Raw genomic sequence first — 72,089 nt, forward strand, 5'->3', positions numbered from 1 at the left:
ACTTCCATATTACTACAGATTGTTCTGTTTTTGACAGATTCTGTTTTCTATGTGTTCTTTGCTTATTTTGATGAATCTATGAGTAGTATCGGAGGGTATGAACCATAGAGAAGTTGGAATACAGTGGATATTACACCAATATAAATAAAGAATGAGTTCACAACAGTACCTAAGTGGTGATTTATTTTCTTATACTAACGGAGCTTACGAGTTTTCTGTTAAGTTTTGTGTTGTGAAGTTTTCAAGTTTTGGGTTAAGATTCGATGGACTATGGAATAAGGAGTGGCAAGAGCATAAGCTTGGGGATGCCCAAGGCACCCCAAGGTAATATTCAAAGACAACCAAGAGCCTAAGCTTGGGATGCCCCGGATGGCATCCCCTCTTTCGTCTTCGTTCATCGGTAACTTTACTTCGAGCTATATTTTTATTCACCACAAGATATGAGTTTTGCTTGGAGCGTCTTGTATGATTTGATTCTTTGTTTTTTTTAGTTTACCACAATCATCCTTGCTATACACACCTTTTGGGAGAGACACACATGAATCGGAATTCATTAGAATACTCTATGTGCTTCACTTATATCTTTTGAGCTAGATAATTTTGTTCTAGTGCTTCACTTATATCTTTTTAGAGCACAGAGGTGGTTTTATTTTGAAGAAATAGATGAACTCTCTTGCTTCACTTGTATTATTTTGAGAGTATTTTAGAAGGGCATGATAATTTGCTTTTGTTATAAAATTAGTCCTAATATGATGGGCATTCAAGATGGGTATAATAAAAACTTTCATATAGAGTGCATTGACTACTATGAGATGTTCGATGCCTGATAATTGTTTTGAGATATAAAGATGATGATATTAGAGTCGTGCTAGTTGAGTAATTATGAAATTGAGAAATACTTGTGTTGAGGTTTGCAAGTCCCGTGCATGCACGTATGGTAACCGTTGTGTGACAAATTTGAAGCATGAGGTGTTCTTTGACTGCCTTCCTTATGAGTGGCGGTCGGGGAAGAGCGATGGTCTTTTCCTACCAATCTATCCCCCTAGGAGCATGCGCGTAGTGCTTTGGGTTTGATGACTTGTAGATTTTTGCAATAAGCATGTGAGTTCTTTATGACTAATGTTGAGTCCATGGATTATACACACTCTCACCCTTCCATCATTGCTAGCCTCTTCGGTACCGTGCATTGCCCTTTCTCACCTTGAGAGTCAGTGCAAACTTTGCCGGTGCATCCAAACCCCGTGATATGATACGCTCTATCACACATAAGCTTCCTTATATCTTCCTCAAAACAGCCACCACACCTACCTATTATGGCATTTCCATAGCCATTCCGAGATATATTGCCATGCAACTTTCCACCGTTCCGTTTATTATGACATGCTTCATCATTGTCATATTGCCTTGCATGATCATGTAGTTGACATTGTATTTGTGGAAAAGCCACCGATCATAATTTTTTATACATTTCACTCTTGAATCATTGCACATCTCGGTACACCGCCGGAGGCATTCATATAGAGTCAAATTTTGTTCTAGTATCGAGTTGTAATTTTTGAGTTATAAATGAATAGAAGTGTGATGATCATCATTATTAGAGCATTGTCCCGTGTGAGGAAATAAAAATGGGAGAAAGGCCAAAAAAGAGAGAAGGCACAAAAAACAAAAAAAGGAGAGAAAAGGAGAGAAGGGGCAATGCTACTATCCTTTTACCACACTTGTGCTTCAAAGTAGCACCATGGTCTTCATGATAGAGAGTCTCTTATTCTGTCACTTTCATATACTAGTGGGAATTTTCATTATAGAACTTGGCTTGTATATTCCAACAATGGGCTTCCTCAAATGCCCTAGGTCTTCATGAGCAAGCAAGTTGGATGCACACCCACTTACTTTCTTTTGTTGAGCTTTCATACATTTATAGCTCTAGCGCATCCGTTGCATGGAAATCCCTACTCCTCGCATTGACATCAATTGATGGGCATCTCCATAGCCCGTTGATTAGCCGTGTCGATGTGAGACTTTCTCCTTTTTGTCTTCTCCACACAACCTTCATCATCATATTCTATTCCACCCGTAGTGTTATGTCCATGGCTCGCGCTCATGTATTGCATGAAAGTTGAAAAAGTTTGAGAATACTTAAGTATGAAACGATTGCTTGGCTTGTCATCGGGGTTGTGCATGATGGGAGCATTTTGTGTGACAAAAATGAAGCATGGCAAAACTATATGATTTTGTAGGGATGAGCTTTCTTTGGCTATGTTATTTTGAGAAGACATAATTGCTTGGTTAGTATGCTTGAAGTATTATTGTTTTTATGTCAATATTAACTTTTGTCTTGAATATTTCGGATCTGAATATTCATGCCACAATAAAGAAAATTACATTGAAAATTATGTTACGTAGCATTCCACATCAAAAATTCTGTTTTTATCATTTACCTACTCGAGGACGAGCGGGAATTAAGCTTGGGGATGCTTGATACGTCTCCAACGTATATATAATTTTTTATTGTTCCATGCTATTATATTATCCATCTAGGATCTTTTATATGCATTTATATGCTATTTTAAATGATTTTTGGGACTAACCTATTAACTTAGAGCCCACTGCCAGTTTCTGTTTTTCCTTGTTTTTGAGTTTTACAGAAAAGGAATACCAAACGAAGTCCAATGGACGTGCCAATTTTTGACGATTTTTTATGAACCAAAAGAAGCTCCCGGAGTAAAAGAGTTGGGCCAGAAGAGTCCCGGGCCGTCCACGAGGGTGGGGGCGCGCCCTACCCCCCAGGTGCGCCACCCTATCTCATGGACGACTTGGGGACCCCCCTGACTTGTTCCCGACGCCAAAAATTCCTATAAATACATAAACCTCCAAAAAATAACCTAGGTTGGGAGTTCCGCCGCCGCAAGCCTCTAGACCCATTCCGGCACCCTGTCGGAGGGGGGAATCCCTCTCCGGTGGCCATCTTCATCATTCCGGCGCTCTCCATGACGAGGAGGGAGTATTTCACCCTCGGGGCTGAGGGTATGTACCAGTAGCTATGTGTTTGATCTCTCTCTCGTGTTCTTGATTCGGTACGATCTTGATGTATTGCGAGCTTTGCTATTATAGTTGGATCTTATGATGTTTCTCCCCCTCTACTCTCTTGTAATGGATTGAGTTTTCCCTTTGAAGTTGTCTTATCGGATTGAGTCTTTAAGGATTTGAGAACACTTGATGTATGTCTTGCATGTGCTTATATGTGGGGACAATGGGATATTCACGTGATCTACTTGATGTATGTTTTGGTGCTCAATTTGCGAGTTTCATGACCTTATGAACTTATGCATAGGGGTTGGCACACGTTTTCGTCTTGATTCTCCGGTAGAAACTTTGGGGCACTCTTTGAAGTTCTTTGTGTTGGTTGAATAGATGAATCTGAGATTGTGTGATGCATATCGTATAATCATACCCGCGGATAATTGAGGTGACATCTAGGTGACATTAGGGTTTTGGTTGATTTGTGTCTTAAGGTGTTATTCTAGTATGAACTCTATGATAGATTGAACGAAAAGAATAGCTTCGTGTTATTTTACTATGGACTCTTGAATAGATCGATCAGAAAGAATAACTTTGAGGTGGTTTCGTACCCTACAATAATCTCTTCGTTTGTTCTCCGCTATTAGTGACTTTGGAGTGACTCTTTGTTGCATGTTGAGGGATAGTTATATGATCCAATTATGTTATTATTGTTGAGAGAACTTGCACTAGTGAAAGTATGAACCCTAGGCCTTGTTTCCTAGCATTGCAATACTGTTTACGCTCACTTTTATCATTAGTTACATTGCTGTTTTTATATTTTCAGATTACAAAAACCTATATCTACCATCCATATTGCACTTGTATCACCATCTCTTCGCTGAACTAGTGCACCTATACAATTTACCATTGTATTGGGTGTGTTGGGGACACAAGAGACTCTTTGCTATTTGGTTGCAGGGTTGTTTGAGAGAGACCATCTTCATCCTACGCCTCCCACGGATTGATAAACCTTAGGTCATCCACTTGAGGGAAATTTGCTACTGTCCTACAAACCTCTGCACTTGCAGGCCCAACAACGTTTACAAGAAGGTTGTGTAGTAGACATCACTAACCTATTGACCCAGTGCTCAGTGCCAGTTGCTGTTTTTTTCTTGTTTTTTACATCGCAGGAAGTCAATGTCAAATGGAGTCCAAACACCGCGAAACTTCACAGAGATTTTTTTTGGACTAGAAGGAACCCAATGGACCACAGCTGCACCTGGCGGGTGCCCCGAGGGGGGCACAACCCACTAGGGCGTGCCAGGGCCCCCTGGCGCGCCCAGGTGGGTTATGCCCACCTCGGTGGCCTCCCGCACCCCTTCTTTGCACTATAAATTCCCAAATATTCCGAAACCCTTCGGGGGTTAACCTAAATCAGAAGTTCCGCCGCCGCAGGGCTCCATAGCCACCCAAAACCAATCTAGACCCGTTCCGGCACCCTACGGAGGGGGGAATCATCTCCGGTGGCCATCTTCATCATCCCGGCGACCACCACGATGAGGAGGGAGTAGTCCACCCTCGGGGCTGAGGGTTTGTACTAGTAGCTATGTGTTTAATCTCTCTCTCTCTCTCGTGATCTATATCATGGGCTTTGTTAATATAGTCGGATCATATGATGTTTCTTCCCTCTATACTCTTGTTGTGATGAATTGAATCTTTACCCTTTGAAGTTTTGTCTTGTCGGATTGAATATTCAGAGATGAGAACACATGATATATGTCTTGCTGTATGAATACTTGAGGTGACAATTGGGGTATCTTATTGATTCACTTGATATATGTTATGGCATTCAACTCGCGGATTCCTGCGGTGATATTGGAGTAATCTATGCATAGGGGTTGATGCATGTTTTTATTATCTTTTCTTCGACGGAAAATTTGGGGTCTCCCTGTAGTTCTTTGTGTGGATTGAGTATTATGAATATGAATTTGCTTTGGTGTTATTCTAGTACGAACTCTAGGATGGATCGAACGAAAACAATAGCTCTGTGTTATTTTAGTACGAACTCTTGAATAGATCAAACGGAAAGAATAGCTTTGTGGAGGTTTCGTACCCTACAAAAAATTCCTATCTTTTGTTCTCCTCTAATAGGAACTCGGGAGTGATTCTTCGTTACACTTTGAGGGATAATCATGTGATCCAACTATGTTAGCACTGTTGGGAGATTGCACTAGTGAAAGTATGGACCCTAGGCCTTGTTTTTAAGCATTGCAATACCGTTTTTGTGCCCGTTTACTATTTGCTACCTTGGTGTTTTTATTTATTCAGATTATAAAAATATATTTCTACCATCCATATTACACTTTTATCACCATCTCTTCGCCGAACTAGTGCACCTATACAATTTGCCATTGTATTGGGTGTGTTGGGGACACAAGAGATTTCTTGTATTTGGTTGCAGGGTCGTTTGAGAGATACATCTTCATCCTACACCTCTCATGGATTGATAAACCTTAGGTCATCCACTTGAGGGAAAATTGCTACTGTCCTACAAAACTCTGTGCTTGGAGGCCCAACACGTGTCTACAAGAATAAAGTTGCATAGTAGACATCACTCATCACTGAGGGAAATACCTACCATCGTTGTTGAAGGAAATATGCCCTAGAGGCAATAATAATGTTATTATTTTATTTCCTTATATCATGATAAATGTTTATTATTCATGCTAGAATTGTATTATCCGGAAACATAATACTTGTGTGAATACATAGGCAGACCAAACGTCACTAGTATGCCTCTAGTTGACTAGCTCGTTAATTGAAGATGGTTATGTTTCCTAACCATAGACATGTGTTGTCGTTTGATTAATGGGATCACATCATTAGGAGAATGATGTGATTGACATGACCCATTCCATTAGCTTAGCACCCGATCGTTTAGTATGTTGCTATTGCTTTCTTCATGACTTATACATGTTCCTATGACTATGAGATTATGCAACTCCCGTTTGCCGGAGGAACACTTTGTGTGCTACCAAACGTCACAACGTAACTGGGTGATTATAAAGGAGCTCTATAGGTGTCTCCAAAGGTGAATGTTGGGTTGGCGTATTTCGAGATTAGGATTTGTCACTCCGATTGTCGGAGAGGTATCTCTGGGCCCTCTCGGTAATGCACATCACATAATCCTTGCAAGCATTACAACTAATGAGTTAGTTGCAAGATGATGTATTACGAAACGAGTAAAGAGACTTGCCCGTAACGAGATTGAACTAGGTATTGAGATACCGACGATCGAATCTCGGGCAAGTAACATACCGATGACAAAGGGAACAACGTATGTTGTTATGCGGTCTGACCGATAAAGATCTTCGTAGAATATGTAGGAGCCAATATGAGCATCCAGGTTCCGCTATTGGTTATTGACCGGAGACGTGTCTCGGTCATGTCTACATTGTTCTCGAACCCGTAGGGTCCGCACGCTTAAGGTTTCGATGATAGTTATATTATGAGTTTATGAGTTTTGATGTACCGAAGTTAGTTCAGAGTCCCGGATGTGATCACGGACATGACGAGGAGTCTCGAAATGGTCGAGACATAAAGATTGATATATTGGACGGCTATATTCGGACACTGGAAGTGTTCCGGGTGATTTCGGAGAAAACCGGAGAGCCGGAGGGTTACCGGAACCCCCCCCCCCCCCCCGGGGAGAAGTAATGGGCCATATGGGCCTTAGTGGAGAGAGAGAGGGGCAGCCAGGGTGGGCCGCGCGCCTCCTCCCCCCCCCCCTGGTCTGAATTGGACTAGGAGAGGGGGGGCGGCGCCCCCCCTTTCCTTCTCCCTCCCCACTTCTTTCCCCCTCCTAGTAGGAGGCCTACTCCTACTAGGAGGAGGACTCCTCCTTGGCGCGCCATAGGGGCCGGCCGGCCTCCTCCCCTTGCTCCTTTATATACGGGGGCAGGGGCACCCCTAGACACACAAGTTGATCCACGTGATCATATTCTTAGCCGTGTGTGGTGCCCCCTTCCACCATAATCCTCGATAATATTGTAGCGGTGCTTAGGCGAAGCCCTGCGATAGTAGTACATCAAGATCGTCACCACGCCGTCGTGCTGACGGAACTCTTCCCCGACACTTTGCTGGATCGGAGTCCGGGGATCGTCATCGAGCTGAACGTGTGCTAAAACTTGGAGGTGTCGTAGTTTCGGTGCTTGATCGGACGGGCCGTGAAGACGTACGACTACATCAACCGCGTTGTGCTAACGCTTCCGCTGTCGGTCTACAAGGGTACGTAGATCACACTCTCCCCTCTCGTTGCTATGCATCACCATGATCTTGCGTGTGCGTAGGAATTTTTTTGAAATTACTACGTTCCCCAACAGTTGTGCTGCATCATCCCTTCCTCTTTGGGGAAATACCAACGTAGTTCTAGCAGGCATCAGCTGCCAGGTGGTGCAGCGGCCTCAAGGAGAGGTGCATGCACTCCCAGCACTGCCACGTCAAGACCGTGTGCCACCCGAGGCAGCGGCACGTGGGCGCCAAGACCAGGCTCCCCCTTCACGGCGGGCTCCCGTGAGCGCGACAAGTTGCCGAGCATTCAATCCGGAGTTGTGCCGTGTCGTTTGGCCCGACAAGTTCAAGCCTGATCTGCCTCCGCGCTACGACGGCACCCCTGACCCTGCTGAGTTCCTCCAGCTCTACGAGCTGAGCATCGAAGTGGCGAATGGCGACAAGAAGGTCATGGCGAACTGGTTTCCCATGGCTTTCAAGGATGGCGCATGCTCGTGGTTACTGAACCTCGCAGTGGGATCGATCTCCTCCTAGGATGAGCTGTGTGAGCGCTTCATCACCAACTTCCAGGGAACTCGCGACCGCGCCCCTATTGCAGGCGACCTGGGGCATATCAAGCAACAGCCAGGGGAGGCCTTGCACAAATACATCCAGTGCTTCACCAACGTTTGCCTCAAGATCCCTAAGGTGTCGGACGAGGCCATCATTTCAGCATTCACTGATGGCGTCTGGGATGTCAAGATGAAGGAAGAGCTTGTCGTACATGAGGACCTGTGCTCGGCTCTGGAGATGTTTAACATGGCAACCAGGTGCACTAGGGCAGAGGAAGGCCACCTCTCCCTCCTTGAGCTCCCGGAGGCTGATCCCGAAGACAAGAAGGACAAAGCCAAGGATGTAAAGCACAAGGGCCCAGTTGTGCCCATGGCCGAGCCCGAGATGAAGCACGGCTGCGACCACCCCGAGTCCTCCAAGGGCAGCTGCCCGTTCTGTGTCTTCCACAATGTCCACAACCATAACACCGACAATTTCCAAGAGCTCAGAGCTATCTGGGACGGACGCCTTGGCCGCCGCCCTGAGTGCAATGACCGTGGCTATGACCGCGGAGGAGGTCATGGTGGTGGCCGCTGGGACAACCGTGGCCCTTGCCAGGACTGGCGTGATTAGCCTCGTGAGTACCGCTGGCAGGGCCAGCCTCACGATGGTCTCTGGAGGGATCGGCCTCTTGAGGATCGTCCTCAGGGCAATGCCGGCCTTCCTCCGCTGCCGCCGCCACCAAGGAGGAACGGTGACCACCGCCAAGATGATGGGGTTGGGGGCTTCCAAGAGCCTTGTGCTATCGCCTGCATCCTGGGTGGCGTTCAGGCCCCCACCTCCCATCGCGTCTTCAAGCAGTTCGCTCGTGAGGTGAACGTGGCCCTCCCCAAGCTCGAGGCATCGCGTCCCCTCAGGTGGTCCAAGTACGCCATCACCTTCGACTCTACGGATCAGCTCAAGTGTGCAGCCACTGCCGGTGCGCTCCCAATGCTCTGCTCACTGACCATCAGCAACGTCCTCGTTACCAAGACACTCATCAACGGAGGTGCGGGACTGAATGTCTTCTCAGCTGAGACATTCGAGAGGCTCCAGGTGCCTTACGACCAGCTCCTCCCCACCAAGCCCTTCTCAGGGGTGACCAATGGCTCCACCGTCCCCCTGGGGCAGATTCGCCTCCCTGTCACCTTCGGCAAGCGCGACAACTACCACACCAAGCTCATCGACTTCAACGTCGTTCACATTCGCCTCCCGTACAATGTCATCCTCGGGTACCCGGCCCTCACCAAGTTCATGGCGGTGACTCACCACGGCTACAACGTCCTCAAGATGCCAGGGAGCTGCGGCATCATCTCGATCGCCTGCGATGAGAAGGACACGGTGTGCTCCCTCGAGCATGCCTACCAGGCTGTAGCGGTCGAGAACTCAGATGATGAGGGTTCCATCCACCCTCCTGAGGCCGTCCCCACGAAGAAGAAGAAGCAACTCCTCAGGGGACATCAAGAAGGTGGGGTGACTGATGACCGTGCCTCAAGACATGCGCCCACTGCTAGGGCGCCTTCCCCTCTCGCATAGGAAGGCGCGCCTGGCACCCCTCTCGGGTTGGGCTCAGGGGCTCCCCTCTTGAGGGCCTCTGACCTGGCCAACGTCACGAGGAAGGCATTTGGGCACCATGTGAGGCGTGCTTCAATGTGTGCTTCCACGAGCAGGGCGCAAGGCACGAGGCGCCAAGCGCTCAGGAGTTCATCACCAAGGTGATTGAAGAGCTTCAGGAGGCGCGAGCCATGCGCGGCGAGCACCGTCCCGCATCACCGAGTGCAGCTGTCGCCCTGATATGGGTGGTGAGCTGCGCGTCTACGTCAACACCCCAGGGCTCAATGGGGCCGTTTCTCAGGAGCTCTTCTGACCGTCCCGCATCGGCCGGTGCGGAGGCCGCCCTCACAGCTATGTTCGCATGCCCTTCGGCTTGCCGAATGCAGCTGCCGCCCACCAACGCTGTATGTGGGGCATCCTGGAGGCTCACAAGGCCAGGTGCCAGGCGATCTTGATGATGGAGGTGCCGACCCCTCGCGAGCCTCCTGGACCTCTAGAGCCTCACGAGGCTCAGGAGCCAGACGAATCGTGAAGAACGGCCTCTTCAGGGCGCATCTTCAGCTGCCTCAACACTTCTCCGACGATGGTGCCAGGTGACCTTTTTGTTTGTTCAATTGAGGGCGCCCCTCAGGCTGCATTATCCTCAAGCTGCCAGGGTCAGTCCCGCAGCCGCACCATTTTGATTCATGTACTTCAATCCAGTATGCATGCATGTGTTATGATGGTTATCTGACATCACCCATGTCGTCTCGTACCTATGGCGTCACCCTTCGTGGCCTCTACGCATTGCTAACCCGCCTCTCACTCATCCCGCAACGGGGGCTACTGGCACGGCGCCTGCGCTCAGGTCTGTCCTTGCAACGCTGATAAATCTGAGAGACTGAGCTCTGGCTCGCGCCCAGCCCTGCGCACATCACCTCACCGGGTCCTCAGTGCCTTCGTCTCCTTGCGGAAAGATCACCGGCAGGACAGCAAGCATGGCTATGTTTTCTTTCTTCGACTAACACGCAGGGACCCCCGGAGCCAGGATCACGAGCGGCCCTGCCAACACCTCGAGTCGCAACCCCATGCAAGGCCAGCCACTCCTTTTTCACGCAAATCGCTTGCACATTAAAGGGGGGCTGAGCAACGCGCCTCAAGGGCTCCTACTGGCTCTTGAGCCCTCACCCCTGGCCTTGACCACGGCATCGTGACCTGGCATACCAGCGGCGGCTGAGCCTTGCTCGAGGGCCGGGACCCGAGGACGTAGAGCATCCAGATGAGAGAGGAAGAAGGGGTCGGCGCAAGTCTTGCCTGGGAGCGCCACCACCACCAGGACACAGCCAGGTGTCGCACCAAAAGTTGTCCTCACAACGGAAGGATCACCGCAGGCTCGCCAAGATAAGTCACCCCATACACGCAGGTGTGAACCTTATGATCAGTGTCTTGCCTCTCGCGATCTCGCTCGGGCAAGGATGCTTCCCTATCAGTCTTTCGAAGCCGCTTGTGTGTCAAAGGGGACCCCCTGAGCATCGTGCCTTAGGGGCTCTTACTGGACCTCGGGCTGCTCACCTCCTAGCCTTGACCACGGCATCGCAACCTGGCATACTAGCGATGGCTAAAGCCTGCCTGTGGACTAGGTCCTGTCGGCGTAGATCACTAAGCTACCGCGAGGATGAAAGGGGGAACCGTGCCACAGCAAGAAGAGTAAACGCATCATTGTTTGGAAATAATAAGCATTAAGGCAAAAGCACCACAATTTTTACATACCCCTGCGAGGCCCTACATGGTTTTGTACATGAACGAAGCAAAATAAAGAGGGTCTCCCGAGGACCGCGGCCTAAACGATGTTGCCCACGGCGTCAAGATGGCGTCTACTCTCACTGGGCTCGACTACCGTGACGTGGCGGTTCGTAGATGTCATCGTCGCTCGAGTCGTGCCACGAGGAGGCGCTGTTGTTGTCGGAGGAATAGCGGACAAGGCCATGGGTAAGTTCGCCGCCGGCGGCCTCGTCACCTCGACCACCTCCCCCAGAGTAGCATCACAGGCGCTGACCATCCTCGCCGAAGACCTTGAAGGAGAGCGTTGATGCCCCGTCGTACTTGAGGTGGATGGCGTGGCCTCCCTCCGGGTGGCAGGCGCGGGCGATCCCGTCCCATCCACGAGTCATGAAGACGTCGTCGGAATCGATGACCTCGACCTCCGCTTCTGAAGCTTAGCCGTAGCATCTGTCATGCTACAGCCACAGCTCCACGGGCCCCCTCGGCGATATCTCCCTTGTGAAGGACCGCAGGAGCCGGATCCATGTGCGTGGCGACATTGCCGCCCACACTACAAACTCGTGGGCCGTGCCTTCGATGTGGGTCCGCACGTGGGGTGTCCGAACGGCCACCGCCTGTTCTCCTCCGCGACCCCGCTCCCCGCGGCGTTGATCACCGTCCCTATGCGCGGGACTCTACGCGCGGGCATACACGGGGGCCGGGAAGCCCGGCGGAGCCCGTTCATGCCAAGGCCGCATCGCCATGGGCTTCGCGACGGCGTCATGAGAGCAATCAGGCCTCTTCCTCGGCGGGAGCAACTCAGGTTCCACCTAAGGGGTTTTACCCTTCTCCGTAGCGGAAAACCTTCTCACTGGCGCCATGAACTCACTGGCAAGACGGTGGGATGGAAAGCAAGAAGGAGGAGCAAGCAGCGAAAAGACGAAGATGAGCAGGGGTGTAGCGCCCAATATGCGATTCTATCCCGATCACGTGATGAATTCATGATTGGGGCACAATCGCATTTCAAGCGCATAGCAAGGTGGATATCATTACAACATACCATGTACTGAATAGGTGAGAATACAAGATAAAGGCTTACACTCGCCACAAGCTACAACATGAATACAACAGTTCATCAATACATAGCAATCATGAAACAGAAGAGCAGGATCTGATTACGGATGAAATCAAACAAAAAATAAGAACGACATCCACCCTACTAATCCCAGGCTCTCAACCCGGAACCTATCCCTTGATCGAAGAAGAAGAAGCAGAAGGACTCCAAAACAAGCGAGCATCACTCTCACGTTAGATCATCGCATTACCTGTACCTACAACTATTGTTGTAGTAATCTGTGAGCCACGAGGACTCAACAATCCCATTACCATGGGTATCAAAACTAGCAAAGCTTAATGGGTATGGAATGGATAAGTGGTGAGGTTGCAGCAGTACTAAGCATCGTATGGTGGCTAACTTACGAATACAAGAGTAAGGTGAGAAGCTACGCAAACGGTCGCGAGCTAGTAATGATCAAGAAGTGATCCTGAACTACTTATGTTCAAACATAATCCCACTGTGTTCTCTTCTCGAACTCACTCGAAAAGAGACGGTCACGGTTACACACGCGGTTGGTGTATTTTATTTCGGATCTGGTGTCAAGTTCTCTACAACCGGATATTAAAATTTTCCATCTGCCACATAACCGCAAGCACGGCTCTTGAAAGTTTAAACACTGCAGGGGTGTCCCAACTTAGTCCATCACAAACTCTCACGATCAACGGAGGAAAATCCTCCTCCCGGAACTACCCGATCAAGCTCGGAATCCCGGTTCACAAGACATTTCGACAATGGTAAAACAAAATCAGCAAGACCGCCCGATGTGCCAACAAATCCCGATAGGAGCCGCACATATCTCGTTCTCAGGGCACACCGGATGGGCAAGGCGTCGGGTTGGCTGAGACCCTGGTTGCCCAGGGGGCACCGAACATCGCCCAGCTTGGATCAACACCAACAGCACTGGCCCCCCTGTATTATGTTGAATTAAGAATCCTCAGGGATGCGACCCCTTATGCCAATTAATTAATTATCAGTATTATTATGTTGGCAAATGTTAAAACCAAAGTTGGGCCTTGCTGGAAGAGTTTTATTCAAAGCGAACTGTCAAGGGGGGCCCATAAACCCCGACCGTTTTAGGAACGCAGAATCAAGGAACATAACACCAGTATGACAGAAACTTGGGCGGCAAGAGTGGAACAAAACACCAGGCAAAAGGCCGAGCCTTCCACCCTTTACCAAGTATATATGTGCATTAATTAAATAAGAGATATTGTGATATCCCATAGGAACATGGAACAAACTGCAACTGCACCTGCAACTAGCAACGCTATAAGAGGGGCTGAGCAAGCGGTAACATAGCCAAACAACGATTTGCGGGGAAGGTGGAAAAATGTTAGAGGCTTATCATGGCATATTGGGAGGCTTGATAAACAAGCGGTGGGTAGCGCGACATAGCGATAGCATCGAGACAACTAGCATAGCAAAGATAGTAGTGAGATCCAAGGTGACGGTCATCTTGCCTGAAATCCCGCTAGGAAGAAGATCGAATCCATGAAGTAGACTAACCAACATAGTCGAACGAATCCTCGCAATCGTAACGTAACCGGAACTATCGTGAAGAAGTACAACCGAAAAGAAGCAAACTCGGTAAAGAAACATATCATAACCATGGCATGATGCACAATCAAGTATGATACATGTCCATTTAAATAAGGCATGGCATGGCAAGTGCAACAAACAATACTACAAGTTAAGTGGAGCTCAATATGCAACGAGTTGCATATTGAAGAAACACCACATTTAATTATTTAGTTCGCTCTCGTTAAAGCTACTCAACAATATTAAATGGTGGTTAACATGGCAATAGGTGAAGCATAATTGAACTACCTATCTAGGCAAGTTTAAGTGAGGCCGGAAACAACAAACAACAATTCCGCTAAATCCCCACATGTCATTTAGCAATTTGATGCAAACAGCAATTTCAAGCATTTTAAGTGTTGTTATCATGATGCGGATGACATATGCAAGTTATATGCAATTTTAAGAAAATGTTGACATGAGCATGTTATGAAGCATTTGTCACCGTGGCGGAACGAAAGGGGTGCCATGGCAAAGACAACGAAAATGGTGCCACAACAACATTCTGATGATCCGACAACTCATTGAGATACTGGAGTGTGTGGATGTGCGGAACATGCTAGAGATGGTGGGGTGATCCCGGTTACCGGGTTCCCACGGGTCGACGCATGGCAAACGAGGAGGACCGAGCAATGACAACTCGGACATGGTGCAAACACGAGCATCTCATACAACACACATGCATTCGTTCACGGGCGTCGTGTCGGGGTTATACCTTTGAAGCGTGCATTTTCGGAACGGATCAAGTTCGTTGAGGGAAGTAATGGTTCACATTTCAGAGAGGGACTCGACGCATCCGATGTCTCCTGGGGCGAGGTAGTGGAACTTTGCGTTTGTGCTACATGGGTCTTCGACGACGGTAGATGTACACGGCAAAGGTAGTGGTACTATGCGTCGATTGTCGTGGTACTTGGGGCCTTCGGACTCCCGCCGTCGTCGAGATACTCGACGCTCATGTAGTCGATCCTGACGGACTTGGTGTCCAAAGGTCATCGAGGGACTTGGCAAAAATCCTGGTCTCGAGTTCTGTAGTCGTTCACAGGGCCCAACACAGGGTCTTGGCGAAACCAGGGTGCATCTTGGCGGTCTCGTCTCGGTCTTCAATCCAAAACGAAGCAAGGCAAAAGACTTGGTGCGGTGGTACTTGGCGGTCCACGGCAAAGAGGAACCATGAAGGGGTGGCTCGAGGAAGAGCACTGCAGCGAGGCGGCGATGGCAGATTGGCCATGGCGCGGTGAGGTCACCAAAGACCAAGGGAGTCGGGTGCTGCGTAGGCAGAGAAGAAACACAAAGAGGAAGGAGGTCGATCAAGGTGGAAGGCTCATGGAGAGCAGCAGAAGGCGGAGCGATGCTGGATGAGGCAGGGTGAGGGTGCTGCTGGTGCGTGGTTGAGGCGGCGAGGCCACGGGAGGTCCAGCCGTGCAAGGCGCGAGGTGGCCACGGAGCAAGGGCCAGCGACAGAGGCGGTGGTGGCTGGCTGCTCGGGCGAGCTGTTGAGTGTTGGAGAACGTAGCATGCAATTTAAAAAAATCCTACACTCACGCAAGATCTATCTAGGAGATGCATAGCAACGAGGGGAAGAGTGTGACTACGGACCCTCGTAGACCGTAAGCGGAAGCGTTTGACAACGCGGTTGATGTAGTCGAACTTCTTCTAGCTCCGACCGATCAAGTACCAAACGTACGACACCTCCGAGTTCTGCACACGTTCAGCTCGATGACGTCCCTCGCCTTCTTGATCCAGCAAGACGTCAAAGTTGTAGATGAGTTCCGTCAGCACGACGGCGTGGTGACGGTGATGGTGAAGTGATCCTTGCAGGGCTTCCCCTAAGCACCACAAAGATATGACCGAGGGTGTAAACTGTGGAGGGGGCGCCACACACGGCTAGGAAATTGTTTGGACGAGGCTATCATCTCGGCGTTCACTGATGGCGTCCGGGGTGTCAAGATGAAGGAAGAACTCGCCATACACGAGGACATGTGCTCGGCTCTAGAGATGTCCAACATGGCAACCAGGTGCGCAAGGGATGAGGAAGGTCGCCTATCCCTCCCTGAGCTTCCAGAGGCCGATCCAGAAGACAAGAAGGCCAAGGCCAAGGACATGAAGAGCCGTGCTCGCAGCCGAACCCAAGATGAAGCACGGTTGCGACCACCCGGAGTCATCCAAAGGCAGCCGCCCAGTCTGCGTCTTCCACAACGTGCACAACCACAACACCAATGACCACCAAGAGCTCAGGGCCATCCACGACGAGCGCCTCGGTCGTCGCCCTGAGCGCAATGACCGAGGCTATGGCCGTGGAGGAGGCCAAGGTGGGGGACGCTGGGACAACCGCGACCCCCGCCAAGACTGTCGCGGTCAGCCTCGTGAGGACCTTGGCAGGGCCAGCCTCGCGAGGGCCCTTGGAGGGATCAGTCTCGTGAGGACTGCCCTCAGGGCAACGCCGGTCTTCCTCCGCTGCCACCGCCACCAAGGAGGAACGAAGACCATCACCAAGATGACAGGGATGGGGGCTTCCAGGAGCCTCGCGCCACCGCTTGCATCTTAGGCGGCGCTCAGGCCCGTACCTCCCATCGCATCTTCAAGCAGTTCGCTCGTGAGGTGAACGCGGCCCTCCCAAGCTCGAGGCGACGCGTCCTCTCAGGTGGTCCAAGTACGCCATCACCTTCGACTCTATTGATCAGCTCAAGTGTGCGGCCACTGCCGGCGCCCTCCAGATGCCCATACTTGCCTGCCTGCGGCCCACGGTGTGGCTCCATCGACGGCCTGGTACGGACCATTCTCAGCACCAACAACACAAGACCCTCGCGAGGCGGGCGACGCCAAGACCTCGAGAAGGAGTGGCCTCCTTAGGCTGGCTCCTGAGGAGCGGAGATTTCCATGCGAGCCCTCACCTCGTGAGGTTCAGATGAAGCAAGCCATGACGACCAAGGACAGGCTGGCGCCAGCAGGCGAAGTACAACAGGTTTCCTCTTTGGTGCTAAAGAGGCAAGCGCGGGCGCAGAGTCCCGAGGAATCAACCAAAGGTTTCCATTTCAATGCTACAAGACCAAGACCATCAGGACGGCGGGACGGAGGTCATCGCCGAGCCCACCACGACGTCACGGCCAGATGCTTTGCAGGCGCATACCACCTTTCGTCGGGATAAGATGTATCAGTTGTCCCCCTTCGAATTTGGCTGTTGTGGGATCCCTTCCCGCCTTCATTTTGGGGGAAGAGGACCAAGGCCACTATAAATATAGCCTAGCCACCACCATAGAAGGGAACGGACAGACGGACGGACGGAGGATCTAGACCATGCACACACTCACAAGCACAAGAACACACCTCCTGAGGTTGTTCTTCCCCTGTACTAGTTCATCCTCAGCCCACCTCGAGGCTAATCCACCACAAAGCAGGAGTAGGGTATTACACCGCAAGGTGGCCCGAACCTGGGTAAAGTGACTTGACCCGTTCTTCCTCAGTTCATCGAGCTAGGCCGTGAGTCGACGAGTTGGTAGGCCGGGGAGGTTGAGTTCTTCGCATGCACCCCAGAGTTCGAATCTATCTTGGGTCCGCGGAGCCCCGAATCCGACAGTTTGACTCCTCCTTGACGGCACGCGGCATCGAGGGCGGTGTCGGACCACGTTCCCGGAGCAACTGCTCCATCAGCATCTCGATCTGACGGACGGACTTCTTGTTCGTCACCATGACCTTCGAGCGGAGGTGTGGCTGCTTCTGCTTTTGTGACATCACTGGTCCTTGTTGTCGCTAGAGGAGACGATCTCCTCCTTGCCGAAAGAGCTGCGACCGAGGAGCCCGAGGGCCCTGGAGAGCGATGGCAACGGCATCAAGATCCACGGAAGATCCAGAGCCGCTGCCGCCGCCTGCCGATGAGGAGAACACAACTTGGGCATGGTTTGGATGGGGAGAAGAAGAGGAGTTCGAAGAAGCGAATGGGCGCAGAGCTGTGGATGTGGACGTCGCTGGAGAAAAGATTATATAGGCGCGGCGAGACCAGGTGAATGGGTGGTCAGCCCGCTTCAATGCTACACAATGGTCAGAGTTGGTTTCTCAGGACAACACGCCCGTATTGAAGCGGCAACGCCTGTCTGGTGGCATGAATGCGGCGCATCCGTTAAAGAAAAAACATGGGAAAGGGTTTTGGATGGGCCAGATGTGTCAGGCGCCACGAAGCCCCCTCTGGTTTACGAGGAAACAGTCGTCCGAACCTGTTCACGGACGGATGCGGAGTTGGATGACAAAAAAATGCCTGAACCATGCGCTTGAGACGGATGTGGATGGTTTAAGGGTCAATGTTGGAGATACCAAAAGTATTTTAACTGCCTCCTAAGTTGGTGGTTAAACTCCTCGTCTTTTTTATGGCTCCGAAGCAACACATGATTCTCAGGTGACCAAAGTTACCGGCGCACCCCCGGTCTCTCCGCATTTCTCTCGGAGTGAAGTAGAGGCGTGCCAGTAGGTCCAGCGGGGTTTTTTCTGGATGGCTCACCCGCAGCAGTCCAAACCTGTTTCTCAGATGACCATTTCAAATTATACCAGTTCTGCACACAGCTGCATGAAGGAATTGGTAATCAGCCGGGTGGCACCGCCACCGTGAGATCCCAGGCTCTGGCCTTGTCGTTACAACGACCTCGCCCAGGATGCGTGGAGATGAGACGCATATAAGCGGATCACTCGCAAGACCGAGTCACGTCACACTCACGCGCGCGCAGGGACAGTGAAGGGATCCTCTGCCATGGCGAGAGCGGCGGCGCCCTTGCTCCCCTTCTTCTTCCTCCTGCTGTCGTCAACATCGCCGGCGGCCGCCCAGAAGAATCTCCTTGGCCGGACTCCCCAGATGGGGTAATGGATCTGTCACCTCTGTATTCTGTTCAGTCAGTTCTGCTTGTAACTTCCATACAAATGCTGCGTCCTTTTTATGATCTTTTTGGGAATCTGGTCCGTGTGGTTAAGTACTGATTTGATTTGACTAACCCTCGTAACTGGCGAACGTCTTAAAGATGTGGCATTTTTAGTTGATGAAGGGGAAAGATGTGGCATTCTTTTCACAACATATTCTCGTTTTACAACTAAAACTGCTAGCAAAGATGGTTCGTTTGCCACCCCCTTAAAGCGAACACTCGCCACGGAACATTTTCGTTTGATCAAGTCTCTTCTTGTAGTAGTCACAAAAAATGATCTGCTCTCCTCTTGCCTTTAGGACTCCTTTGGTTTGGAATTTTTTTGTAGGAATTTTATAGGAAAGGATTTTCAAAAGGAAAAAAAATCTTTTATAGTCCTTTGGTTTGTAAGAATAGAATCATATTTCTACGGAGGAATTGTTACCATCTTGCACATCTTAGGAAAACAAACATTAGCCTAGACTCAATGGAAAAAAATCCTATGATATGAACCAACAGACATCTATTTTCATATTCCTATTCATAGGATTTAAAATACATGACATCTCAGTTCCTACAAGTTTCATATTCCTATGATATTTCAAAGAGGCCCGAATCCTCTTCAAGCCCCTCTAAACCGAACATGAAATATTTCAACAATGAAGTCTTGCTGAACTGACAGCACGGTGTATTCAGGTGGAATAGCTGGAACCACTTCGGCTGCAAGATAGATGAGGTGATAATCCGAAAAATAGGTAAGGATGGTGCTCCCTTGCTCTCTCTTAGCCAGGAAAACCAAACCTTGCATTGCTGCAAAAAATAAATAAAACACATTGTGTTTGTGTAGCTGATGCCATGGTGGATACTGGTCTTGCGAAACTGGGATATGAGTATATCAACTTAGGTAATCGCTTCGCGTTTCTCGCTCGCTTTGGTTTTCCCCCTTTTCAACTCTTCATGTTTAGAAATGAGGCCTGCAATATTCACAGTGGATATGTTTGTTTTGAAACTGCAGACGACTGTTGGGCATCTCATGACAGAGACTCCCAGGTGGGTGACTAGTAGTACATGTTAATAGAAGAGATGATATGTGTGTAAATAGAAAGAGCAAAACAAATTTTAAAATCCATTATTGATCCTCAGTCATGTGAAACTAGCATAAGCTTTTCAGCTGCAATGTTAGAATGGCGTATTTCCATAGGTTTCGTTCAGTTGTTAAAAAGACCGACTGTTATTTTACAGGGCAATCTAGCTGCAAATGGAACAGCATTTCCATCAGGAATGAGGGCCTTAGCAGATTATGTGCACGGGAAAGGGCTCAAACTTGGACTCTACGGCGATGCAGGGTATGCGCTTTATAGAGAACCCGCAGAAAATTAGCCAGTCAAAATGTTTCTAATATGACTGGGAACACGTGACAAGTCCCCCCAGTCCACATGGATCTCTCCCTTGCTTAAATCACACCACTCTCTCTTTTCAGACTGCGAACTTGCAGCAGACTGCAGCCCGGTTCGCTAGGATACGAAGACCAAGATGCGAGAACTTTGGCAGCTTGGGTAAACCAATTAAAATGTTCATTAGATCATCTAAAACTTACACATGTCCAGAATGGTTTTCCTGGTAGGGGTTCCAAAGCAGGAGAAAAACTGATTCTTCTAAATTGTTGTGTTACAAGGGGATTGACTACCTGAAGTATGACAACTGCAACAACCAAAACATCAGCCCACTAACAAGGTAACCTTTACAACTACAGAACTTAGAAGCTTGTCAAATTTCATCCGGATTTAGATATTTTGACATATTCGCAACAAAAATGCAGATATAACAGGATGAGTGAAGCCCTTATGAATTCTGGAAGGGACGTTTTCTTCTCCCTTTGCGAATGGTAACTGATTCTTGCTTTTCAACAGACCAAAAGGGAGGGTTCGAATTCCATTCATCTGTTTGAGAAAAAACAACAATGATGTGCAGGGGTGTGGATGATCCAGCGACATGGGCAGGCAGCTTTGCAAACAGCTGGAGGACAACAGAAGACATCAAGAACACATGGGAAAGGTGAACAAGTTTACATCCTGGAGAACTTTTACTGCCCCTTCCAAACTTCTGCAAAGTTTAGATGGAGATTCTAATTCCTATCCTGAAATACTACTGCAAATTGGGCAGCATGACGGACAACGCTGACAAGAACGACAAGTGGGCACCTTATGCAGGGCCTGGTGGATGGAATGGTTAGTCTCTGTAGGCCTATGATAAATTTTGATCATGCGCAAGTGTGTAGGAAGACGGATGTAGGATCTGGGGTTTTTGTTCCCAACAATATTTTTTTTGTGCTTGTGATGACAATTCACAGTGATCTCTTTGAATGTTTCTGCTTCAGACCCAGACATGCTGGAAGTAGGAAACGGGGGGATGACAATAGAAGAGTACCGTTCTCATTTCAGCATATGGGCTCTAGTCAAGGTAATGATGAAGTGACTTTCATTGCATGAGAGATAAAAAAAAGTAAACCAACAGAACAGCATTGTTAGGCAAGAATTTTCACAAGATTATGTTGTTGATCTGGATTCAACTAGGCTCCTCTGATACTTGGCTGCGATATCAGCTCAATGAGCGCTGAAACCAAGGAAATCATCACCAATCAGAATGTCATTGCAGTTAATCAAGGTAGAGTCATTTCTCCAAAATGGTCATGTGAAAATTTAAAGATGGTACTAAGCTTTGTCGATTCATCATTAGACAAACTTGGGGTACAAGGGCGCAAAGTGCAACAAGATGGAGATCTAGAAGTAAGTAAAAGGAATATAACATAAGCTTTTTTATTTATAGTATCATGTAGTAGGCAAAAATCATAGTACCATGTTATGTTCAACACTTAGTATAATTCATCTATACTTGATTAACTTGGGCTTAGGTTTGGGCTGGTCGCTTAAGTCGAGGGAGAGTTGCTCTTGTGCTGTGGAACAGAGGGCCTGCTGAAGCATCTATTACTGCTAGTTGGAGCAACATTGGTCTAAACCAATCAGCTGTTGTAGATGCTCATGATCTGTGGACAGTAAGCACTTTGTCTAATCATATGAGCCTCATGGTTAAAACCACAAAACATTCTCTGATTTGCATACAAAACTGTTCTTCAACCCCCTTTTCCTGCGTGTGATTTTTTGTGCTTGCAGGATGAGGTTACATCATCAATGCAAGGAAACCTGACGAATAAGATGGATTCTCATGCTTGCAAGATGTATGTGTTGACCCCAAAATAGAACAGTATTCTCGACATTGCATATTACTATAAAATAATTATTTCAAAAGTCTCAAAAGATAACAATGTATTACCTTGGTATGTGTACATGCTGTGTCCAAACATTGATAGTGCTACATCCTATACCATGTCACATGTGTCCAGATTTAATTATATGAATATTATAGATGTAACACCAAAAAACTTTAACAAAAGAAGAAGAAAATTCTACTGTAGTATTTCTATTATCTGACAACTTACAGGTTTCAGTGAAACATTTGCAAGTTCCAACATACATGTCACTAAATTTCAGTACCAAAGAAACTTATACAAAAGCATTGGCGAACGTACCTACGTCAATTCTGGCACTCCTAGGTTGGGCTCATTTTGCTCCCTTTCAACACCACACAATTTATATGATTATGATACAGTGGATGGACCATATTTCTGTAATTCTATAGGAGTATAGTCTCATCAGATACCAAATATCCTTATTGGCGATAGCACATTAAAACCCAGTCCATCCAGCTGGTTGGTAGGGTGCATCTTTCTCCACTTCAGCCTTCAGAGTGTTGAGGGACTGAGAAGCATTCCCCAAATTTGACATCTCAGAAGGCACGGTGCCAGAAGGTACAGCCTTAAAGCTATCTTGACCGAAGGCAAAGGGGACGGCACCAGAGTTTGCTTTTGACTGACTAAGCGAGCCGGCTTTGTTGCTTTGTGATGCCCTTAAAGTTCGGACCGACCTCGGGCGGGCACATTTTACAACTGCTTGAGCTTTCGGCTCTTCAGGAAAAGCGGACCATGGCTTGGGATCTGGGCTTGGTGTCCCTGGACTTGATGTAAATAGACCTTGCCGGAGCTCTGGTGGGGTTCCTGCAATCTTCTCCCTTGGCTGTGAAAAGTAATACATTACTGTATCAGCTAAGGTTCAGATTGTTTGCAGTAATGGGTAATTAGCTATGGAATTGGAAACACCGGGCTAGATCATTAATTCATTACAGGTTAAAACTTAAAACTATATGGTTTCACTTATGTATATGTTACGAATTTTTCCCTCTAGCCAGTTAATCTAGATATTATTGAGTACAGTGAGAAGATTAGTTAAGACATGTAGGAGTAATCATACCGGAGTGTCAAGGCTTGTGCTGGGTGGGGAGGATTCAGCCTTCAAATTTTCTTTCAACTCCTTAACTGGCGCTGGTGCAGAAGCTGTGGCTAGAGCTTGTTTAAGTTCCTGTATCTCCCGCCTCTGAGAGGAGCAAATGGCTGACAATCTATCAAACTTCAGTGAAATTTCTTCCTTCTCCAAGTTTGCTATCTTCAATTGCTCCTTGAGTAAAGTTACTTCGGCCTCCAGCTGTTGTTCTTTCAATTTACTTGTCGTGTTTAAACTGCCGGCATTGTCCTCTGAGCTCACCTGAACATTATCAAAGTCTGCCACAAAGGAGCTAAAAGTAGCAGTCTGTGCACTGGTTTTGTTATCTGGTTTAGTGTTTTGGGTTTTCTCTAGGCCATATTCTGAACCATTTGGAGAAAACCTTATTTCAAAATCCCCAGGAGAACTATCAACAGAAGCAGAAAGAGACTGTCTGTATGCATTCCGTGTCGTGTTCTGGTTCTTTGCCTGAGGTTGCTTTGTTATGCCATCATATATGGGCTCTTGATCTAGAACTGACCCCTTGTCATCCGCAAAAGCTAGTTCTTGTGCATGTTGAGTTGACCAAAATGCACCTGCAGAACCCTTACTCTCAACAGGAACTTGTGACCTCAAACTGGAAGGGCCTTTCGGAGGTGTACTTCTCACATTGTCTCTTGACCATGATGGAGAGGGTCCTGAAATACATTGTTTTCATTACGAAATAAATATAGCAGATGAAATTGTTCTCATATGGAACCAAAACCACTTAGACCTAGAGAAGAAAGATCCGATGAACTACTATAACAAAATGGCTTTTCCATGTCATTCTTGCACTATCTAAAAAAATGGTTTTTCCCTGGTATCCTTGCGTCCTACTCCCTCCATTCACTATTATAAGATGTTCTAACTTTTTTCTGAATCGGATGTATATAAACACGTTTTAGTGTGTTTGTTCACTCATGTCAATCCGTATGTAGTCCATATTGAAACATCCAAAACGTTTTACAATAGTGAACGGAGAGAATATATAACTAAATAGGTGATCCCCACTAATCTATTTCTCTTCACATGCAAACATGCCACCTCAGCATGCAACCATGCATGGGAGAAGGCCCACCTTAACACGCAACCATGCATGGAAATTTTCGTTCTATTATGATAGCTACACTTATATTCAATAAAAAAATCAACTATACAATACATTAAATCATATGTATTTTCAGTTTTAATTATCATATTATTGAACCAAATGTTTATGTTCCATAGTACAACCGAATCTCATGAAATATACTGCATCCAATTGCCTTTATCTAGTAGGTAAGCTTTCGCGTGTGCATTCCTTACATTTACTAATCTTTCTACACATAAACCTAAGAAGTAACATGCAAATAAGAAACCATGCTCACAGCAGCGGCTTCAATTCTTAAAAAGGGCAAAATCGCAGAAGCCAAACCTTCATCTTCAGTAGTTTGCAATTCAAATGCTGATCCAGATGGGGATCCATCAGGTAAATCCTTTTGCAGCTCCAAAGGAAGTAACTCATTAACACGAAACCATACCTATAACAGTACATGCATCAATGTTAGAGAACTGGAAGGCTAATTCGGCCACATGCACTAACTAAGACCAACCTAAATTCATGAAAGTGAATGGCCAATCAAGCAAAGCCCTTGCCTGTGTAATGTCTGGTCTGGCATCTGGAGAGGACTGAAGCATCTCTTCGATCAGACTTGTAATGGAAGAACAGTACTTCGGTAATTCAGGGATACGATAGTTCCCATTGAGGATCTGAAGCTTTGATTCTCCATCAAAAGCTGATTTTAAGTAGCAGATTCTATACATGAGACATCCAAGAGCCTAAAAAAATCAGTACCACCTTAGCTTATGCAGTTATTTAGAGTTAATCAGATACAACAAAGTAAAACACCGGTTCAAAGAACAAGATAGGTAATACAGGAAACAAAAAAAAATAGTGTAATGGCTGCAAAGATGGTTTACCCATATATCTACTTTCTCACTAATAACTTCCCTCCTGTACAAGTCCCACATCTGCAATCAGTAAACAAGCTTATATTAAGTAAATATGTGAAGGAACTGAGAAAGAGCTCATAAGTCATAATAGGTTGATTCAATCAAACCTCAGGAGCCCTATAAGCAGGAGTTGTATGTTTTCTGATGACATCTTCTTCAATGCCCCTCTCCTCTGGTTTATCAAAGCACTTATGGTTTGTTGATACGCTACCAAAATCACATAATTTCCAAGCCCCGTCAGCACCAAGAAGCACATTTTCAGCCTTTAGGTCCCTGCACATTGAATAGATTTGCTGTGATGCCTCTATAATGAAGATAGACGTAGCAATTTCTTGAAGGATCAGACTGAGAATGTTAAAAGAATAACATGTAATGATGAGTTATTCAATTGCAATCTACAGCCAACTGGAGTTGATAATGCACTAGATGAAACAACGCAACCAAGACTGAGTGCAAAGCTATATGAAACAGCGTAGAATTATGCAAAACTAAAGCTGCCACATGATCGATGTTATTGACATACTTGCGTCCTGATAATTTAGCTCTTAACGATGTACATCAGAGAGCAATACAGTATTCTGATACAGATGAAACAATATGCTCAAGATAAGATAAAGTGACTAGCACATGATTTCCTGCTGCTTGTCATGGGACTAACTCTATCCGACAAAGCAATGGAGTTACATGCAAAACGTTCATTGCAAAAGCACCAACGACAGAGAACTGCTTCCCGTAGACATTTCACACAGCAATTCCATAGGTTGGGATATGAAAGGCAGACCTGTGAGCAACAGGTGGTGTCTGGCAGTGCATCGCGAAGACCGCATTGCAAACATCCCGGAAAATGAGAGCAACCTGCTCCTCATCATAGAACCCTGCAGTACCTCTAGTGTCCAAGGCAGAAACCAGCGATCTCTCGCAGAACTCCATCAGCAGAAGTGCCTCCCTCCCACGGCCCATATCCAGTATGGCATGCGCGACGAGAGTGACCACGTTCGGGTGCCCCTTGAGCGCCCTCATCACCGTGATCTCCTTCTGCACCAGGTCCAGCGACTCCTTGTCATGGACAATGACATGCTTGAGCGCGTACTGCTTCGCCGGGTTGGTCAGGTCTCGGGCGAGGTACACGCACGAGAAGCCACCCTCGGCAATGGCTTCCCGGACGTGCACTTTCACATTGCCGACATCGATGGTTCGGCCCTCGAGGCCGCCAGAAGGGCCGGAATGCTCTTTGGGCATGAGCTGCCTGAACGGTTTCCACATGATCTAATTAATTACTGATCCTCAGCCCTCACAAGTCAAAAGCGCCTGGTTCGGCCTCAGAAACCTCCTATGTGAAGTTTATCCACACTCAGCAAGGATTTCTCAGCATGGTAAAGCTTGAGAGCTACGAATCAACAGGGTCCGTCCAAGCGGCAGAACAGTGATCGGCGTCTCTCAAGATCTGCCTGTCTATCTAGCTTTGATACGGCAACTGCCGAATGGCCGTCCCTCCGAGCAGATCTACCTACCTGGCTTACCGCCGAACACCAAGGAAGAAGCCAGCGAGCAGCCTAGCTCAGCAGCCCCCGCTGCCGCCAAACAAACACCTTGTCTGCAATGGCCAGCCGACACGGCGAAGCAGCAATGGAAGAAGAGGAGATCGACCAAGTCAGCAGCAACCAATCAGTTCAACCCAAGAAACGACCAGACCCGGCCCGCTTGAAGCAGTCCGGGATCAAGAACTGGTCGTGGGCGGCCAGCCAGGAAGCGACCAACCCCCAACCCGGCCGCCTCACTCGGAGCAGCAGGTGTGGTAGGGCCCGGGACTCGCCAACTCCGATCTGGAGGCCCTGGGGGGTGGTATGTCTTTGGGGCTGGAGGGGTTGCCTGCTCGTAGGGGTTAGCGGCGGGCAGACCGGGAGCAGGAGGAAGAAGAAAAGAGGAAAGATTTGTTTGTTACGGCGGCGAGGCGAGGAAAGTGGGATTTCCGTCGCCGCGGGGACGCGTGGCGTGGAAGAAGACTTCCCAAGCACGTTCCGCGTTGAGTCGCTGGGGAAAAGGAAGGGACAGAGGCTGGTCAGTTGCACTGTCGCATCTGTGCTTCACAGTCACTTTCTTCTGTGTTTTCTTCCTCCTTTTGATAATATTTCTTTTCGAACAGAATCATATCTATTGTATAAAAGTCGGCTTGACCTTATCTATGACAGCCGGAAATTCTTCGTGCACATGGCCCAAGGGACCAGCGCTACGGAGTCGCGGTCGTCGTCGTTGAACCCTTACATAGATCTGAAGTACCTGACACTAAATCCTGCCACATGACGAGAAACATGTCGGGTGCTCCGATCCTAAATCACACCGATCTAACAAGTAAAACATCATATCACTTTATGGCCTCACGCACGGCATGCCCATGGCTGAAGCCTTACCTTGGTCGGGACCGTTTGCGTCTTTTGACTCACGTATATGATTGTGTCGTTAGCATTCATATGACAGAGAATCCGGACCGACATGACTAGTCGTAAACCAAAATCGCACAGACTTACAGGGACATGCATAGTGACCCAGCAAGGCATGTTTCAGTCAGCAGCGAGTGTAATCGAGTCGTAGCGAGGCTACAAAGGACTTCAGTAAACACTGTGTGACATTTCCTCGTAGGAACAGACACATGAGCAAAGAAGGACACATGTCGGTCAACCCATGTGTTCTGGATGGAAGCACTAGGAGGCATTTTCCCATAAGGAAGGCTACCCAGAATAAACAACTAGGTGTCGGATCCCACACATAGTAAAGCATTTCAATAACATACACACAATATACTCGATATGTATTGATACAACATGGCATCACAACATAACTCTACAACTTAAAGTATTTATTTGGAGTCATACATGGCATGATATTACAAACATGGGTCTCATGACCCAACATAAAAAGTCATACAAGCAACAAGTGAAAACATAACCATTTCTGAGTACACACAACTACAAAGAAAAAGGGTGAGAAGGTTGACTATCTACAAGACCCTCCATAGAAACCAGACCTCTGTCTCGGATTCCCAAACTAATTGGTTAATGTCGAACTTGTGGTTGGAACGACTAATGAGACTAATGTCTTCTCCGTAAAACATAAGTTAAGCAAACGTGAGTACAAATGTACTCAACAAGACTTACATTAGAACTATCTACTTATGCATCAGTATCAACAATTGAGTTGTGGAGTTTAACTGCAGCAAGCCAGTTTTGAGTCGGTGGCTATCCATACTACGAATACCAGTATTTTCTTTTGGGTGGGAAAGCGCACACGAGTCCACATATTCACCATATCAATACACCACTATGGATCCGCTTCTGTCTCTCTATAAGAAGGCCATTCATAGCACTCACGCTTATCTTGCGCATTTTAGGGTATCCACTTTCAGTTATCTTTGAACCATGTAAGCTTTCCAAGTAGTCCATATCCGAGAGTGCGGCTATTCGAATAGATCATTTATAACCCTACAGGGGTGTACTTCTTCACAAACGCTCTCACCATTTATCGTTGTTTACACGGCATGCACTCGGCAACCTTCAAGCAGAAGCCTAGCGAGGATGTCAGCCATGATCTGACTAACTACACAAGTCTCTAGTCCGGATTTATCACCTATTTGAGTTTCATCCGTAAGGAAGTCCGGTCGAGGTTTCCACTACGACCTCAAACGATGTGTGTAGGGTTCCCAAGCCCATCAAACGGGTGCCTCGGTACACAGTGCCACAGTGTCTATACCGCATCATAGCTCACCCCTAGGATCAGTGCTACGCACGGCCTCCAACACATATCCTACAAACACCAGAAACTAGTTGCAACTCCTGGATGGAGATCAAGGCGATTAATAAGTCGAGAGGGTCCATGGGTTTTGGGCCCAATGTATGGTAGCAACTATCTTGGATCACAAACACAGAACTCGGTTCCTGAGGACGGTCCCAATGAGACAACCCACCATGTACTCCAACATGGCCTCTCATCGCTACCGTTACCAAATCGTGTTCACACACTTATGTCTCAATAGTAGGACATGTTCACCACCATCCCAATCCACCCTGATGAATCAGACCCGACACAACTCTAAGCAATAGCAGGCATGGCAAGCAAGCATGAATGAGTAGGCACATCATGGCTCAAACAACTCCTACTCATGCTAGTGGGTTTCTACTATTTTATTGTGGCAAAGACATGTCATGTAGAGGAATGGGTTCAACTGCCGTAACACGTAGCAGTTGAATCGTTGTTGTCCTAATGCAGTAAAAGAGAGCAAGAGCGAGAGAGTGGGATTGTATCGGAATGCTCAAAGAGGGTTTGCTTGCCTGGCACTTCTAAAGATAGTATAGCTCTTCATCGGTGTGAATGATCACAACATCGGAATCGTCTGCTACTGAGAGGGGACAAACACCGACAAACAAGAAGGAACACAATCAATGCAATGCAACAAACATGATGCGTGAATACAAATGCCACTATTTACAAGCATTTGTTCTAGGGCTGTGATAAAACCCTAACCTCGCTGCTCCAAGGAGATGGCAGAAATCTATGCCGAATCTTCGTTGACTACGTCCAAATGGACGAACTCGAGAGGATCAAAGCCCAAAAGACAAACTCAAAGAAGAGGTGCTGCCATCTGCCCGAGTGTCGCAACTGTGAGGACTAAAAACTCTAACCTAAGCTACTAACCAGAATGGAGGCACAAAGATTCCCGTCCCCGCCATCGGCCACCTGAGCGGTAGGCAGAGTGGGGGGGGGGGGTTGAATCCACGGGCTCCGTGAAAGTCTGGAGGGGAAAGTTTGCTCTAACCGCCTAGAGTTAGGGAACAAAACGAGGGAACTATTTTGGTGCGTCTCCTTTTCATAATATAGTGCTTATAGATTTAGAAAAATCAAACTTTAATCAAATTTAACGGGAAAATTATCTATAACTACAATACCAAACATATATCATCTCGAAAAAAATATTAAACATGTATAATATGAAAATATGTCTCACGATGTACCTATTGATATGGATTTGGCATTTTAGATGTTAATGTTATTTTCTACAACCTTGGTTAAAGTTTGTAAAATTTGAGTTCTAAACAGAATATGTGTGCACTACATTCTGAAGTGGAGGGAGTGAGGGTGTGGGCATGTGTAAGAGAAAAAGCACATCTTTTTTCACACACGCGCTCGTGCATGTGCGGTTCCCACATGTATCAACTCATTAAAAATTCAAAAAAGGGATGTGACGTATCGCTAACTCTCCTCTAGATGAGAACTAACTAAATCCCATCCAACTCGCATCATATTCTTCTTCTTTCCCCTCATCTTTCACTTTTATTTTGTCCTCTTTTTATTTTATTTTATCAAATACGCACACAGGTGTGCAACGCGCCGGTGGAAATATAGTTGTACATAGCCACCGGGCGTGCAATTACTGTTGTGCATAGAAGGACGGGTGTGCAACTATGGTTGCGCATGACCGGTTGACATGCGGTTTCGCGTAGCGGGCAGGCATGCAACTCCAGTCACGGGTATCGATAGACATGTCGTTGCAATTGTGTGCATGTGCATCGAGGTGTAACTGTAGTTGTGCAGTGTGCAGGAGCGTGCAGTTCCAGTTGCGCACGGCTAAATAAGCCAAAGGGTCGAAACATGGGAACATGATGGACAGATGTAAAGACAAGCACCCACCAAGCGGACAGCTTGGAGAAGATCACCCAGGGAACAAGATGATCATGTAAGCAAACGGGAAGAGGCCCTTACTAGACACTTGCTCTTGCTCTTGTAATGTGTTCTCGCAAGGAAGGACATGGTCACTAAGTCAATCTTCATCATCATCAATCCCCACCTTCTCCAAGGGCGCTCGCCCCAAACGGTTCCTACTAAGCTGGGTTCAGCGGAACTCATCAAAGCCTCAGCCTCAGAGATCGAGGGTGGGGCCACACTCTCCACCTCGCAAAATCGTCCAATCATCAAGTGAATAGTGCCTCCCATATGCGGCATCAGAAGATCGTGAACACTGAGAGGTGAAGGAAATATGCCCTAGAGGCAATAATAATGTTATTATTTTATTTCCTTATATCATGATAAATGTTTATTATTCATGCTAGAATTGTATTATCCGGAAACATAATACTTGTGTGAATACATAGACAAACCAAACGTCACTAGTATGCCTCTACTTGACTAGCTCGTTGATCAAAGATGGTTATGTTTCCTAGCCATAGACATGTGTTGTCATTTGATTAATGGGATCACATCATTAGGAGAATGATGTGATTGACATGACCCATTCCATTAGCTTAAGCACCTGATCGTTTAGTATGTTGCTATTGCTTTCTTCATGACTTATACATGTTCCTATGACTATGAGATTATGCAACTCCCGTTTACCGGAGGAACACTTTGTGTGCTACCAAACGTCACAACGTAACTGGGTGATTATAAAGGAGCTCTATAGGTGTCTCCAAAGGTAAATGTTGGGTTGGCGTATTTCGAGATTAGGATTTGTCACTCCGATTGTCGGAGAGGTATCTCTGGGCCCTCTCGGTAATGCACATCACATAAGCCTTGCAAGCATTGCAACTAATGAGTTAGTTGCGAGATGATGTATTACGAAACGAGTAAAGAGACTTGCCGGTAACGAGATTGAACTAGGTATTGAGATACCGACGATCGAATCTCGGGCAAGTAACATACCGATGACAAAGGGAACAAAGTATGTTGTTATGCGGTCTGACCGATAAAGATCTTCGTAGAATATGTAGGAGCCAATATGAGCATCGAGGTTCCGCTATTGGTTATTGACCGGAGACGTGTCTCGGTCATGTCTACATTATTCTCGAACCCGTAGGGTCCGCACGCTTAAGGTTTCGATGACAGTTATATTATGAGTTTATGCTTTTTGATGTACCGAAGTTTGTTCGGAGTCCCGGATGTGATCACGGACATGACGAGGAGTCTCGAAATGGTCGAGACATAAAGATTGATATATTGGAAGCCTATATTTGGATATCGGAAGTGTTCCGGGTGAAATCGAGATTTTACCGGAGTACCGGGAGGTTACCGGAACCCCCCGGGAGGTATATGGGCCTTAGTGGGCTTTAGTGGAAGAGAGGAGAGGTGGCCAGGGCTGGGCCGCGCGCCCCTCCCCCTAGTCCGAATAGGACAAGGAGAGGGGGGCGGCGCCCCCCCTTCCTTCTCTCTCTCCTCTTCCCCCCTTCCCGAATCCTATTCCAACTAGGAAAGGGGGGAATCCTACTCCCGGTGGGAGTAGGACTCCTCCTGGCGCGCCCTCCTCTTGGCCGGCCGCACCCCCCCTTGATCCTTTATATACGGGGGCAGGGGGCACCCCTAGACACACAAGTTGATCCACGTGATCATATTCTTAGCCGTGTGCGGTGCCCCCTTCCACCATAATCCTCGATAATATTGTAGCGGTGCTTAGGCGAAGCCCTGCGACGGTAGTACATCAAGATCGTCACCACGCCGTCGTGCTGACGGAACTCTTCCCTGATACTTTGCTGGATCGGAGTCCGGGGATCGTCATCGAGCTGAACGTGTGCTAGAACTCGGAGGTGCCGTAGTTTCGGTGCTTGATCGGTCGGGCTGTGAAGACATACGACTACATCAACCGCGTTGTGCTAACGCTTCCGCTGTCGGTCTACAAGGGTACGTAGATCACACTCTCCCCACTCGTTGCTATGCATCACCATGATCTTGCGTGTGCGTAGGAAATTTTTTGAAATTACTACGTTCCCCAACAGTGGCATCCGAGCCTAGGTTTTATGTGTTGATGTTATATGCACGAGTAGAACACAAGTGAGTTGTGGGCGATATAAGTCATACTGCTTACCAGCATGTCATACTTTGGTTCGGCGGTATTGTTGGACGAAGCGGCCCGGACCGACATTACGCGTACGCTTACGCGAGATCGGTTCTCCCGACGTGCTTTGTACATAGGTGGCTTGCGGGTGACAGTTTCTCCAACTTTAGTTGAACCGAGTGTGGCTACGCCCGGTCCTTGCGAAGGTTAAACAGCACCAACTTGACAAACTATCGTTGTGGTTTTGATGCGTAGGTAAGATTGGTCCTTGCTTAAGCCCGTAGCAGCCACGTAAAACTTGCAACAACAAAGTAGAGGACGTCTAACTTGTTTTTGCAGGGCATGTTGTGATGTGATATGTTCAAGACATGATGCTAAATTTTATTGTATGAGATGATCATGTTTTGTAACCGAGTTATCGGCAACTGGCAGGAGCCATATGGTTGTCGCTTTATTGTATGCAATGCAATCGCGCTGTAATGCTATACTTTATCACTAAGCGGTAGCGATAGTCGTGGAAGCATAAGATTGGCGAGACGACAACGATGCTACGATGGAGATCAAGGTGTCACACCGGTGACGATGGTGATCACGATGGTGCTTCGAAGATGGAGATCACAAGCACAAGATGATGATGGCCATATCATATCACTTATATTGATTGCATGTGATGTTTATCTTTTATGCATCTTATCTTGCTTTGATTGACGGTAGCATTATAAGATGATCTCTCACTAATTATCAAGAAGTGTTCTCCCTGAGTATGCACCGTTGCGAAAGTTCTTCGTGCTGAGACACCACGTGATGACCGGGTGTGATAGGCTCTACGTTCAAATACAACAGGTGCAAAACAGTCGCACACGCGGAATACTCAGGTTATACTTGACGAGCCAAGCATATACAGATATTGCCTCGGAACACGGAGACCGAAAGGTCGAGCGTGAATCATATAGTAGATATGATCAACATAGTGATGTTCACCAATGAAACTACTCCATCTCACGTGATGATCGGACATGGTTTAGTTGATTTGGATCATGTAATCACTTAGAGGATTAGAGGGATGTCTATCTAAGTGGGAGTTCTTTAAGTAATATGATTAATTGAACCTAAATTTATCATGAAACTTAGTACCTGATAGTATCTTGCTTGTTTATGCTTGATTGTAGATAGATGGCCCGTGCTGTTGTTCCGTTGAATTTTAATGCGTTCCTTGAGAAAGAAAAGTTGAAAGATGATGGTAGCAATTACACGGACTGGGTCCGTAACTTGAGGATTATCCTCATTGCTGCACAGAAGAATTACATCCTGGAAGCACCACTGGGTGCCAGGCCTGCTGCTGGAGCAACACCAGATGTTATGAACGTCTGGCAGAGCAAAGCTGATGACTACTCGATAGTTCAGTGTGCCATGCTTTACGGCTTAGAATCGGGACTTCAACGACGTTTTGAACGTCATGGAGCATATGAGATGTTCCAGGAGTTGAAGTTAATATTTCAAGCAAATGCCCGGATTGAGAGATATGAAGTCTCCAATAAGTTCTATAGCTGCAAGATGGAGGAGAACAGTTGTGTCAGTGAGCATATACTCAAAATGTCTGGGTATAATAATCACTTGATTCAATTGGGAGTTAATCTTCTAGATGATTGCGTCATCGACAGAATTCTCCAATCACTGCCACCAAGCTACAAGAGCTTCGTGATGAACTATAATATGCAAGGGATGAATAAGACTATTCTCGAGCTCTTCGCAATGCTGAAAGCTGCGGAGGTAGAAATCAAGAAGGAGCATCAAGTGTTGATGGTCAACAAGACCACTAGTTTCAAGAAAAAGGGCAAAGGGAAGAAGAAGGGGAACTTCAAAAAGAACAGCAAGCAAGTTGCTACTCAAGAGAAGAAACCCAAACCTGGACCTAAGCCTGAAACTGAGTGCTTCTACTGCAAGCAGACTGGTCACTGGAAGCGGAACTGCCCCAAGTATTTGGCAGATAAGAAGGATGGCAAGGTGAACAAAGGTATATGTGATATATATGCTCGCAGTAGCACCTGGGTATTTGATACTGGTTCCGTTGCTAATATTTGCAACTCGAAACAGGGACTACGGATTAAGCGGAGATTGGCTAAGGACGAGGTGACGATGCGCGTGGGAAATGGTTCCAAAGTCGATGTGATCACAGTCGGCACGCTACCTCTACATCTACCTTCGGGATTAGTATTAGACCTAAATAATTGTTATTTGGTGCCAGCGTTAAGCATGAACATTATATCTGGATCTTGTTTGATGCGAGACGGTTATTCATTTAAATCTGAGAATAATGGTTGTTCTATTTATATGAGTAATATCTTTTATGGTCATGCACCCTTAAAGAGTTGTCTATTCTTATTAAATCTCGATAGTAGTGACACACATATTCATAGTGTTGAATCCAAAAGATGCAGAGTTGATAATAATAGTGTAACTTATTTGTGGCACTGCCGTTTAGGTCATATCGGTATAAAGCGCATGAAGAAACTCCATACTGATGGGCTTTTGGAACCACTTGATTATGAATCACTTGGTACTTGCGAACCGTGCCTTATGGGTAAGATGACAAAAACACCGTTCTCCGGTACTATGGAGAGAGCAACAGATTTATTGGAAATCATACATACAGATGTATGTGGTCCGATGAATGTTGAGGCTCGTGGCGGATATCGTTATTTTCTCACCTTCACAGATGACTTAAGCAGATATGGGTATATCTACTTAATGAAACATAAGTCTGAAACATTTGAAAAGTTTAAAGAATTTCAGAGTGAAGTTGAAAATCATCGTAACAAGAAAATAAAATTCCTACGATCTGGTCGTGGAGGAGAATATTTGAGTTACGAGTTTGGTGTACATTTGAAACAATGTGGAATAGTTTCGCAACTCACGCCACCCGGAACACCACAGCGTAATGGTGTGTCCGAACGTCGTAATCGTACTTTACTAGATATGGTGCGATCTATGATGTCTCTTACTGATTTACCGCTATCGTTTTGGGGATATGCTCTAGAGACGGCCGCATTCACGTTAAATAGGGCACCATCAAAATCCGTTGAGACGACGCCTTATGAACTGTGGTTTGGCAAGAAACCAAAGTTGTCGTTTCTGAAAGTTTGGGGCTGCGATGCTTATGTGAAAAAGCTTCAACCTGATAAGCTCGAACCCAAATCGGAGAAATGTGTCTTCATAGGATATCCAAAGGAAACCATTGGATACACCTTCTATCACAGATCTGAAGGCAAGACTTTTGTTGCTAAATTCGGAAACTTTCTGGAGAAGGAGTTTCTCTCGAAAGAAGTGAGTGGGAGGAAAGTAGAACTTAACGAGGTAACTGTACCTGCTCCATTATTGGAAAGTAGTACATCACAGAAACCTGTTTCTGTGACACCTACACCAATTAGTGAAGAAGCTAATGATAATGATCATGAAACTTCAGAACAAGATACTACTGAACCTCATAGATCAACCAGAGTAAGATCCGCGCCAGAGTGGTATGGTAATCCTGTTCTGGAAGTCATGTTACTGGATCATGATGAACCTACGAACTATGAAGAAGCGATGGTGAGCCCAGATTCCGCAAAATGGCTTGAAGCCATGAAATCTGAGATGGGATCCATGTATGAGAACAAAGTATGGACTTTGGTTGACTTGCCCAATGATCGGCAAGCAATTGAGAATAAATGGATCTTCAAGAAGAAGACTGACGCTGACGGTAATGTTACTGTCTACAAAGCTCGACTTGTCGCAAAAGGTTTTCGGCAAGTTCAAGGGATTGACTATGATGAGACCTTCTCACCCGTAGCGATGCTTAAGTCTGTCCGAATCATGTTAGAAATTACCGCATTTTATGATTATGAAATTTGGCAAATGGATGTCAAAACTGCATTCCTGAATGGATTTCTGCAAGAAGAGTTGTATATGATGCAGCCGGAAGGTTTTGTCGATCCAAAGGGAGCTAAAAAAGTGTGCAAGCTCCAGCGATCCATTTATGGACTGGTGCAAGCCTCTCGGAGTTGGAATAAACGCTTTGATAGTGTGATCAAAGCATTTGGTTTTTTACAGACTTTTGGAGAAGCCTGTATTTACAAGAAAGTGAGTGGGAGCTCTGTAGCATTTCTGATATTATATTTAGATGACATATTGCTAATCGGAAATGATATAGAAGTTCTGGATAGCATAAAAGGATACTTGAATAAGAGTTTTTCAATGAAAGACCTCGGTGAAGCTGCTTACAAATTGGGCATTAAGATCTATATAGATAGATCAAGACGCTTAATTGGACTTTCACAAAGCACATACCTTGACAAAGTTTTGAAGAAGTTCAAAATGGATCAAGCAAAGAAAGGATTCTTGCCTGTGTTACAAGGTGTGAAATTGAGTAAGACTCAAGCCCCGACCAATGCAGAAGATAGAGAGAAAATGAAAGATGTTCCCTATGCTTCAGCCATAGGCTCTATCATGTATGCAATGCTGTGTACCAGACCTGATGTGTGTCTTGCTATAAGTCTAGTAGGGAGGTACCAAAGTAATCCAGGAGTGGATCACTGGACAGCGGTCAAGAACATCCTGAAATACCTGAAAAGGACTAAGGATATGTTTCTCATATATGGAGGTGACAAAGAGCTCATCGTAAAAGGTTACGTTGATGCAAGCTTTGACACTGATCCGGACAATTCTAAATCGCAAACCGGATACATGTTTACATTAAACGGTGGAGCTATCAGTTGGTGCAGTTCTAAACAAAGCGTTGTGGCGGGATCTACATGTGAAGCGGAGTACATAGCTGCTTCGGAAGCAGCAAACGAAGGAGTCTGGATGAAGGAGTTCATATCCGATCTAGGTGTCATACCTAGTGCATCGGGTCCAATGAAAATCTTTTTGTGACAATACTGGTGCAATTGCCTTGGCAAAGGAATCCAGATTTCACAAGAGAACCAAACACATCAAGAGACGCTTCAATTCCATCCGGGATCTAGTCCAGGTGGGAGACATAGAGATTTGCAAGATACATACGGATCTGAATATAGCAGACCCGTTGACTAAGCCTCTTCCACGAGCAAAACATGATCAACACCAAAGCTCCATGGGTGTTAGAATCATTACTGTGTAATCTAGATTATTGACTCTAGTGCAAGTGGGAGACTGAAGGAAATATGCCCTAGAGGCAATAATAATGTTATTATTTTATTTCCTTATATCATGATAAATGTTTATTATTCATGCTAGAATTGTAGTATCCGGAAACATAATACTTGTGTGAATACATAGACAAACCAAACATCACTAGTATGCCTCTACTTGACTAGCTCATTGATCAAAGATGGTTATGTTTCCTAGCCATAGACATGTGTTGTCATTTGATTAATGGGATCACATCATTAGGAGAATGATGTGATTGACATGACCCATTCCATTAGCTTAAGCACCCGATCGTTTAGTATGTTGCTATTGCTTTCTTCATGACTTATACATGTTCCTATGACTATGAGATTATGCAACTCCCGTTTACCAGAGGAACACTTTGTGTGCTACCAAACGTCACAACGTAACTGGGTGATTATAAAGGAGCTCTACAGGTGTCTCCAAAGGTAAATGTTGGGTTGGCGTATTTCGAGATTAGGATTTGTCACTCCGATTGTCGGAGAGGTATCTCTGGGCCCTCTCGGTAATGCACATCACATAAGCCTTGCAAGCATTGCAACTAATGAGTTAGTTGCGAGATGATGTATTACGAAACGAGTAAAGAGACTTGCCGGTAACGAGATTGAACTAGGTATTGAGATACCGACGATCGAATCTCGGGCAAGTAACATACCGATGACAAAGGGAACAAAGTATGTTGTTATGCGGTCTGACCGATAAAGATCTTCGTAGAATATGTAGGAGCAAATATGAGCATCCAGGTTCCGCTATTGGTTATTGACCGGAGACGTGTCTCGGTCATGTCTACATTGTTCTCAAACCCGTAGGGTCCGCACGCTTAAGGTTTCGATGACAGTTATATTATGAGTTTATGCTTTTTGATGTACCGAAGTTTGTTTGGAGTCCCGGATGTGATCACGGACATGACGAGGAGTCTTGAGATGGTCAAGACATAAATATTGATATATTGGAAGCCTATATTTGGATATCGGAAGTGTTTCGGGTGAAATCGGGATTTTACCGGAGTACCGGGAGGTTACCGGAACCCCCCGGGAGGTATATGGGCCTTAGTGGGCTTTAGTGGAAGAGAGGAGAGGTGGCCAGGGCTGGGCCGCGCGCCCCTCCCCCCCTAGTCCGAATAGGACAAGGAGAGGGGGGCGGCGCCCCCCCTTCCTTCTCTCTCTCCTCTTTCCCCCTTCCCGAATCCTATTCCAACTAGGAAAGGGGGGGAATCCTACTCCCGGTGGGAGTAGGACTCCTCCTGGCGCGCCCTCCTCCTGGCCGGTCGCACCCCCCCTTGATCCTTTATATACGGGGGCAGGGGGCACCCCTAGACACACAAGTTGATCCACGTGATCATATTCTTAGCCGTGTGCGGTGCCCCCTTCCACCATAATCCTCGATAATATTGTAGCGGTGCTTAGGCGAAGCCCTGCGACGGTAGTACATCAAGATCGTCACCACGCCGTCGTGCTGACGGAACTCTTCCCCGACACTTTGATGGATCGGAGTCCGGGGATCGTCATCGAGCTGAACGTGTGCTAGAACTCGGAGGTGCCGTAGTTTCGGTGCTTGATTGGTCGGGCCGTGAAGACGTACGACTACATCAACTGCGTTGTGCTAACGCTTCCGCTGTCGGTCTACAAGGGTACGTAGATCACACTCTCCCCTCTCGTTGCTATGCATCACCATGATCTTGCGTGTGCGTAGGAATTTTTTTGAAATTACTACGTTCCCCAACAAGAGGTGCCTTTGGGTTGGTGACTGAGGACTTCATATTCTCTTCAACCACAGCTCGGTGATCGGGGACTTCCCCTTTAGAGCCACCTTGAGCTCTTCAGCAACAACTCTCGACTTAACTTTCTTCCAAGGCTTTCAGGGCTTCGCGTTGTCAAAACACAAGCCTATCGCAGCTCTAGGAATCACCGCCTCAAACCATTTCGGTGTCGAGACCTCATTAGGAGCATGGAAGGAGTCGCCAAGTGTACAAAGCGCCACATGGGGAGGGCTCTATGGTTCGAGTCCTGGATCATGATGAGAGGTAGCACCAGCTTGAGACATTTCGCCACCAGATTGTGGCACACAATCCTCCACCACCTAGTCATACCTCATGTAATCCCACTGTTCCTAAATAAGCCCTTTAGATTCTGATATGGACTACATACGAAGCAAAATAAGTGAATCTATACTCTAAAATATGTCTATGTACATCCATACATCCATATGTAGTTTATATTGAAATCTCTAAAAGGGCTTATATTTAGAAACGAAAGGATGTCTATATACATCTATATGTAGTTTATATTGAAATTTCTAAAAGGACTTATATTTAGAAACATAGGGAGTACTCAGCACGTGTGAAAGGTCCAATCATCTAGATCGCCCACTCAGCTGCCACCTCATACGAGGATGCTTCTGTCAAAATGAAGAATGAAATATCAGCTCAAGAAGGCTAAGGAATCAAAACAGAACACTGCTGTCGACTAACACCATCTCCTCCAACACGTCTCGCACAGTCGATGATCTGCCAAATGTTCCACCCATCGGCAAATGAAGGCTCTGTCCACGACACTTGCTTGTGTACCACCAAGGCATCATTCCAAGCAAGTGACATGGTGAAGTGAAGATGGGATCGAGGGTAACCCCGCCTCCCGCTCATTCCATTCGGCGTGTAGGTCTTTGGAGCGCATGAATGTGTTTTCTTCAACAAACTTAAGACAATGCTTCAAGTACACCGCCCCAGAGATACTCTCGACCGAGCCATCAGAGACAGTACCACAGTTATCACCACTTGAAAACGAAAAATCGCCTTATACCAACATTTGAACATTTTTTTATCAAAAGGGGTTTCCCCCCACCCCACTTTTATTAAAAACGGGGCATAGCAAAAGTCCCAGAATGTTAACAAGCATTCGGGTTCACCAAGAGTGGCAAACCAAACAGTAATTCAGGCAACACCTACACCGCAAAACATAAAAGTAGACCTCATTCAGCACCGCGCAGGGCAGTTTCAAAACCCACACACTCTAGAAGTTCATCAGCGCACATGCGGGGGGTGGGAAAAATGAACCATCGGTATCACCCCGAATGGGCCTTCAGCACACTCCCGTCCCGGGTCCTTTTTGAGCATGCTCTCAGCTCCCACCCCAGGCGATCCTGAGTAGCTCGCCTCTTCGTCGGTCCAGGAATAGGAGGCAGCGTTGGAGCAGCACCGATTGATCGCCTTTGCACAGGATCTTCCATTGATGTAGAGACGAGCTGATCCGCCCAACACCGCTCGGGTATTTGTCCATGGCATACCCTGGAAACACATATCGTTACACATAGTTCAAATCCCCCAGATGGAGGCAACACAAGCAATGTTAGTCACAGATCTTTTGTTGTTTAGTTTACAAAAGGAAGATAGTTCAGTCATATTTTTTGGGATATTAAAGCCAAAAGTATCAGCTACATCGAGCCAAATTTGCTTGGCTACTATGCAATGAAAGAATAAATGATGAACAGTTTCATTCTCATTACAGAACAAACAATTCAAGTTCTCAACCACCCTTCTTTTGCTTAAGTTGTCTCTGATAAGAATTTTGTTATTATAGGCTAACCACATAAAGACCAAGTATCTGTTGGGAACAGCAATTTTCCAAAAAAAATCCAAATCGGGGTAGAAACCCCTCCCCAGTTTATCATGTTGTAGAAGGATTTAACAAAAAAAATCCCAGATGGCTCCAAGAGCCAGGCAGGCTGGTCCTCCTCATCAGTTAGGTTTTTAGTAGAAATTACGTGAATCAGTGATACGTCTCCAACGTATCTACTTTTCCAAACACTTTTGCCTTTGTTTTGGACTCTAACTTGTATGATTTGAATAGAACTAACCCAGACTGACGCTGTTTTTAGTAGAATTACCATGGTGTTATTTATGTGTAGGAGCAAACGTTCTCGGAATGACCTGAAACTTCACGGAGCCACTTTTCAGAAAATAAGAAAAATACCTGCAAACGATGAAGGCCAGGGGGCCCACCACCTCTCCACGAGGGTGGGGGCGCGCCTGCCCCCCTACCTTGTGGGCCCCCTGTTGCCTCTCCGACTCCAACTCCATATATTGAGTTTCAGGGAGAAAAAAATCAAGGAGAAAAATTCATCGCGTTTTACGATACGGAGCCGCCGCCAAGCCCTAAAACCTCTCGGGAGGGCTGATCTGGAGTCCGTTCAGGGCTCCGAAGAGGGGAATCCGTCGCCATCGTCATCATCAACCATCCTCCATCACCAATTTCATGATGCTCACCGCCGTGCGTGAGTAATTCCATCATAGGCTTGCTAGACGGTGATGGGTTGGATGGGATCTATCATGTAATCGAGTTAGTTTTGTTAGGGTTTGATCCCTAGTGTCCACTATGTTCTGAGATTGATGTTGCTATGACTTTGCTATGCTTAATGCTTGTCACTAGGGCCCGAGTGCCATGATTTCAGATATGAACCTATTATGTTTTCATCAATATATGAGTGTTCTTGATCCTATCTTGCAAGTCTATAGTCACCTATTATGTGTTATGATCCGTTAACCCCGAAGTGACAATAATCAGGATATTTACTGGTGATGACGTAGTTTGAGGAGTTCATGTATTCACTATGTGTTAATGCTTTGTTCCGGTTCTCTATAACAAGGAGGCCTTAATATCCCTTAGTTTCCGTAAGGACCCCGCTGCCACGGGAGGGTAGGACAAAAGATGTCATGCAAGTTCTTTTCCATAAGCACGTATGACTATATTCGGAATACATGCCTACATTATATCAATGGACTAGAGCTAGTTCTGTGTCACCCTAGGTTATGACTGTTACATGATGAACCGCATCTGGCATAATTCTCTATCACCGATCCATTGCTTATGAGCTTTCCATATATTGTTCTTCACTTATTTAATTTCCCGTTTCTATTGCTATCATCACTACAAAATACCAAAAACATTACTTTTACTATTGTTACCTTTTGTTACCGTTATCACTACTATCATATTACTTTGCTACTAAATACTTTGCTGCAGATATTAAGTTTCCAGGTGTGGTTGAATTGACAACTCAGCTGCTAATACTTGAGAGTATTCTTTGGCTCCCCTTGTGTCGAATCAATAAATTTGGGTTGAATACTTTACCCTCGAAAACTGTTGTGATCCCCTATACTTGCGGGTTATCAAGACTATTTTCTGGCGCTGTTGCCGGGGAGCATAGCTCTATTCTTTGAGTCACTTGAGATTTATATCTGCTTATCATTATGAAGAACTTGAAAGATCCAAGAACCAAGATCTATCCCTCAACTACGAGGGGAGGTAAGGAACTGCCATCTAGCTCTGCACTTGATTCACCTTCTGTTTTGAGTAAGCTTGTGACACCTACACCTGCTTCTGTTATTCGTTCTGATATGTCGCATGTTATTGATGATGCCACTTCTGCTATGCATGATACTTATGATGAAACTACCTCTATGCCTGATACTACTATGCCACTTAGTGATTTCCTTGATGAACAATTTGCTAGGGCTAGAGAAATTGAAAATATTGAATCTGATGATACTGATGAAAGTGATGATGAAGAATCACTTGTTATTCCTAAGGGTTATGTTTTTTATCAAGAAGCTTCTTTAGCTATTTTAGCTTGAAAAAATAGAAATGAACTCAAAAGGTTATTAGCTAAATGGAGTAGGAAATCTCTAAATGCTAGAATGAAACCCGACCCTGCTTTTGCTACTTCACCTATCTTTGTTACTGATAAGGATTATGAATTCTCTGTTGATCCTGATATAATTACTTTGGTTGAATCTGATCCTTTTCATGGTTATGAATCGGAAACTGTTGTGGCACATCTTACTAAATTAAATGATATAGCTACCCTATTTACTAAAGATGAGAGAACTCGCTACTTTTATATCCTTAAAATATTTCCGTTCTCATTAAAGGGTGATGCTAAGATATGGTTTAATTCTCTTGATCCTGGTTGTGTGCGTAGTCCTCAGGATATGATTTATTACTTCTCTGCTAAATATTTCCCTGTTCATAAGAAACAAGCTGCTTTAAGGGATATATATAATTTTGTGCAAATTGAAGAAGAGAGTCTCCCACAAGCTTGGGGGAGGCTTCTCCAATTACTTAATGCTTTGCCTGATCATCCTCTTAAGAAAAATGAAATGCTTGATATCTTTTATAATGGACTAACCAATGCCTCCAGAGATTACCTGGATAGTTGTGCTGGTTCTGTTTTCAGGGAAAGAACACCGGATGAAGCTGAAATTCTATTAAATAATATGTTGACAAATGAAAATAATTGGACACCTCCGGAACCAATTCCCGAGCCTTGATAACCCACAAGTATAGGGGATCGCAACAGTTTTCGAGGGTAAAGTATTCAACCCAAATTTATTGATTCGACACAAGGGGAGCCAAAGAATACTCTCAATTATTAGCAGCTGAGTTATCAATTCAACCACACCTGGAAACTTAATATCTGCAGCAAAGTATTTAGTAGCAAAGTAATATGATAGTAGTGATAACGGTAACAAAAGGTAACAGTACTAAAAGTAATGTTTTTGGTATTTTGTAGTGATGATAGCAATAGCAACGGGAAAGTAAATAAGCGAAGAACAATATATGGAAAGCTCGTAGGCAATGGATCGGTGATAGAGAATTATGCCAGATGCGATTCATCATGTAACAGTCATAACCTAGGGTGACACAGAACTAGCTCCAGTCCATTGATATAATGTAGGTATGTATTCCGAATATAGTCATACGTGCTTATGGAAAAGAACTTGCATGACATCTTTTGTCCTACCCTCCCGTGGCAGTGGGGTCCTTATGGAAACTAAGGGATATTAAGGCCTCCTTGTTATAGAGAACCGAAACAAAGCATTAACACATAGTGAATACATGAACTCCTCAAACTACGGTCATCACCGGTAAGTATCCCGATTATTGTCACTTCGGGGTTAACGGATCATAACACATAATAGGTGACTATAGACTTGCAAGATAGGATCAAGAACACTCATATATTGATGAAAACATAATAGGTTCAGATCTGAAATCATGGCACTCGGGCCCTAGTGACAAGCATTAAGCATAGCAAAGTCATAGCAATATCAATCTCAGAACATAGTGGACACTAGGGATCAAACCCTAACAAAACTAACTCGATTACATGATAGATCCCATCCAACCCATCACCGTCCAGCAAGCCTACGATGGAATTACTCACGCACGGCGGTGAGCATCATGAAATTGGTGATGGAGGATGGTTGATGATGACGATGGCGACGGATTCCCCTCTCCGGAGCCCCGAACGGACTCCAGATCAGCCCTCCCGGGAGGTTTTAGGGCTTGGCGGCGGCTCCGTATCGTAAAACGCGATGATTTCTTCTCTCTGATTTTTTTCTCATAGAAACTCAATATATGGAGGTGGAGTTGGAGTCGGAGAGGCAATAGGGGTCCCACGAGGTAGGGGGGCGCGCCCCCACCCTCATGGCAAGGTGGTGGGCCCCCTAGCCTTCATATTTGGCAGGTATTTTTCTTATTTTCTGAAAAGTGGCTCCCTGAAGTTTTAGGTCATTCCGAGAACATTTGCTCCTGCACATAAATAACACCATGGTAATTCTGCTGAAAACAGCGTCAGTCCGGGTTAGTTCCATTCAAATCATGCAAGTTAGAGTCCAAAACAAGGGCAAAAGTGTTTGGAAAAGTAGATACGTTGGAGACGTATCAACTCCCCCAAGATTAAACCTTTGCTTGTCCTCAAGCAATTCAGTTGACAAACTGAAAGTGATAAAGAAAACTTTTACAAACTCTGTTTGCTCTTGTTGTTGTAAATATGTAAAGCCAGCATTCAAGTTTTCAGCAAAGATTATAACTAACCACATTCACAATAACGCATAGATCTCAAGTTTACTCATATCAATAGCATAATCAACTAGCGAGCCATAATAATTAATCTCGGATGACAACACTTTTTCAAAACAATCACAATATGATATAACAAGGTGGTATCTCGCTAGCCCTTTCTGAGACCGCAAAACATAAATGCAGAGCACCTTTAAAGACCAAGGACTGACTAGACATTGTAATTCATGGTAAAAGAGATCCAGTCAAGTCATACTCAATGTAAACTAACAGTAGTGAATGCAAATGACAGCAGTGCTCTCCAACTAGCGCTTTTTAATAAGAGGATGATGACTCAATATAAAAGTAAATAGATAGGCCCTTCGCAGAGGGAAGCAGGGATTTGTAGAGGTGCCAGAGCTTGGTTTTGAAACAGAGGTGAATAATATTTTGAGCGGTATGCTTTCATTGTCAACATAACAACCAAGAGATGGTGATATCTTCCATGCTACACACATTATAGGCGGTTCCCAAACAGAATGGTAAAGTTTATACTCCCCCTTCCACCAACAAGCATCAATCCATGGCTTGCTCGAAACAACGAGTGCCTCCAACTAACAAGAGTCCCAGGGGGAGTTTTGTTTGCAATTATTTTGATTTAGTTTGCATAAAGCATGGGACTAGGCATCCCGGTGACCAGCCATTTATCTCGTGAGTGAGGAGTGGAGTCCACTCCTCTTGAGAATAACCCGCCTAACATGGAAGATACGGACAGCCCTAGTTGATACATGAGCTATTCGAGCATACAAAACAGGATATTTATTTGAAGGTTTAGAGTTTGGCACATACAAATTTACTTGGAACGGCAGGTAGATACCGTATATAGGTAGGTATAGTGGACTCATGTGGAATAACTTTGGGGTTTAAGGGATTGGATGCACAAGCAGTATTCCCGCTTAGTACAGGTGAAGGCTAGCAAAATACTGGGAAGCGACCAGCTAGAGAGCGACAACAGTCATGAACATGCATTAAAATTAATCAACACTGAATGCAAGCATGAGTATGATATAATCCACCATGAACATAAATATCGTGAAGGCTATGTTGATTTTGTTTCAACTACATGCGTGAACATGCGCCAAGTCAAGTCACTTAAATCATTCAGAGGAGGATACCACCCTATCAAACCACATCATAACCATTTTAATAGCATGTTGGCACGCAAGGTAAACCATTATAATTCATAGCTAATCAAGCATGGCACAAGAAACTATGAACTCTAATTGTCATTGCAAACATGTTTATTCATAATAGGCTGAATCAGGAACGATGAACTAATCATATTTACAAAAACAAAAGAGGCTGAGTTCATACCAGCTTTTCTCATCTCAGCCAGTCCATCATACAACATCATAATTGCCTTTCACTTGCACGACCGAACAATGTGAATAATAATAATAGTGCACATGCATTGGACTAAGCTGGAATCTGCAGGCATTCAATAAAAAGGAGAAGACAAGGCAATATGGGCTCTTTTGTTAGATCAACAATAATGCATAAAAGAGCCACTTCAACAATTTAATTATGGTGTTCTCCTATCGACCCCCAAAGAAAAGAAAAGAAATAAAACTATTTACACGGGAAAGCTCCCAACAAGCAAAAGAAGAACAAGAAATCTTTTTGGGTTTTCTTTTTAATTACTACTACAAGCATGGAAAGTAAACTAATTAAAAGCTACAACTTATTTTTTTGGTTTTTCTTATGGTTTATTAAACACACAAGAAGAAAGCATAAAAAGGAAAATAAACTAGCATGGATGATACAATGAAAAAGTATGCGCACCGACATCTAGCAATGAGTGTGTGAACATAAATGTAATGTAGGTGGGAAATACATACTCCCCCAAGCTTAGGCTTTTGGCCTAAGTTGGTCTATGGCCAAGGTTGGCCTGGCGGATATCCATAATAGTAGTTGGGGTCGTACTGCGATGCAGCGGCTATCGCCTGCTGAGCTGCAGCATGGCGACGAGCGGCCTCCTCTCTCCTCTCGTACTCATCTGCCTCCTCTCTGGTAATAGTATATCCTCCTCTTGCCTGATAATCAAAGAAGGCGGGAGCAGGGAGAGTAATACGGACAACACGGTGTCTGTCAAAGATTAGTCGATACTGGAGAGGTGATTCATTCCTCTCGACAAACTGGTGGTGAACCATAGCATTAAAATCTAGATAAGCAGGAGGTAATTCGATATCAGCTTCGCGTATGGCTATACCAAGAAAATTAGCTATGCGGGTTGCATAAATTCCTCCAAAGAAATCTCCATTAAGTCTATTAAGATGCAACCTACGTGCAACAATGGCTCCCAAATTATATGATTTGTATCCTAACATAGCACTCCTAAGAATACTAAGACCAGGGACACACATGTGACATGCCTCATCTTTACCATTAATGCATCTACCTATGAAGAGAGCAAAATAATGTATAGCAGGAAAGTGAATGCTCCATATGGTAGCTTGTGTAATATCTCTAGATTCTCCCACAGTTATTCTAGCAAGAAAATCTCTAAATTCAGATTTGCGAGGATCCCTTATACTACCCCATTGTGGAAGTTTGCAAGCTGTGGTAAAATCCTCTAAGTCCATAGTGTAAGATTTATCATAAAGATCAAACAGGACAGTTGGAGAATTACGTGAAGTTGAAAATTCAAACCTCCTCACAAAGGTACTGGTGAGATAGTGATACTGGCTGCACTTCTCTTCCTCAAAGCTCACAAGATCAGCGTTACGCAAATATGTGTTAAATTCTTCCTTAATTCCCGCTCGATCCATAAAGTTCTCAGAAGGCCATTCACAAGGACGCACTGGAGCGTCTCTTGGTGGCTCTTCATCAGCATCACACATTGCAAGCCTAGGTCCTTGCTTCCTTGAAGAACCACCTTGGAACATTTTCCTAAGAATATTTCTTCCTCTGAAAAATTCTGAATTTTTTTAGTAACTTCAAAATAAAAGTAAACCAAACTCAATAATATTGATAGTAACTACTCCTACAAGTGCCTAGGGCCTATATCATGCATCAAAACTACTTTTGACCATATAAATTTAACATGCAAGCTCAAGAACAGGGTCACCTAAGCAACAAAAATTTGCAATGAATAAAGCATTAGAACAAAAACTAATTGGACCAATGGAGGAGTCACATACCAAGGAACAATCTCCCCAAGCAGTTTTGTGAGAGGTGCTTTGAGCAAGGAGATCGAAAATGGCAGCAAGATGAGCTAGAACTCGTGCTTGAGCTGGATATTCGTGTTTGTGGGAGGAAGATGAAGTGTATGGGTGCAGGAATAAGTGGAGGAGGGCCACCGTGGGCCCACGAGGCAGGGGGGCGCGCCCTAGAGGGGTGGGCGCGCCCTCCACCCTCGTGGGCAGGTGGTTGACCCCCCTGGTGTGTTCTAAGTTCCATAAATCCTCAAATATTCTAGAAAAAACATATTTAAATTTCAAGGCATTTGGAGAACTTTTATTTTCGAGGTATTTTTATATTGCACGGATAATCAGATAATAGACAGAAAATATTTATTTTTATTTCATTTAATATAAATAACAGAAAGTAAAAGGAGGGTACAGAAGGTTGTGCCTTCTAGTTTCATCCATCTCATGATCATCAAAAGGAATCCACTAACAAGGTTGATCAAGTCTTGTTAACGAACTCATTCCGAATAACATGGAACCAGAGAAATTTCGAATAACACTATGTTACCTCAACGGGGATATGCACATCCCCAATAATAAGAATATCATATTTCTTCTTGACAGTAGGAAGAAGAAATTCAAAACCTCCAAGTATAATCGATGGAAATTTTCCAATAGAACTGATACTGTGAACTTGAGGTTGTTTCCTCGGAAAGTGTACCGTATGCTCATTACCATTAACATGAAAAGTGACAATGCCTTTAGTGCAATCAATAACAGCCCCTGCAGTATTCAAAAAGGGTATTTCAAGAATAATAGACATACTATCGTCCTCGGGAATATCAAGAATAACAAAGTCCGTTAAAATAGTAATGTTTGCAACTACAACAGGCACATCCTCACAAATACCGACAGGTATAGCAGTTGATTTATCAGCCATTTGCAAAGATATTTCAGTAGGTGTCAACTTATTCAAATCAAGTCCACGATATAAAGAGAGAGGCATAACGCTAACACCGGCTCCAAGATCACATAAAGCAGTTTTAACATAGTTTCTTTTAATAGAGCATGGTATAGTGGGTACTCCTGGATCTCCAAGTTTCTTTGGCATTTCACCCTTAAAATTATAATTAGCAAGCATGGTGGAAATTTCAGCTTCCGGTATCTTTCTTTTAATTGTAATAATATCTTTCATGTACTTAGCATAAGGATTGGTTTTAAGCATATCAGTTAATCGCATACGCAAAAAGATAGGTCTAATCATTCCAGCAAAGCGCTCAAAATCCTCATCATCCTTTTTCTTGGATGGTTTGGGAGAAAAAGGCATGGGTTTCTGAACCCAAGGCTCTCTTTCTTTACCATGTTTCCTAGCAACAAAGTCTTTTTTATCATAACGTTGATTCATTGATTGTGGGTTATCAAGATCAACAGCAGGTTCAATTTTATGTCATTATCATTACTAGGTTGAGCATCATCATGAACATTATCATTAACATTATCACTAGTTTCAGGTTCATTACCATATTGAGTTTCAGCATCAGAAATAGAAATATCATTTGGATTCTCAGGTGTTTCAACAATAGGATCACTAGAAGCATGCAAAGTGTAAGGGCATATTTATCCCTAAGGTGTTTTCGTGATTGATGACAACGCGTTTGCGGACTAATCGTGTGCCGTGAGTATCCCAGACATTTCATCGCTAGGCACAAGACGGTTGGGTGCCCCTCGAAGACGGTTGAAGATGGCGTCTTTTCTACGTTTCTTTTTGGTGGATTTGAGTCGTAGGAAAGCTGTACTATTAAGAGGGGGTCCGCGTCGGAAAGGTTTGGGTGGAATCATCACGTACACGTTTCTTCCTTGTCCCCTCCTTTCCCTTGCACCTTGGAGCTTCCTCCGTTGTTTATCTCGTCACCTTGTTTCTGGGTGCTGTGTTGGCTCGCGGTAGTACTGCTCCGAGGTGAGCGGTAGTACTGTAGGCACCAGCGGTAGTACCGTGCTGCGGTGCGGTAGTACCGTAGGTGCCCACGGTAGTACCGCTCCCCTGGAACTGCACTACCGTGGCCCACCAGGCTAGTACTGCTCCCCCGCGGTAGTAGGGGCGGATGTAATTTTTTACATCCGCACCCACCACGGTAGTACCACTTTCATTCCGCGGTAGTACCATGCTTAGCTGCCAGGCGGTAGTACCGCCCCTCTGCGGTAGTACTGTGTTGGGTTTTTGCTTCTTCCATTTTGCAGCGGAAATAGGCACGGTTGTTTCCTTATCCTCTCTCTTCCCAGGCTAGGGGATTCCTGCCTTGCAGTAGTACCGCAAGGGGGAGCGGTAGTACCGCGCCCGCCGAAGTACCACCCTCAGCACTTGTGCCACAGGTCTGTCCTAGTCGTTGCTGGTGCAGCGGTAGTACCGCGGGTCTGCATGGTTGTACCACATGACCTTGCGGTAGTACCGCTTGGCAGCAAGCGGAAGTACCGCGTGGCCCCACGGTAGTACCGCTTGCCTGGTGCGGTAGTATCGCTGACCGCGGGCTGGTAGGTGGATAACGGTTGGATCTTTATCCCTCACTATATAAGGGGTCCCCTTCTTCCCCGTTGACTTATCTCTTCCAACCCTAAGCTCCATTGTTGCTCTAAGCTCCATTTTCGCCCGATCTCACTCCCTAGCCAATCAAACTTGTTGATTTGCTCGGGAGTGGTTGAGAAGGCCTCGATCCACACTTCCACCAAGAGAAATTTGATTCCCCCCACTAATCCCTCGTGGATCTTGTTACTCTTGGGTGTTTGAGCATCCTAGACGGTTGAGGTTGCCACAGAGCCATAGTCCATCGTGGTGTTGTTGGGAGCCTCCAATTGAGTTGTGGAGATTGCCCCAACCTTGTTTGTAAAGGTTCGGTCGCTGCCTCCAAGGGCACCAATAGTGGAATCACGACATCTCGCATTGTGTGAGGGCGTGAGGAGAATACGGTGGCCCTAGTGGCTTCTTGGGGAGCATTGTGCCTCCACATCGCCCCAATAGAGACATACTTCCCCTCAAAGGGAAGGAACTTCTGTAACACATCCTCTTCTCCACCGTCTCCACTCTTGGTTATCTCGTGCCTTTACTTGTGCAAGCTTATTTGTGTCATATCTCTTGCTTGCTTGTGTTCCTATCCTTGTTGCATCATATAGGTTGCTCACCTAGTTGCATATCTAGACAACCTACTTTGATGCAAAGTTTAAATTGTTAAAGAAAAGCTAAAATTTGTTAGTTGCCTATTCACCCCCCCTCTAGTCAACCATATCGATCCTTTCAATTGGTATCAGAGCCTCGTCTCTTTATTAAGGACTTTACCGTCCGAAGAGTATGGTTGATACCATAGACAGTGTGGAGGAACACTCCGCTGTGAATCCAATCTCGTCTACGGGCGATGGGGAAACCTCGATCTCTCGTGAGGAGTTCAATGTGGCCTTGGAGGCATTGAAAACCTCCATGACGACCGAGGTTGAAAGCATGTTTACTAAATTCCTTGAAGGGCTTAAACTATCCACCGCACCGTTAAAAGTGGGTAATCCCACCGACAAGGTGATGGATGCTACCTCGGATAAGGGGGAAGCTAGTAGTGAAAAGGCTCCTTCTTCTAGTGGTAAGAATGGCACCGGTATCTTTGCTCATGTGGAACCACCACTTGTTTATGGTGGACCTGTTCCTTCCACTCATTTGAATCATGCTGGTCCTCCCCCTAAGATTGTGAAAAATGAGGACTTTGATTCTTGGGTTTACCGCTTTAAACGTCATTTAAATCATGTGAACACTAATCTTTGGAGAATCATTGAAGAAGGTTTCTATCCGCATGATCCAAGCAACTTCACTCCTCGAGAAGCCGCGGATAATCAATTCAATGAGAATGCTCTCTTCATCATTCAAGATGCAATCCCACCCGAAGACCTACCTCATCTTCGGCCCTTCGCCTTGGCCAAAGACGCATGGCTTTGTGTTGTCTCTCTCTACCGGGGAAGCGCAAGCATTCAACGCTCCAACTATGAAGTGGTGCAAGATGAGGCCGATGAGTTTGCAATGAAAGAAGATGAAGAACCTTGTGAGCTTTATCGGAGAGTAACCAAACTCGCGGTCTCACTCCGAGATCACGGGAGCAAGGACACGGATGACAATTGGATCAAGCACAAATTCCTCAAGGCAATGATGCCCTACCACAAGGCCATGTCCTCCGTCATTTGTCAAAGACCGGACTTCCACACTTTGACCTCAAGCGAAGTGTTGGATGAGTTTGTGGCCATGAACATTTTGGACAGGACCGCCGACAATGCGGTGCTTCGTTCTCAAAGGGCAAAGAAGCCTAACCTTGCATTGGAGGCCAAGCTCTCCATTGAAGAAGAAGAAGAGGAAGAAGAGGAGAGCAACCCCAAAGATACAAAGTATGCATATCATGAACACATGGCACTCGCTTCAAGGCAATTTTGGAGCAAGAAAAACTCGAGGACAAACTTTAACAAAAACAACTCAAGTGGCACGAAGAGCAAGCAACGTGTAAGGACTTGCTACAATTGTGGCAATGTGCATCATTTTGTTGCGGAGTGCCCGTATGAGAAGAGGGAAGACAATGGTGTCAAGCTCATCCGAAAGGACAAGGCCAAGTCGTTCCCCAACAAGAGCAACTTCACCAAGAAGACTCCTCCCAAGGCATTGGTGGTACAAGAAGAGTACAATGAGGATGATGATGATGATGAAGATGGTGAGTTGGCTGCCATGGCCTGAGTTGCCATTGCGACGACTCCATGGGTGTCTCTCTTCGACTCACCCAATGAGAGCATCACCGCCGAGTGCCTCATGGCTAAAGCCACCAACAAGGTAACCCCAACATCAAAACTACCATCATTAATCATCCTTCTTCGACGGATAGCATTGATGAACATGAGGGAGCTAATGTGGAGGCAAATGAGTTTGAGGCCTTTATGGGCAAACTTAAGGGTAAATCCAAGAAGCACTTTGTTGCTCTCTTGGAACAACTTGGTGAAGCCAATGACATGATCGAGGCTCACGAAGATACCATCACTAAGATGGAAGGGCATAGTCCTGACTATGCCGATGAGATTTCGGATCTTTCCAATGCTCTTGAGGAAGAGCGTGGTCTTCGTTTGGCTCTTGAGGAGTCACACAACATTGATCATGCTAAGTTAAAGAAAGATTATGATCATGTTCTCATTGTTTCTCATGTGCCAAACTCCGAGAAGGCCGAACTTGAGGTTGATCTTGCTAGACTCAAAGAGGAGTTTGATCTACTTGACAAGGCTCACAAGGTCTTGAAGGGTGCTCATGCTAGCCTCAAAGAGTCTCATGATCAACTTCAAGTAAAGCTAACCAAGGAAAAAGCCACTTTTCCTCGTACGATGTTAATTGATAATGCAAATGCTACTAACCCGTGTTGTGAGCATGTGCATCTTGTTGAGGAGAACGCTAAGCTAAAGGGGCAACTTGAGAGAGGTCTTGCGACTTGCATACAAGGCAAGAAGAACCTCAACGACCTCTTGATCAACCAAAAGGAAGTTGTGGCCAAGGAAGGGGTGGGGTACGTGCCCGAGTCCAAGAACAAGAAGAAGAATGACAAGACCAAACGACCTCCTCCTCTCATACAAACCTTTGTGAAGGAGGGAGAGAGTTCTTCCAAGGAGAAGAAGAACAATGCAAAGGGTGGCGCTGTCAAAAGGGCAATGCCACTCCTCTCATCAAAGCCGGCGACTTTAATCCTTCTTATATGTTATGTCATGCTAGTGATGGGCATGTCTATGCCAAATTCATTGGTTCTCCTCATGAATACATTGAATGGTCTATTTGGGTTCCAAAGACCCTTGTTACTAACATCAAAGGACCCATTACAAAATGGGTACCTAAAACCAAGCATTGATCTCTTGTAAGTGTTTGCTTCCAGTGGGGGATCATGGTTGCTCGATAGCGGAGCTACAAATCATATGACCGGAAGCAAGGACTTGGTGGTGGACGTGCACAAGATTCCATCTATGCCCACCAATGTCGAGTGGGGTGACGCCTCATCTTCTAAGGTATTGGGACTTGGCGAGGTGGTCATCTCTCATGATCTCACGATCGAGAAGGTCATGCTTGTTGAGTCCCTTGCATACAATTTACTTTCCGTTCGTCAACTTGCAATCATGGGCTTTGCCAATTTCTTTGATATCGATATCGTGGCCCTCTTGTGGAGCAAGACTCTTAAAGTAGCCTTTGTTGGGCATGTCGAGAACGGTCTATATGTGATTAACTTTTCGGAGCGACCCACTAAGACCGCGACATGCCTAATGGCTAAAGTTGATGTGGGATGGCTTTGGCATCGCCGTCTAGCCCATGTCAATATGAGATCTTTGCAAAGTCTTCTCAAGGGGGACCATGTCCGTGGACTAACGAATGTTAGTTTTGCTAAAGATCGTGCTTGCAGTGCTTGTATCGAAGGAAAGCTACATGAGAAGGCTCACCCTCCCACGACTATCATTTACTCAAAGAGGCCTTTGGAGCTCCTTCACTTGGATCTCTTTGGGCCTCCATCCTTCGATAGTCTTGGGGGTAGGAAGTATTGCTTGGTGATTGTGGATGACTACTCAAGATACACTTGGGTGTATTTCTTCAAGAGGAAGAGCGAGACCCAACAGACCGTCATTGACTTTGCAAATGAAGCACAACGTCAACACAATGCAAAGATCTTGACAATAAGAAGTGAAAACGGCACCGAGTTCAAGAACTACACCTTGTATGAGTTTCTTAGTGATGAGGGGATCAAGCATCAATATTCCGCACCTTACACCCCTCAACAAAACGGTGTTGCGGAGAGGAAGAACCGGACGTTGATGGATGCGGCAAGGACCATGATGGCGGAGTTCAAGTCTCCGTACAACTTTTGGGCCGAAGCCATCAACACCGCGTGTCATGCATCCAATCGGCTCTACCTCCGCAAGGGCTTGAACAAGACTCCATATGAGATACTCACCGGTAACAAGCCCAACCTCAAGTACTTTCGGGTGTTCGGGTGTAAGTGTTTCATTCTCAAGAAAGGTGTTCAGTTGTCTAAATTTGAGGCTAGAGCTTATGAGGGCATATTTGTTGATTATGCTACAAACTCTCATGCTTACTGTGTCCTCAATAAATCCACGGGACTTATTGAGGAGACGTGTAACGTGGAGTTTGATGAGAATAACGGCTCCCAAGTGGAGCAAAGTGGCACTTGTGATGTAGGTGATGAAATTCCTCCTCAAGCCATAAGAAGAATGGGTGTTGACTTTATCCTACCCATTGAGGAACCCCTTGTGGCCAAAGGAGAAGGACAATGCTCCACTCAAGTGGAGCCATCACCAACCCAAGGCCCACATGCTTCCGAAGAACAACATGAAGGCCCTCATCCTCAAGAAGATGACCAAGGGAAAGATCATGCTCAAGACGGTGTTGACACATCAAGTGATGCCCAAGGTCAAATTCTCTCCTCCGAGCAAGTTCAAGAACAAGAACAAGCTCAAGATGATGCTCAAGATGATCAAGTGACCACTCCTCGTCTCACCCCCGAGGAGGAATTGGAGCGTCGTGCTGCCAAGGTTGCTTCCAAGCTCTCCACCAAGGATCATATCATGATGAATGTGCTTGGAAGCTTAAGAAAGGGGGTAAGCACTCGTAGACAATTAGCAAACTATTGTGAGCATCACGCGGTTGTCTCTTGTGTCGAACCCCACAAGGTCTATGAGGCGCTCGAAGATCTGGATTGGCTCAATGCCATGCATGAAGAACTCAACAACTTCGAGCGCAACAAAGTGTGGAGATTGGTGCCAAGACCGACGGGGAACCACAATGTCATTGGAACCAAGTGGATATTTAAGAACAAGCAAGATGCCCATGGGATTATCATTCGCAACAAGGCTCGTTTGGTAGCACAAGGCTACTCCCAAGTCGAGGGTATCGACTACGGTGAAACCTTTGCTCCCGTTGCTCGTCTTGAATCCATTCGCATGTTGATTGCATATGCTTCTCATCATAACTTTAAGTTACAACAAATGGATGTGAAGAGTTCTTTTCTTAATGGTCCCATTAATGAATTGGTTTATGTCAAGCAACCCCCCGGGTTCGAGGATCGCTACTTTCCTGATCATGTGTATCAACTCGATAAGGCACTCTATGGCCTTAAACAAGCCCCACGTGTGTGGTATGACCACCTTACCGAGTTGTTACAAGACCGTGGTTTTGTAGTTGGGCTAATCGACCCCACTCTTTTTACTAAGAAGGTCAAAGGAGAGTTGTTTGTGTGCCAATTATATGTTGATGATATTATCTTTGGTTCCCCTAACAAAGCTTTCAATGAGGAATTTGCCACTCTCATGACCTCAAAGTTCGAGATGTCTTCCATGGGAGAGTTGAAGTTCTTTCTAGGGTTCGAAGTGAAGCAAAGAAGAGAAGGAACCGTCATCAACCAAGCCAAATACACTCAAGACATGCTCAAGAGATTCAAGCTAAGTGATGTCAAGCTGACTTCCACTCCAATGCCCACCAAGTGCCAACTTGACATAGATCCCAATGGTAAAGCGATGGATCAAAAGGTATATCGTTCCATGATAGGCTCCTTGCTCTACCTTTGTGCATCTAGACCGGATATCATGTTGAGTGTGGGAATTTGTGCACGGTTTCAAGCCGCACCTAAGGAAAGTCACTATGTGGCGGTCAAACGAATCTTTCGATATTTGGCTCATAAACCCAAACTTTGGCTTATGGTACCCGAGAGGAGCAAACTTCAAGCTTGTAGGGTATTCGGATTCCGATTGGGCGGGAGACAAAGTGGATAGGAAGTCCACTTCCGGAGGGTGCCAATTCCTTGGTTGCTCTTTGGTAAGTTGGTCTTCCAAAAAGCAAAGTTGTGTGTCTCTCTCGTCCACCAAAGCGGAGTATGTGGTAGCCGGTAGTTGTTGTGCACAACTCTTATGGATGAGGCAAACTTTAAAGGATTACGGTGTTATTTGTGACAAAGTGCCTCTTTGGCGTGACAATGAAAGTGCCATCAAGATCTCTCTCAACCCGGTGCAACACTTCAAGACGAAGCATATTGAGATCCGGTATCACTTCATCCGGGATCACATTAGGCGAGGAGAGATCGAGCTCAACTATGTCAACACTCATGATAACCCTGCAGATATTTTCACAAAGCCCTTGGATGAAGCAAGATTTCGCGAGTTAAGGCATGAGCTAAATATCATTGATTCGAGCAATGTTGCTTGAACCCTTGCACACCCCACCATACTCAACTTGTTGTGTTGTTTAGATGTAGGCATGGACATAGGGGGAGTGTTGTTCTCTCAATGAACTCTCCCTCCCCCCATTATGCATAAATTGATCAAGTCTTTCACATTAGCCATGTTTGATGGTGCTTGTGCTTCAAAGACGAGTTTTGGTCATGGTCCCAAGGATAATTCTTCGCGGTGCCATACCAATTGACTCAAACATAGGTGGCTACGACCACCGCCCTCTCTTTGGAGAGGTGGTGTCTCGTGGTTGTTTTGTTTTGTCGTTTGCCTTTTTGCCTTTGTGTGTAGCGTGGTCTTGTGGTGTCGTGTTGCCTCGGAGTGTTCGTGCAAAGACCTCCTTTTCATGTGCTTGAAACGTGCATCTTCTTGAGCCCACGGTACTACCACGGCTTGCCGCGGTACTACTGCTTTGAGAGGGCACGGTACTACCGCGCCGGAGCGCGGTACTACCGCTCAGGTGCGGTACTTCTGCCGAGCGGTACTACCATGATGAGGCACGGTACTACCGCGCCATCGAGTGAGCGTGGGGGTTATGACTCGGGCAGGGGAGTTCCTACTCCCCATACCCATTCACTCGTCTCTCTCCCAACGTCTCTCTCTCTCTCTCTCTCTCTCTCTCTCTCTCTCTCTCTCTCTCTCTCTCTCTTTGCTCAAAAACGGCGCCGGAGGTCCTCGCCGGATCTCCGTCTCCGGCCACTCTCCTCAGATTCCGACCGGTGGGATCATTCCCCACCACTTCCTCTTGCCATGGACCAAGGTTTTTCCCCAAATCCCTCTTTTTCTTGGTTGTTCTCTCGCTTCTAGGTTTTTGGGGAGATGCTTGTTATTCTTGAGATTTTAGGCCAAATCTGTGCAAGAGTAGGATGTAGGAGAGTCGTGTTGCGTAGGAATCATACTTGATATGTTGTCCTATGGTAGATTTGTCCAACCGTAGTACCGCTGCGGTTTCGCGGGCTTTTCTCGGATTTGAACTTGTTCGGATCTGACGCGGTGCGGTACTACCGTGTCTCATGTGCGGTACTACCACTCATGCGGTACTACCGCCCATCAGGTGCGGTACTACCGCGCTAGCTGTGGCACTAAGATCCTACTACCGCTCCTAGACCCAGTACTACCGTGACCTTACACGGTACTACCGCGACTAAGAGCGGTACTACAATCTTAGTACTGCAGCACTTGGCAGTACTACCGTAGGGGTCAAATCTCTCTCATGGCAATTATCTTGTGTGCTTCCTGCATGTTTCTTTTGCTTTGTTGTGGTCTTTGCATTGATCCTTCTTGCTTGTCGTGTGTGTTTTGCTCTTTGTGTCTCAGGTGGTGGCTCTCGCCGTTCCAATCCCAATCATGACACTGGCTCCAAGCGTCTGCGCAATCCCCAAGATGAAGCACCAGAGGGCTCCAATGCCCCCAAGCGCAATGTCAAGACCATTGCCAGCAAGCAAAAGGAACCTGCTAAGGGCATGGACGAGATTTTAGTCAATGAGTATGTCGAACGCCGGAAGATCAATCCCTATGTGAATCCTTGGGCTGTCCTCAGAGGCATCGAGTTGTTCTGGACCAAGCAACAGGCTCTCATCTATCTGGATGTGATCAAGAACAAGCAGAATACCTTCGTGGATGTCAAGTGGATAGACATGAATCACATGCAGAAGGACAAGTTTCATGACTATTTTGGAGAGGCTCTGGACTTGGTGGAGCAGTTTGCTATTGAGCCTGTGATCTCCTTTCACCTTGACTATGACCCTGAGCTTATCTGTCAGTTCTTTGCCTCAGTTTACTTTCATCCCGGGGATGAGCGGAGGATGACCTGGATGACCAACGCCCGTCAGTTGTCTGCTACATGGAAGGAGTTCATGGATCTGCTTCACATTCCTGATGACGGGCTTCACACACCCGTTGGTGTTCGCCCCCACACCAACTCTGTGTCTGCTATCAAGAACCTGCTTCAGCCATTCCTTGTCAAGAAGGTGCTCCCCAATGGCAAGTCGACTTGGGTGCTGAACTCCTTTCTGGATATCATGCATCGCATCTTCCGCAACACTTTGTTCCCACGCATTGGCGACAAGGACAAGGTTCATTCCTATCTAGTGGACATGTTGCTCCTGTGTGCGGAGGCACGTTCGTCTCAGACTCAGCCACTGGATGTCTCACACATCATGTGGTGTGAGCTTCGGTTTGCGGTGTTCACTCGCAAGGTACCCATCTATGGACCATACCTGTTTCTGTTGCTCTCCACAACTTGGGAGAAGATGTACCCTGGTGATGAGTTCCTTGCTCCAGACTGGATTCGGCATGAGTCCATCAGTCTCCGCGTCAAGCCCAACTGGGCCAACACTACCACCCGTGCTGAGGCTTCTTCTGCGAGGAGGGCTGTTGGTGAGGAGGAGGCTGGTGCAGAGAATGTTGCTGAGGACCGTGCTGCTAGGTCTACCACACCTTCCTCTGAGCTGTCGTGGGCCAAGAAGTTAAAGGACAAGATGAAGACTCTCTTCTGCATGCATGCAAAGGGACAGTACAGGACTCACGTGGCAGACAAGGAGAGTCGCCGCCGTGACAAGAAGGTCATGAGGCTCTTTGGAGAGGATGTCTCTAGCGGTTCTGAGGATGTCATCACGCCCGAGGCTGCATGGATGGCAAAGCAGGGGTACCAGTGGACTAGTTCCGAGGAGGACATCGAGGAGACTGTCCCTGCCGCCGAGTCTGACGAGGAGCACGAGGAGCAGTGGGATGACTTCTCTGCCTGAGCCACCTCGTGTGTGCAGGTGTCCTCTCTGCCTTTTTGGCGTCTCGATGCCAAAGGGGGAGAGAGTGTAGGGATTTGCGTGTTTTGCGTGTTTGCGAGTCGTGTGTCGTGCTTGGTGTGTTCCCTTTGAACCTCGTTTGCCTTGGTTGGTTTGTGCCCTCGAGACTTATCCTACATATGGTGTAATACATATGCACTCTATCTATCTTAGTTAACTTATGTTTGTGCTATCTTGTCTAGTGTTAGCCTTCCTATTACTAGATATGCCTTGTCTCTATAATGTAGGGGGAGCTTTGATCCTAATATGTGTGCCGTGCAGTCCAAAGCACCCATCTAGTTGGCACACATCTAGGGGGAGCCCGTCTATATTCTAGAGAGGAGGGGTTTGCGGTTGCTTAATATTATTTCCCTTGTGCAAATCCCATATTGTCATCAATCCACCAAAAAGGGGGAGATTGTAAGGGCATATTTATCCCTAAGGTGTTTTGGTGATTCATGACAACGCGTTTGCGGACTAATCGTGTGCCTTGAGTATCCCAGACATTTCATCACTAGGCACAAGACGGTTGGGTGCCCCTCGAAGATGGTTGAAGACGACGTCTTTTCTACGTTTCTTTTTGGTGGATTTGAGTCGTAGGAAAGCCGTACTATTAAGAGGGGGTCCGCGTCGAAAAGGTTTGGGTGGAATCATCACGTACACGTTTCTTCCTTGTCCCCTCCTTTCCCTTGCACCTTGGAGCTTCCTCCGTTGTTTATCTCGTCACCTTGTTTCTGGCTGCTGTGTTGGCTCGCGGTAGTACTGCTCCCAGGTGAGCGGTAGTACCGTAGGCACCAACGGTAGTACCGTGCTGCGGCACGATAGTACCGCAGGTGCCCACGGTAGTACCGCTCCCCTGAAACTGCACTACCGTGGCCCACCAGGCTAGTACCGCTCCCCCTGGTAGTAGGGGCGGATGTAATTTTTTACATCCGCACCCACCACGGTAGTACCGCTTTCATTCCGCGGTAGTACCGTGCTCAGCTGCCAGGCGGTAGTACCGCCCCTTTGCGGTAGTACTGTGTCGGGTTTTTGCTTCTTCCATTTTTAGCGGAAGTAGGCACGGTTGTTTCCTTATCCTCTCTCTTCCCAGGCTAGGGGATTCCTGCCTTGCGGTATTACCGCAAGGGGGAGCGGTAGTACCGCGCCCGCGGAAGTACGACCCTCAGCACTTGTGCCACAGGTCTGCCCTAGCCGTTGCTAGTGCAGCGGTAGTACCGCGGGTCTGCACGGTTGTACCGCGTGACCGTGCGGTAGTACCACTTGGCAGCAAGCGGAAGTACCGCGTGGCCCCACGGTAGTACCGCTTGCCTGGTGCGGTAGTACCGCTGGCCGCGGGCTGGTAGGTGGATAACGGTTGGATCCTTGTCCCTCACTATATAAGGGGTCCCCTTCTTCCCCGTTGACTTATCTCTTCCAACCCTAAGCTCCATTTTCGCCCGATCTCACTCCCTAGCCAATCAAACTTGTTGATTTGCTCGGGAGTGGTTGAGAAGGCCTCGATCCACACTTTCACCAAGAGAAATTTGATTCCCCCCACTAATTCCTCGCGGATCTTGTTACTCTTGGGTATTTGAGCATCCTAGACGGTTGAGGTCACCGCGGAGCCATAGTCCATCGTGGTGAAGCTTCGTGGTGTCGTTGGGAGCCTCCAATTGAGTTGTGGAGATTGCCCCAACCTTGTTTGTAAAGGTTCGGTCGCCGCCTCCAAGGGCACCAATAGTGGAATCACGGCATCTCGCATTGTGTGAGGGCGTGAGGAGAATACGGTGGCCCTAGTGGCTTCACACCACTCCAACGGAGACATACTTCCCCTCAAAGGGAAGGAACTTCGGTAACACATCCTTGTCTCCACCGTCTCCACTCTTGGTTATCTCGTTCCTTTACTTGTGCAAGCTTATTTGTGTCATATCTCTTGCTTGCTTGTGTTCCTATCCTTGTTGCATCATATAGGTTGCTCACCTAGTTGCATATCTAGACAACCTACTTTGATGCAAAGTTTAAATTGTTAAAGAAAAGCTAAAAATTGTTTGTTGCCTATTCACCCCCCCTCTAGTCAACCATATCGATCCTTTCACAAAGTCTTATCATTTTTCTTTTTCTTCTTTTTAGAAGAACTAGGTGCATCTATATTATTTCTCTGAGAATCTTGCTCAATTCTCTTAGGATGGCCTTCAGGATACAAAGGTTCCTGAGTCATTCTACCAGTTCTAATAGCCACTCTAACAGCATAATCATTATCTTTACTATTCAATTCATTGATCAAATCATTTTGAGCTTTAAGTACTTGTTCTACTTGAGTGGTAACCATAGAAGCATGTTTACTAATAAGTTTAAGTTCACCTTTAACATTAGCCATATAATCACCCAAGTGTTCAAGCATATTTGAATTGTATTTCAATTGTCTACCAAAATAAGCATTAAAGTCTTCTTGCTTAGCCATAAATTTATCAAACTCATCTAAGCATGGGCTAGCAAATTTAGTAAATGGGATTATAACTTTATCATATCTATAGAGAGAATTTACCTTTACTACCCTTGTCGGGTTATCAAGACCATGAGTTTCTTCAATAGGTAAAGGATTAAGATTATATGTTTCTTCAACAGGCGGTAAATTAAGACCATGTACTTCTTCAATAGGAGGTAAATTCTTAACATCTTCAGCTTTAATACCTTTTTCTTTCATAGATTTCTTTGCCTCTTGCATATCTTCAGGACTGAGAAATAGAATACCTCTCTTCTTCGGAGTTGGTTTAGGAATAGGCTCAGGAATTGGCTCCAGAGGTGTCCAATTATTTTCATTTGTCAACATATTATTCAATAGAATTTTAGCTTCATCCGGTGTTCTTTCCCTGAAAACAGAACCAGCACAACTATCCAGGTAATCTTTGGAGGCATCGGTTAGTCCATTATAAAAGATATCAAGTATTTCATTTTTCTTAAGAGGATGATCAGGCAAAGCATTAAGTAATTGGAGAAGCCTCCCCCAAGCTTGTGGGAGACTCTCTTCTTCAATTTGCACAAAATTATATATATCCCTTAAAGCAGCTTGTTTCTTATGAGCAGGGAAATATTTAGCAGAGAAGTAATAAATCATATCCTGGGGACTACGCACACAACCAGGATCAAGAGAATTAAACTATATCTTAGCATCACCCTTTAATGAGAATGGAAATATTTTAAGGATGTAAAAGTAACGAGTTCTCTCATCTTTAGTAAACAGGGTAGCTATATCATTCAATTTAGCAAGATGTGCCACAACAGTTTCAGATTCATAACCATGAAAAGGATCAGATTCAGCCAAAGTAATTATATCAGGATCAACAGAGAATTCATAATCCTTATCAGTAACAAAAATAGGTGAAGTAGCAAAAGCAGGGTCAGGTTTCATTCTAGCATTTAAAGATTGCTTACTCCATTTAGCTAATAATCTTTTGAGTTTAGTTCTATTTTGGCACGCTAAAATAGCTAAGGAAGCTTCTTGATCAAATACATAACCCTTAGGAATAACAAGTGATTCTTCATCATCACTTTCATCAGTATCATCAGATTCAATATTTTCAATCTCTCTAGCCCTAGCAAGTTGTTTATCAAGAAAATCACTAAGTGGCATGGTAGTATCATGCATAGAGGTAGTTTCATCATAAGTATCATGCATAGCAGAAGTGGCATCATCAATAACATGCGACATATCAGAACGAATAACAGAAGCAGGTGTAGGTGTCGCAAACTTACTCATAACAGAAGGTGAATCAAGTGCAGAGCTAGATGGCAGTTTCTTACCCCCCCCTCGTAGTTGAGGGATAGATATTGGTTTTTGGATCTCTCAAGTTCTTCATAATGATAAGCATATATATATATATCCCAAGTGACTCAAAGAATAGAGTTATGCTCCCCGACAACGGCGCCAGAAAATAGTCTTGATAACCCACAAGTATAGGGGATCGCAACAGTTTTCGAGGGTAAAGTATTCAACCCAAATTTATTGATTCGACACAAGGGGAGCCAAAGAATACTCTCAATTATTAGTAGCTGAGTTGTCAATTCAACCACACCTGGAAACTTAATATCTGCAGCAAAGTATTTAGTAGCAAAGTAATATGATAGTAGTGATAACGGTAACAAAAGGTAACAGTAGTAAAAGTAATGTTTTTGGTATTTTGTAGTGATGATAGCAATAGCAACGGGAAAGTAAATAAGCGAAGAACAATATATGGAAAGCTCGTAGGCAATGGATCGGTAATAGAGAATTATGCCAGATGCGATTCATCATGTAACAGTCATAACCTAGGGTGACACAGAACTAGCTCCAGTCCATTGATATAATGTAGGCATGTATTCCGAATATAGTCATACGTGCTTATGGAAAAGAACTTGCATGACATCTTTTGTCCTACCCTCCCGTGGCAGCGGGGTCCTTATGGAAACTAAGGGATATTAAGGCCTCCTTGTTATAGAGAACCGGAACAAAGCATTAACACATAGTGAATACATGAACTCCTCAAACTACGCTCATCACCGGTAAGTATCCCGATTATTGTCACTTCGGGGTTAACGGATCATAACACATAATAGGTGACTATAGACTTGCAAGATAGGATCAAGAACACTCATATATTGATGAAAACATAATAGGTTCAAATCTTAAATCATGGCACTCGGGCCCTAGTGACAAGCATTACGCATAGCAAAGTCATAGCAACATCAATCTCTGAACATAGTGGACACTAGGGATCAAACCCTAACAAAACTAACCCGATTACATGATAGATCCCATCCAACCGATCACTGTCCAGCAAGCCTATGATGGAATTACTCACGCACGGCGGTGAGCATCATGAAATTGGTGATGGAGGATGGTTGATGATGACGATGGCGACGGATTCCCCTCTCCGGAGCCCCGAACGGACTCCAGATCAGCCCTCCCGAGAGGTTTTAGGGCTTGGCGGCGGCTCTGTATCGTAAAACGCGATGATTTCTTCTTTCTAATTTTTTTCTCATCGAAACTCAATATATGGAGGTGGAGGTGGAGTCGGAGAGGCAACAGGGGGCCCACGAGGTAGGGGGCGTGCCCCCCACCCTCGTGGCAAGGTGGTGGGCCCCCTGGCCTTCATATTTGGCAGGTATTTTTCTTATTTTCTGAAAAGTGGCTCCGTGAAGTTTCAGGTCATTCCGAGAACGTTTGCTCCTGCACATAAATAACACCATGGTAATTCTGCTGAAAACAACGTCAGTCCGAGTTAGTTCCATTCAAATCATGCAAGTTAGAGTCCAAAACAAGGGCAAAAGTGTTTGGAAAAGTAGATACGTTGGAGACGTATCAAGCCTATTCCTAAACCAACTCCGAAGAAGAGGGGTATTCTATTTCTCAGTCCTGAAGATATGCAAGAGGCAAAGAAATCTATGAAAGAAAAAGGTATTAAAGCTGAAGATGTTAAGAATTTACCTCCTATTGTAGAAATACATGGTCTTAATTTACCGCCTGTTGAAGAAACATATAATCTTAATCCATTACCTATTGAAGAAACTCATGGTCTTGATAACCCGACACAGGTAGTAAAGGTAAATTCTCTCTATAGATATGATAAAGCTGAAATCCCATTTACTAAATTTGCTAGCCCATGCTTAGATGAGTTTTATAAATTTATGGCTAAGCAAGACGACTTTAATGCTTATTTTGGTAGAAAATTGAAATACAATTCAAATATGCTTGAACACTTGGGTGATTATATGGCTAATATTAAAGGTGAACTTAAACTTATTAGTAAACATGCTTCTATGGTTACCACTCAAGTAGAACAAGTACTTAAAGCTCAAAATGATTTGCTCAATGAATTGAATAGTAAAGATAATGATAATGCTGTTAGAGTGGCTACTAGAACTGGTAGAATGACTCAGGAACCTTTGTATCCTGAAGGCCACCCTAAGAGAATTGAGCAAGATTCTCAGAGAAATAATATAGATGTACCTAGTCCTTCTAAAAGGAGAAAAAGAAAAATGATAGGACTTTGCATGCTTCTAGTGAACCTTTTACTGAAACACCTGAGAATCCAAATGATATTTCTATTTCTGATGGTGAAACACAATCTTGTAATGAACCTGAAACTAGTGGTAATGTTAATGATAATGTTCATGATGATGCTCAAACTAGTAATGATAATGACATAGAAATTGAACCTGTTGTTGATCTTGATAACCCACGATCAAAGAATCAACGTTATGATAAGAAAGATTTTGTTGCTAGGAAACATGGTAAAGAAAGAGAACCATGGGTTCAGAAACCCATGCCCTTTCCTCCCAAACCATCCAAGAAAAAGGATGATGAGGATTTTGAGCGCTTTGCTGAAATGATTAGACCTATCTTTTTGCATATGCGATTAACTGATATACTCAAAACCAATCCTTATGCTAAGTACATGAAAGATATTATTACAAATAAAAGAAAGATACCGGAAGCTGAAATTTCCACCATGCTTGCTAATTACACTTTTAAGGATGGAATACCAAAGAAACTTGGAGATCCAGGAGTACCCACTATACCATGCTCTATTAAAAGAAACTATGTTAAAACTGCTTTATGTGATCTTGGAGCCGGTGTTAGTGTTATGCCTCTCTCTTTATATCGTACACTTGATTTGAATAAGTTGACACCTACTGAAATATCTTTGCAAATGGCTGATAAATCAACTGCTATACCTGTCGGTATTTGTGAGGATGTGCCTGTTGTAGTTGCAAACGTTACTATTTTAACGGACTTTGTTATTCTTAATATTCCCGAGGACGATAGTATGTCTATTATTCTTGGAAGACCCTTTTTGAATACTGCAGGGGCTGTTATTGATTGCACTAAAGGCATTGTCACTTTTCATGTTAATGGTAATGAGCATACGGTACACTTTCCGAGGAAACAACCTCAAGTTCACAGTATCAGTTCTATTGGAAAATTCCATCGATTATATTTGGAGGTTTTGAATTTCCTCTTCCTACTGAAAAGAAGAAATATGATATTCTTATTATTGGGGATGTGCATATCCCCGTTGAGGTAACATAGTGTTATTCAAAATTTCTCCGTTCCATGTTATTCGGAATAAGTTCGTTAACAAGACTTGATCAACCTTATTAGTGGATTCCTTTTGATGATCATGAGATGGATGAAACTAGAAGGCACAACCTTCTTTACCCCACTTTTACTTTCTATTATTTATGTTAAATAAAATAAAAATAAATATTTTCTGTCTATTATCTGATTATCCGTGCAATATAAAAATACCTCGAAAATAAAAGTTCTCCAAATGCCCTGAAATTTAAATATGATTTTTTTCTAGAATATTTGGCACTGAGAACACAGTAGGGGGGCCAACCACCTGCCCACGAGGGTGGTGGGCACGCCCTACCCCCCTGGGCACGCCCCCTACCTCGTGGGCCCACGGTGGCCCTCCTCCACTTATCCTTTCACCCATACACTCCTTCTTCCTCCCCCAAACACAAATATCCAACTCAAGCACGAGTTCTAGCTCACCTTGCTGCCATTTTCGATCTCCTTGCTCAAAGCACCTCTCACAAAACTGCTTGGGGAGATTGTTCCTTGGTATGTGACTCCTCCATTGGTCCAATTAGTTTTTGTTCTAGTGCTTTATTCATTGCAAATTTTTGCTGCTTAGGTGACCCTGTTCTTGAGCTTGCATGTCAAATTTATATGGTCAAAAGTAGTTTTGATGCATGATATAGGCCCTAGGCACTTGTAGGAGTAGTTGCTATCAATATTATTGAGTTTGGTTTACTTTTATTTTGAAGTTACTAAAAATTTCAGAATTTTTCAGAAGAAGAAATATGCTTAGGAAAATGTTCCAAGGTGGTTCTTCAAGGAAGCAAGGACCCAGCCTTACAATGCGTGATGCTGATGACGAGCCACCAAGAGACGCTCCAGTGCGTCCTTGTGAATGGCCTTCTGAGAACTTTATGGATCGAGCGGGAATTAAGGAAGAATTCAACGCATATTTGCGTAACACTGATCTCGTGAGCTTCGAAGAAGAGAAGTGCAACCAATACCACAACCTCACCAGTACCTTTGTGAGGAGGTTTGAATTTTCAACTTCACGTATGTAGCGACCAGACCTCAAACAGTCTGATCTCTGTGCTCCGGTGTCATCCCTGGATCAGTAATGCTGACACCACACAGTACTCGGAGGATTTATAGCAGAGTAGCAATCACACACTTATTACATCGAGTGTCTCAAAAGAGAACTTATTACAATAAATATGGCTTAAGGCCATCTAATAACTATAACAGCGGAAGGCTTGGAAGATAAGTGAGTCCATCAAATCCAACGGCATCACTGACTATAGAACCACGACCTAAAAACTCCTTAATCGTCGTCTGAAAAGTCTGCAACATTAACGTTGCAGCCCGAAACGGGTCAGCACATGGAATATGCTGGCAAGGTAACACATAGAGAGTAATGGAATGAAATAGCTATACTATATGCATATTTGGCTGGTGGAAAGCTCTATGGTTACAGTTTTGCGTAAAGCCAATTTTTCCCTACTTCAAAGGAATAAAATTTTATTACTATCATGGTAGTTGTTAAACATTGAGAATGGTTGATAACATTCTCAATCCCAATTAAGCATCATCATTAAACATAACCCAACAAAATTAATTTAGAGTAACATGTTGAGATTCACATGATAATCCAAGTACTAGATACTCAAGATGTCCATAACCGGGGACACGGCTAATCATGATTAGTTTATTACACTCCGCAGAGGTTTGCGCACTTTTCCCCACAAGACTCGATCACCTCCGTTTGGTTTCTCGCACTACATGGTGTTTGAGAAGACGGATGACCGAGACATAGTCTTTCAGAAGCGCTAGCACCTCCACCTACATCCCCTACATCTGCTAGTCTGCCACTGTAAGAGTTCGCACAACTTAGTCAACTATGCTAGAGCCCATAATAGCTTGTGGCTGCACACGGAAGTTTCTAGCATGAATAGTCTCATGATCCCTTTGAGCCTGGGTGGCGGTCCAAAAGAAAACAGGCAAGTCCTGGAATACCCAGGTGCCTCAATCCACCCAGATGTGTATTTAAGTTGCCACCTTAGATAAACCATTAATGAACAAACTCACATCTGTCATGGATATCACTCACCCAATCCACGTCTACTAGCATAGCATAATAAGCAAACGTAGAAGTAACTCCCAAAGGTTTGATAATAAACAGGTAATAGGTACTACCTCATCTACTTCCCATCCCACAATTTAATTAGATCCTAATCATGCAATGTGTGAGGATTGATCTAATGCAATAAAACTAGGTAGTAGGAAAGGTATGATCAAAGTGTTACTTGCCTTGCTGATGATCCGCGAAACCTAACAATTCGAAGTAACAGGCGGCGCACTCCGGGTATTCTATCGCAGACAAACAAACAAGCATACAATAAATACTCATCTAATGCACAGGTAAAACTCAAATAATAGATCTAACTAGAAGGTTCAACTTAAGAACTCCGGTTGGCAAAAGGAATCAAATCGAACGAAACAACGAAAGTCAAACGGCGAAAGAAAACAACTTTGTTCTACTAATCTGGATCTAGGGCAAATTTTACAGTAGAAAAATCTTGTTTAAGTTGGTTAAACGGATAGAGGGTTTCGAGACGAATCTCTAGGCGCTTGAATCGTCTGATTCCGATAAACGAGCGAAAAGTTATACTAAAACGAAAATCGGATCAGGAATTGCGATCAGAAAAATCGCGGATTTAATCCGAGAAAAAGAAAAAACGATGAACGCTCGCTAGAACGAACGAACGAACGAACGCTCACTATTTAAATAAACCGGAAAAACCGATCTATTTAAAAAACGAAACTAAAAAAACCAACGAAAACCGATCTAATTTTTTTTTGAAAAACGTTGGCACGGAAGTCGAGGCGGCGGCGAACCTCGGCGGCGGCGGCGGCGGGCAGCGGCGATGGCGGCGCGGCGCGTGGGGGCGAGCGGCGATGGCGCGGGGCTCGAGGGCGGGCGGGGCTGGCGGCTAGGGTTTCTCCCGGGGGGGCTGGGCCGGCTTATATTGCCTAGTCGGGCCAGAGTCTTAGTCGGACACGGCCCGTTAGGCCGGTTCGTTTTTTTAAATTATTCCGCTCGGAAGAAAAATAAAAAGAAATACTAAACGGACTCCAAAAATTTCGAAATAAATTTTCACGGGCTTCTAAAATCAAGCCGCACGAGGTGAACATTTATTTGGGACCTAAATGCAATTTTGAAAAACGCACATTTTTCCTAAATTCAAATAAAACACCGAAAAACTCCGAAATAAAATCTTATTTGATTTTATTATTAAATCCTCAATATTTCTTTATTTTGGGAAATTCATTTTATTCCCTCTCTCATATTTTTGTAATAGAAATAATTGATGATAAAATAAATAAAATAAATGATCCTATTCTCAAAATTTGAGAAAACTCAAATATGAAAATAACGAAATCCCCAACTCTCTCCGTGGGTCCTTGAGTTGCGTAGAATTTCTAGGATCAACCAAAATGCAAAATAAAATATGATATGCAATGATGATCTAATGTATAACATTTCAAATTGAAAATTTGGGATGTTACAAACCTACCCCCCTTAAGATGAATCTCGCCCTCGAGATTCGGGTTGGCTAGAAAATAGGTGAGGGTGGTCTTTGAGAAAGTCTTCCTCTCACTCCCAGGTGGCTTCATCCTCCGTGTGGTGGCTCCACTGAACTTTGCAAAACTTGATAACCTTGCTGCGGGTGACTCGGCTGGCAAACTCGAGAATCTTAACTGGCTTCTCCTCGTAGGTCAAATCATTATCCAACTGAATAGTTTCCAATGGCACTGTGTCTCTCAA

General features: G+C 45.4%; 2 protein-coding genes across 7 annotated transcripts; one reads left to right on the forward strand and one right to left on the reverse strand.

Moving 5' to 3' along the window:
* Positions 1-18,246: 18,246 nt before the first annotated feature.
* Positions 18,247-22,104, forward strand: LOC125509016 (alpha-galactosidase). 2 transcript variants are annotated; one of them, XM_087526066.1, is made up of 13 exons: positions 18,247-18,691; positions 19,426-19,484; positions 19,577-19,779; positions 19,972-20,075; positions 20,210-20,285; positions 20,405-20,463; positions 20,549-20,614; positions 20,701-20,784; positions 20,893-20,957; positions 21,107-21,189; positions 21,303-21,515; positions 21,641-21,781; positions 21,900-22,104. In XM_087526066.1, the coding sequence occupies exons 1-13, from the start codon at positions 18,585-18,587 to the stop codon at positions 21,984-21,986; spliced, it is 1,347 nt and encodes a 448-aa protein (XP_087382192.1). In that variant the 5' UTR covers positions 18,247-18,584; the 3' UTR covers positions 21,987-22,104. The 2 variants fall into 2 exon arrangements, with proteins under 2 accessions (XP_087382192.1, XP_087382191.1); XM_087526065.1 differs by lacking the exon at positions 21,900-22,104 and having other exon boundaries at positions 21,641-21,883.
* On the reverse strand, positions 19,248-27,157 carry LOC125509015 (uncharacterized). 5 transcript variants are annotated; one of them, XR_007283912.2, is made up of 9 exons: positions 25,918-27,157; positions 25,244-25,409; positions 25,104-25,154; positions 24,780-24,962; positions 24,559-24,664; positions 23,094-23,800; positions 22,316-22,859; positions 22,060-22,105; positions 19,248-19,703 (listed from the first exon to the last, which is right to left on the reverse strand). XR_007283912.2 is itself a non-coding variant. In XM_048673854.2 (7 exons), exons 1-7 carry the CDS (start codon positions 26,397-26,399, stop codon positions 22,473-22,475), a joined length of 2,082 nt encoding a protein of 693 aa, XP_048529811.1. In that variant the 5' UTR covers positions 26,400-27,157; the 3' UTR covers positions 22,179-22,472. The 5 variants fall into 5 exon arrangements, 1 of the variants encoding a protein (XP_048529811.1); XR_007283914.2 differs by lacking the exon at positions 19,248-19,703 and adding an exon at positions 19,736-21,929; XR_007283913.2 differs by lacking the exon at positions 22,060-22,105.
* Between the last annotated feature and the right edge of the window lie 44,932 nt (positions 27,158-72,089).

This window comes from Triticum urartu, chromosome 5A (assembly GCF_056163025.1).
Source record: "Triticum urartu cultivar PI428250 chromosome 5A, HENAU_Tu73, whole genome shotgun sequence".
NCBI classification, from domain to species: Eukaryota; Viridiplantae; Streptophyta; class Magnoliopsida; order Poales; family Poaceae; genus Triticum; species Triticum urartu.

Bases quoted from the DNA above. Each gene is read 5' to 3' on its own strand.
- LOC125509016 (XM_087526065.1), top strand. From the start codon at position 18,585: ATGGCGAGAGCGGCGGCGCCCTTGCTCCCCTTCTTCTTCCTCCTGCTG. The intron at 19,485-19,576 runs GTAAGGATGGTG...GTGTTTGTGTAG, and splicing joins GGTGATAATCCGAAAAATAG to CTGATGCCATGGTGGATACT. The intron at 20,464-20,548 runs GTAACCTTTACA...ACAAAAATGCAG, and splicing joins AACATCAGCCCACTAACAAG to ATATAACAGGATGAGTGAAG.
- LOC125509015 (XM_048673854.2), bottom strand. From the start codon at position 26,399: ATGTGGAAACCGTTCAGGCAGCTCATGCCCAAAGAGCATTCCGGCCCT. The intron at 24,963-25,103 runs GTAAACCATCTT...TGATTTTTTTAG, and splicing joins GTGAGAAAGTAGATATATGG to GCTCTTGGATGTCTCATGTA. The intron at 23,801-24,558 runs GTTTGGCTTCTG...AATGTATTTCAG, and splicing joins GCAAACTACTGAAGATGAAG to GACCCTCTCCATCATGGTCA.